The 72089-nt window shown below is 36.2% G+C and overlaps 3 protein-coding genes across 5 annotated transcripts in view; 1 reads left to right on the top strand and 2 right to left on the bottom strand.

Annotated features, from left to right (window-relative positions):
- Positions 1-13837, bottom strand: part of LOC138713786 (arginine kinase) — a 436319-nt gene extending 422482 nt beyond the window's left edge. For all 3 annotated transcript variants that reach the window (XM_069846207.1, XM_069846216.1, XM_069846233.1), the window contains exon 1: positions 13779-13837. In XM_069846207.1, the coding sequence (XP_069702308.1) occupies positions 13779-13822 (44 nt within the window). In that variant the 5' untranslated portion in view covers positions 13823-13837. The remainder of the gene's footprint in view (positions 1-13778) is intronic.
- A 17730-nt stretch (positions 13838-31567) lies between these two features.
- Positions 31568-48277, bottom strand: Adi1 (acireductone dioxygenase 1). Its single transcript, XM_069846194.1, has 5 exons — positions 48120-48277; positions 47484-47623; positions 45563-45682; positions 39990-40169; positions 31568-37384 (listed from the first exon to the last, which is right to left on the bottom strand). Exons 2-5 carry the CDS (start codon positions 47604-47606, stop codon positions 37265-37267), a joined length of 543 nt encoding a protein of 180 aa, XP_069702295.1. The 5' UTR covers positions 47607-47623; positions 48120-48277; the 3' UTR covers positions 31568-37264.
- Positions 48278-55877: 7600 nt separating this feature from the next.
- Positions 55878-68800, top strand: LOC138713652 (ankyrin repeat domain-containing protein 23-like). The gene is made up of 7 exons (XM_069845913.1): positions 55878-56111; positions 59853-59946; positions 61690-61963; positions 62268-62330; positions 67261-67335; positions 67548-67652; positions 67976-68800. Exons 3-7 carry the CDS (start codon positions 61691-61693, stop codon positions 68498-68500), a joined length of 1041 nt encoding a protein of 346 aa, XP_069702014.1. The 5' UTR covers positions 55878-56111; positions 59853-59946; position 61690; the 3' UTR covers positions 68501-68800.
- Positions 68801-72089: the final 3289 nt, after the last annotated feature.

Here is a 72089-nt window from a genome sequence, read left to right as displayed (position 1 = left end):
TTTTCTCTACTTTTTCTAATTTTCTTCACTTCGCTTTCTTTCTTCCTAATCTTCTTCACTTCTTTTTCATTACTTTCCCTTATTTCCTTCACTTCTTTTCCATTTCTTTTCTTCAACTTCTTCACATCTTTTTCGTTTCTTTTCTTCAACTTCTTCACTTCGTCTCCTTCATTTCTTTTTCATTTCTTTTCTTCAACTTCTTCACTTCTTTTTCATTTCTTTCCTTCAACTTCACTTCTTTTTCATTTCTTTTTTCAACTTCTTCACTACTTTTCATTTCTTTTTTTCAACTTCTTCACTTCTTTTAATTTTTTCCTTCAACTCCTTCACTTGTTTTTCATTTCTTTTCTTCATCTTCTTCACTACTTTTTTCATTTCTTTTCTTCAACTTCTTCACTTCTTTTCATTTCTTTTCTTCAAACTCTTCACTTGTTTTCCATTTCTTTTCTTCATCTTCTCCACTACTTTTTCATTTCTTTTCTTCATCTTCTTCACTTTCTTTTCATTTATTTTCTTCATCTTCCTCACTTCTTTCCTTCATCGTCTTCACTTCTTTTTCATTTCTTTCCTCCATTTTCTTCACTTCTTTTTCATTCTGTTATTCATCTTCTTCACTACTTTCATTTCTTTTCTTCAACTTCTTCACTTCTTTTCATTTCTTTTCTTCAACTTCTTCACTTGTTTTTAATTTCTTTTCTTCATCTTCTTCACTTGTTTTTAATTTCTTTTCTTCATCTTCTTCACTACTTTTTCATTTCTTTTCTTAATCTCTTCACTTTTTTCCATTTATTTTCTTCATCTTCCTCACTTCTTTTCTTCATCGTCTTCACTTCTTTTTCATTTTTTTCTCCATTTTCTTCACTTCTTTTTCATCTCTTTTATTCATCTTCTTCACTACTTTTTCATTTCTTTTCTTAATCTCTTCACTTTTTTCCATTTATTTTCTTCATCTTCCTCACTTCTTTTCTTCATCGTCTTCACTTCTTTTTCATTTTTTTCTCCATTTTCTTCACTTCTTTTTCATCTCTTTTATTCATCTTCTTCACTACTTTTTCATTCCTTTTCTTTATCTTCTTCACTTCCTTTTCATTTATTTTCTTCATCTTCCTCACTTCTTTTCTTCATCGTCTTCACTTCTTTTTCATTTCTTTTCTCCATTTTCTTCACTTCTTTTTCATCTCTTTTATTCATCTTCTCACTTAATCTTCCTCAATTCTTTTTTCTTTCCATTCGCCGTCGTCTTTATTACATCCTTATCCTTTCTCTTCTTCTCTACTTCACTTTATTTTCATTTCGCTTTTCCTCATATTCTTCACTTACTTATGGCTTTTAAGGAACCCGGAGGTTCGTTGCCGCCCTCACATAAGCCCGTCATCGGTCCCTATACTGAGCAAGATTAATCCAGTCTCTACCTCATATTCCAGCTCCCTCAAATCAATCCTCATATTCTTCACTTCTTTTTTAACTTTCTTCTTCCTCGACGTTTTCACTTTCTTTTCATTTATTTCCTCATTTCCTTCTTTATTTTCATTTCTTGCTAAACATTTTATTTCTTTTCTTGATCTCCATCATTTCTCTTTTATTTAATTTTTTCTTAGGCCTACTCTTCACTTCTTTCTCCATTATTTTCTTCCTCACTTTCTTGTCTTCCTCTTAAGTTCTTTTCTTCAGATTCCTCATATTTTCCTTCCATTTTTTCACCTTCACATCGAGAGCCGGGAAAAGACTGAGTTGAATTTTGGTGCAAGAGGAACAATTACATGATTTTCAGTTGATCTTTTCAACGATTTTGGCCTAAACAATTACCATCTCGAGGACATCGGGCTGCAAATCTTAAAAGACTCCTTAGCTATAGCACACAATCATTTATACTCTTACTCCACACCTGTGGAGTAACGGTTAGCGCGTCTGACCGCGAAACCAGGTGGCCCGGGTTCGATTCCCGGTTTGGGCAAGTTACCTGGTTGAGGTTTTTTCCGGGGTTTTCCCTCAACCCAATATGTGCAAATTCTGGGTAACTTTCGGTGTCGGACCCCGGACTCATTTCACCGGCATTATCACCTTCATCTCATACAGACGCTAAATAACCTAAGATGTTGATAAAGCGTCGTAAAATAACCTACTAAAATAAAAAAAAATTATATTCTTAAAAATTAAAATATAAGTGTGCTATTCATAGACATTTCGCTAGCCAGCGCTAAGAGCGTGCTAAACTAGCCTCGGCTATCGACTGATTACTTGTACAGGATCCATATTATAATCATATCACAAATACTGGTTTATGAATACGAAAAAAGTTAGTTCGCTGATCATCCACCGGAAGCCCGCGCTAAGCATGTCTATGAATATGGCCCAAAGTAATAGCTGCCCATTGAAAGTTACATAAACAAAACAGTTATAGTACTGTTGCACTAAAAATTTACGTATAATAAGAGCATTCCGCAAGAAAAGTGTATATAACATGTATTAAATGTAATGTGGCACCGTAGGCAAAATTGTGAGGTCCACATTACACGAATATATTGCTGAAATATACAATATATTACATTGCATGCCCTTCATTAGTTACTTCTCTTACCATATACCCATTCTCTCCCTTTGTAAACCGGAACAAAATGGAACACTAAAAACAAAAAAAAAACTGTAGCTTAAATCCCGAAACTGGGTGACATATTCTACGTGTAATTTCAAAATGTCGCTTTATTTGTAGAGAAAATATATTGCATAGGAAGAAGAGATGAGCAGGAAGAGATAAAGATTAGGTAAAGAAGAGATGAGTAGCAGAAAGGAGAGCTAAGGAGGAAAGGCAAAGCGGAAGTAAAGGACGTGAGGAAAAGAAGAAAAGAGAGAAAGATTAAAAACAGGATAGAAAAAAGAGATGAGAAAAAGATGTAGACGAAGCATGAAAAGAGTAACGACACAATAGCATGGATTTGAGACTCAGAAATGCTAACGAAAAAAAAAAATGAAAAAAAAAAAAAAAAAACACAAGAATGAGTAGGAAAAAAGAGCGATCAGAATTACATTATTGGTTTCAGAGGTTTAAGTTTCATAATTCGTTTACATTCCTAACACAACGCAGAATATTTTTGTATTTCACGTGTTGAAAATGTTCACTATGGTTCACTCAAAGTGTATATTACATGTCTATTAACACTTCAATATTGCAGAACTCGCTATTACAAATCAATCGAATGGTAGCACAGGTCTGTAGCTGCTCTCGTTGCCGAGATATTACTGAGAGAAACCACGCGGTACAACTAATTTGATACCCAAATTCGGCGCCCTCATGCCCTTAGCAAGAAGAGGTGGTGTCATTGGGCGTGGTCACACAAATGACACTGGTTGATGACCTAACTACTAATAACATTAGCATTCAGCTGTGGCCCAGTCTTCTTAGAGTAAGCGCTTGAAATTCTGCTTTTTTTTTTTCATGGATCCCGAAACGATTATCCATATTCGGTGCGGGGAAAGATATAGGACCTTCTACGTCAAAAGTTAAGAAATTATTATAATCAAGACTGAACTCCTTTGCAAAAAAATTAGAATGGAAAGAAGGGCCTACATACAGGGTAATTCACGAGGACTTACCGTCACTTACGGAGTTATTTCCCAAGACATTCTGACCAAAAAATGTCATAGGACCTATAAACGTTTGTCCTAATCTCAATATTTTCAAAGTTACAGTAATTTGAAGTTGTTTGTAAAATACCTTTTTCTTTAGTTTTGAGGGTAAAAGAGTATTACAAATAGAAAATGAACTTGAATAATTTCAAGGGAAAAAATTATTCCAGGACAAGGTATCGATCCCGGGACCCTTCACGGTATCATGTATGGTTCCTGAGATAGCTCAGTCGGTAGAGCAATCGTGCGCTAAGCGAAGGGTCCCGGGATCGATACCCGGCCCCGGAACAATTTTTCCCTTGAAATTATTCAAGCCTGCTTCACAGGAGCTTCTACCTGACAGCCAGATTTGCACAGAGAATGAACTATTCAGAAGTATCATTTCTTTAATTGGCTAGTGTTCTGAAGCTAAAACTGTGTTGTGAATTGCTTCGTACAGATTTTGTTTTCCAATTTTTAACTAAAAATGACATCATTCTTACGCACTTATCACAAAAATTGTTATAAATCATAGGCCTACGACTTTAGGAATTTTATTCTTTATATATTCTTTATGTAATTTTATAGTTAAAAATCTAAAAAAAAAAAAAAATTCTGTATGACGCAACTATGGAATTCACAACACATTTTTTACTGTTCTCCAACCAGGAATGAAAGGAATGTGCTTACTATTGCGTCATCTATTGGAGCGAAGTAGATATATAATATTATCGTTATAACGTCAGTTTAAAAACCATGCGCTCTCCTGCATTTGTTATTTCCTGTATGGAGAGATTAAAAGACCAGGAGATTAACAGTGATATAATTTTGTAACTAGGGTATTATAAATATGTATCAATGTTATTGTTTGTGCTGTGACAGCGAGCCAATAGAGATACGAGTACCCACGTGTGTGACCTTATGACATCTTATGGAGCAACATTCATTCACAGCATTACCCCGCTCCGTTTCATTCCGCAAAGACTTTCTCGTGGTTGGAGCACAGTAGATTCATAACATTAGCAAATTCTGAATAGTTCATTCTTTATTTGTAGTATTCTTTCACCCTAGAAACCCTAGAAACTCAAGAATAATGGTATTTTACAAACTATTTCAAATTAGTGTAACTCTGAAAATATTGAGATTAGGACAAATGTTTATATGACATTTTTTGCTCAGAATGTCTTCGGAAATAAGCTCCGTAAGGGACGGTATATCCTCGTGAATCACCCTGTATATTAAAACGCTATTTGTTTCAGTTATAAATTAACAACAAGTCCAAAATCAACTCAATGAAATATAATTGGAAATTGATAACCAAGTCGACCTGGTTGGCGAGTTGGTATAGCGCTGGCCTTCTATGCCCTAGGTTGCGGGTTCGATCCCGGGCCAGGTCGATGGCATTTAAGCGTTCTTAATTGCGACAGGCTCATGTCAGTAGACTTACTGGCATGCAAAAGAACCCCTGCGGGACAAAATTCCGGCACATCCGGCGACGCTGATATAACCTCTGCAGTTGCGAGCGGCGTTAAATAAAACATGACATTAAACATTGATGACCAATAACTAATGCCAACTAAACTATTTACAATAACAATAATTCTAATTCAAAGAGCTACTTCCGATAGTTTCATTTCCATAATTTAAAAGATAACAGAACCATCAGGTAGGCCTAATTGAAAACGAATACTGTAATTGCATCAAACCAATTTATAGCAAAGTCGGAATTACATTCGCTTCATGTACGTATGTGCATAGTCGCTGGTATTACAATAGTGAAACATTTATAATCCCATAAGCCTGCAACCGATGCAGTTAGATAATTTCGTTCGACATTTACCTATGTCACAAGGGGAGAAGTTGGTGAACATGTGAATCAGCGCTTAGCAACTCAGCAGACGATATTGCTAGTAGAGAAAAGTTCCCTTCTAGTTTGTATTGAAAATTATATTTGAACGCTTCAGTCGAATTATAATGAGTTCTGTACTGACGCTGGATTCATTGTTTATTGTACAAACTGATTTTACATTATAATCAGAGAAAGTATTTTGAATCTACAAAATACATTTAGAGATTTTTGTGTAGTAATCCAAGTTTTGAACATCACTGACACCGAAAATCGAAAAAGTAGAATACAAAGACAAGGGCAATGCAAAAAGAACAAGGAGAATACAAGGATAACAAAAGGAACAAAAGGAATGCAAAGAGAACAATGTGAATACAAGGAAAAGAAGAAGAATTCAAGGGGAACAAAATGACTGCAATGACAACAGAGGGAAAACAAGAATAAGCGTAATACAGAGAGAACAAGGGGAAGACAAGAAGAAAAATGTGGATACGAGGAGAACAAGGGGAAGACAAGAAGAACAAGGGGAAGACAAGGAGAACAATGTAGATACAAGGAGAACAAGGGGAAGACAAGAAGAACAATGTGGATACAAGGAGAACAAGGGGAAGACAAGGAGGTGGATACAAGGAGAACAAGAGGGATACAAGGAGAACAATGTCGATACAAGGAGAACAAGGGGAAGACAAGGAGAACAATGTAGATACAAGGAGAACAAGGGGAAGACAAGGAGGTGGATACAAGGAGAACAAGAGGGATACAAGGAGAACAATGTGGATACAAGGAGAACAGAAGACAAGGAGAACAATGTGGATAGAAGGAGAGCAAGGAGAAGACAAGGAGGTGGATACAAGGAGAACAAGAGGAATACAAGGAGAACAATGTGGATACAAGGAGAACAAGGGGAAGACAAGGAGGTGGATACAAGGAGAACAAGAGGAATACAAGGAGAACAATGTGGATACAAGGAGAATAAGGAGAAGACAAGGAGAACAATGTGGATACAAGGAGAACAAGAGGAATACAAGGAGAACAATGTGGATACAAGGAGAACAAGAGGAATACAAGGAGAACAATGTGGATACAAGGAGAACAAGGGGAAGACAAGGAGAACAATGTGGATACAAGGAGAACAAGAGGAATACAAGGAGAACAATGTGGATACAAGGAGAACAAGGGGAAGACAAGGAGAACAATGTGGATACAAGGAGAACAAGAGGAATACAAGGACAACAATGTGGATACAAGGAGAACAAGAGGAATACAAAAAGAACAAGGAGAAGACAAGGAGAACAAGAGGACAAGCGGAATACAAGGAGAACAAGGGGAAGACATGGGAAACAAGAGGAATGCTAGAACAAGGAGAACAAGTAGAATACAAAGAGAACAAGAGAAAGACAAGGAGAACGAGGGAAATATAAAGAGAACAAGAGGAATACAAGGAGAACAAGAAGAAAATAAGGAACACAAGAAGAATGCGAGAACAAGGAGCCCAAGTGGAATACGAAGAGAACAAGTGTAACATAAAGATAACAAGGGGAAGACAAGTAGAACAAGAGAAAGACAAAGAGAACAAGAGGAATACAAGAACAAGGGGAAGACAAGAATAACATGGTGAAACAAGCAGAACAAGAGAAATACAAAGAGAACACAAGGAATGCAAGGACAACAAAAGAAAAATAAGGAGAACAGGAGGAAGATGAGGAGAACAAGAGGAATGCAAGGACAATGAAGAGGAAACAAGGAGAACGAAGGAAATAACTTAATTATTTTTTTTAACTTATTTATGTATTTATTTATTTACGTATTTATTTATTTATTTAACTTATTTATTTATTTAACTTATTTATTTTTTATTTATTTATGTATTTAACTTATTTATTTATTTAACTTATTTATTTATTTACTTACTTAACTCATTTATTGTTATTTATTCATTCATTTATTTAACTTATTTATTTATTTAAATTATTTATTTATTTATTTATTTATTTATTTATTTATTTATTTATTTATTTATTGCGGCAGAGTTAAGACCATGAGTCCTTCTCTACCACACTACCAGAAGTGACATATGCATGCAAGTAGTAATAACAATAGGAATGTTATTAGTAGTACTTACGTTTAATATCATTATATAGCAGATTAATGAGTTTACATAGGCCTATTATAATGAAATATTGACTAAATATGAGTTTTTCCTTGCAATAAAATAATGTATAGAAGGAACAAGTTACAATAGAATGTGTTACTTAATTTAAGAGTAGGACTATAACGTTACAACGTCGGAGTTTATAGATTATTTATATCCTAATCCCACTTTATGCTAGGACAAAATGACATTATATGTACACACACAGAATATCTATAAAAATCAATTCACGAAGAAGTAAGTCTATGTGATTTTTAATTCTTAGTTTAACTGATTAACTGTTCGGCAATCCCTGACATGACGACGTAAGGAGTTCGATAGGGGCAAACTGACACTGTGAAAGAGGATGAATAGAAAGAGGTACGGTGACGAGGAATGGATAATAAGGCCTGATGTTGATTCCCTAACGTTGTATGGTATTCAAAGCGAGTTATCACATATTTTGGAGTAGAATTGAGTAATATTCTAAATAGAATAGATAAAGAATAGACTATTCTTCGTTCCTTTAGGCGGACCCAAGAAAGAGCTACAAAAGATGGCGTTATATAGTCAAATCTCGAATATTGCAGATGAAGCGGACACACACATTATGAACACGTTGTAGTTTTTCAGTTAAATTGACAGTTATATTTGTCAAGAGAGAATCGCAGTAATCAAAATGGGGCATCACTAGCGAATGAACAATGTTTTTTTTTATGGAAAGAGGCAGAAAATTTCGTAAATGATTTAGAAAATAGAGCAATGAAAATACTTTCTTACAGACGTAAGTTACTTGACTATTCCATTTATAATCCAAGACTTACAGCGTCGCTTAAACGACCCATTTATTGACAGTCGTGATGTGGTTTTGTCGCTAATTGTACTGAGAAAACGTGGATGTTCCAACAGTGTAAATTTGAGAAAATTAATTTTATTACAACAAGTTTAAATGTAATAAGTACTTACTTATTTACAAATAACTTTTAGAGAACCCGGAGGTTCATTGCCGCCCTCACATAAGCCCCCCATCGGTCTCTATCCTGAGCAAAATTATACCTAGTCGGCGATATATGCAATGCAGGGGGGAAGAAACTGGCCATCCTACCCCGTTATCTCCTGGTTTAGTTGCCTCGTGAGTGATGGTTTATTGTTGTTACGAGGATCCAACCAGTCTTCAGATTGCTGTCTAAACAGACAAAACAGTGAAGTCCGATAGTTCTACTTATAGGCACGGTATCAAATTTAAATAAATCCATCAGGAATTAGCAAGAGACAGATGAGCAGCAAAATATGAGACCAGTCATTTAATTGTACCAAATTTAAAACAAAAATCCATTAAAAATATTTGGTTTCCTTAAATACAGGAAAGTCGAACTGATAAAATATCAGACATGATACCAAATTTAAACAAAATCCATAAAGAATTATCGAGATGCAGATACTGAAAATATTTGATTTCTTTCAATACAGGAAAGCCCAACCGATAAAATATCAGACTTGACACCAAATTTAAACAAATCCATAGAGAATTATCGAGATGAAAATATTTAAAACGTTTGGTTTCCTTAAATACAGGAAAGCCCAACCGATAAAATATCAGACTTGATACCAAATTTAAACAAATCCATAGGGAATTATCGAGATTAAAATATTGAAAACGTTTGATTTCCATAAATATAGGAAAGCCCAACTGATAAAATATCAGACATGATACCAAATTTAAACAAATCCATAAGGAATTATCGAGATGAAAATATTGAAAACGTTTGATTTCTTTCAATACAGGAAAGCCCAACTAATAAAATATCAGACATGATACCAAATTTAAACAAATCCATAAGGAATTATCGAGATGAAAATATTTAAAACGTTTGGTTTCCTTAAATACAGGAAAGCCCAACTGATAAAATATCAGACACGATACCAAATTTAAACAAAATCCATAAGGAATTGTCGAGATGCAGATATTGAAAATATTTGATTTCTTTCAATACAGGAAAGCCCAACCGATAAAATATCAGATTGACACCAAATTTAAACAAATCCATAGAGAATTATCGAGATGAAAATATTTAAAACGTTTGGTTTCCTTAAATACAGGAAAGCCCAACCGATAAAATATCAGACTTGATACCAAATTTAAACAAATCCATAGGGAATTATCGAGATTAAAATATTGAAAACGTTTGATTTCCATAAATATAGGAAAGCCCAACTGATAAATATCAGACATGATACCAAATTTAAACAAATCCATAAGGAATTATCGAGATGAAAATATTGAAAACGTTTGATTTCTTTCAATACAGGAAAGCCCAACTAATAAAATATCAGACATGATACCAAATTTAAACAAATCCATAAGGAATTATCGAGATGAAAATATTTAAAACGTTTGGTTTCCTTAAATACAGGAAAGCCCAACTGATAAAATATCAGACACGATACCAAATTTAAACAAAATCCATAAGGAATTGTCGAGATGCAGATATTGAAAATATTTGATTTCTTTCAATACAGGAAAGCCCAACCGATAAAATATCAGACTTGATACCAAATTTAAACAAATCCATAAGGAATTATCGAGATGAAAATATTGAAAACATTTAGTTTCCTTAAATACAGGAAAGCCCAACCGATAAAATATCAGACTTGATACTGAATTTAAACAAATCTTTAAGGAATTATGAGATGAAAACATTTGGTTTCCTTAAATGCAGTAAAGCTCAACTGATAAAATATCAGATATGATACTGAATTTAAACAAATCCATAAGGAATTATGAGATAAAAATATTGAAAACATTTGATTTCTTTCAATACAGGAAAGCCCAACTAATAAAATATCAGACATGATACCAAATTTAAACAAAACCATAAGGAATTATCGAGATGAAAATATTGAAAACGTTTGGTTTCCTTAAATACAGGAAAGACCAACTGATAAAATATCGGACATGATACTGAATTTAAACAAATACATAAGGAATTATCGATATGAAAATACTAAAAACATTTGATTGCCTTCTATACAGGAAAGCCTAATTAATAAAATATCAAACATGACACCAAATTTAAAGAAATCCATATGGAATTGTCATGACACCGATAATATTGCAAAAATATGATTTTGTAAAAATAGAACTAAGTCGAAACACTTATCTTAGATGCGATGCAAAATTTAAATAAATTCGTACAACCACCTTCCACAGTTTGAATAAACATACAGCAGAACATTACGAGAAGACAGTGGCTAACTACTTCACATTACGTCGACAATCGAAACAAGTAAACATAACGAAAGAAGTTTCTATGCCGTATAATATATGTGAATAGAAATTTAAACATTCTGCAAAGTAATCTTACACTACAGGAATTATATCTAGGTACATTCCATGGATTTTCAGGTAAAACTTGAGAATTTATACACAATTTAGTGGAAGATGATTAATTTTTAAGTTATCATATCGGTAATTATAATATTTACACTTTGTTTTCTGTGATTCTAGATATTGTAAGATATATGTTAGAAAATGCTGACAATAGCCTCTCAGTGCATTACATAATGCTACTGAATCCCACACGTCAATCAATTATTAGACAGTTAATAGGCTACAATTGATTTGTGCTCCCGTTACACCGTATGTATCTGGCATCATTCCATGTCACATTTTATGCTGTAGGCTATGCAAAATATTGAATACTACAACAGAATCATCTTCTGAAAACATCCTATGATTTTGAATGCATGTTACTTACTTACTGGCTTTAAGGAACCCGGAGGTTCATTGCCACCCTCACATAAGCCCGCCATTGGTCCCTATCCTGAGCAAGATTAATCCATTCTCTATCATTATATCCCACCTCCCTCAAATACATTTTAATATTATCTTCCCATCTACGTCTCGGCCTCCCAAAGGTCTTTTTCCCTCCGGCCTCCCAACTAACACTCTATAAGCATTTCTGGATTCGCCCATACGTGCTACATGCCCTGCCAATCTCAAACGTCTGGATTTAATGTTCCTAATTATGTCAGGTGAAGAATACAATGCGTGCAGCTCTGCGTTGTGTAACTTTCTCCATTCTCCTGTAACTTCATCCCTCTTAGCCCCAAATATTTTCCTAAGAACCTTATTCTCAAACACCCTTAATCTCTGTTCCTCTCTCAAAGTGAGAGTCCAAGTTTCACAACCATAAAGAACAACCGGTAATATAACTGTTTTATAAATTCTAACTTTCAGATTTTTGACAGCAGACTGGATGACAAAAGCTTCTCAACCGAATAATAACAGGCATTTCCAATATTTATTCTGCGTTTAATTTCCTCCCGAGTGTCATTTATATTTGTTACTGTTGCTCCAAGATATTTCAATGCATGTAGTAAGTAAAATAAAATATGATATATTGAAGGTCTTATTGAAATTTCCTTCAGAGAGAACGGATTTAAATTCACAATAGAAAGATTCTTCAACCAACACAAGCGTTGTGCAACTCTTTAAAACAGTTACAAGTGAAGAGTATGAGCCAATTCTGCCAAAATAGAATCAGATCCTACAGATCTTGGCATATGCATACTGAGGCATTCAGACGGATAATAATATTTCTAATTTTAGTATCACTGTAAAGAGACACTGTTATAACACAACGATTTAAAGCCATGACACAAAATATTTTAATTTTTAGAAAATAATAGTCCACCGCGGTGGAATAACGGTTAGCACGCCTGACCGTGAAAAGAGCGGGTCCGTGTTCAAATCCTGGTTGAGAAAAGTTAAGGCTGGTTCACAATAAACCGGAAACGAGAATCGGAACGAAAACGGTAAAATTGTTAAACTGTGTACATTTAAATGTGAGCATTGAGAATTAACGAAAAGCTTGCCGGAGCCCGGGATCGGGAACGGAGAGTTGGCCAAGTTTCAACTTTGGTGTTCACGTTTCCGATCACAGCCCACTAGATTCATTCTATTGCCATCTAAAAGCTATTTTGTCGTCGTATATTTTGTAGCAAGAAGACCGTGACATAACCTATGCATTATTTTGTTCTGTGCTGTGCATCATGGAGCAAGTTTTATTTGATGAGATTCTAATATTGAGTGTTGAGGAAAATCCTCACGTTTACGATAAGCGGCGCGCCTCGTATAAAGATGAGAAAATGAAGGAGAATACGTGGCTTTCAATAGCTGCATCTTTGAACACCGATCGTAAATGAATCATATTTTATTACTGTATTGGTTGTATTACACACTACATATTCACGCTTCAATTCAAAAACTACTGTTGTGTTCATTTTTGTTCTATTACAAATGTTTCTTCTCTAAATATTTTACGTTATGGTAGACTTAAAATAGATTGTGATAATAAAGATGCATGGGCATATTTACAGTACCGTACCTAATGAAATGTTTCAGTTTAAATTTCGAAGTTGGTTACCGTAACCTGTGTTTATGTTGGCTGCCTTGTACTCATGAGAGAACTCCATTGGTCAATTATACACAAATAACATCAGAATGCGTAATATCGACTTTACATATCGTTATTGACATGCATATCGATATGCATAGTCGTCTACGTTCTCGGTTTATTGTGAATCAAAAATTTTCATATTCACGTCCTCTGCTTCTCGTTTTCATTCTGGTTCTCGTTCCCGGTTTATTGTGAACCAGCCTTTACCTGGTTGAGGTTTCTTCCGGGGTTTTCCCTCAACCCATTAAGAGAAAATGCTGGGTAACTTTCAGCGCTGGACCCTGGACTGATCTCGCTAGAATTATCACTTTAATCTCACTCAGAAGCTAGATAACCATAGCAGTTGATAAAGGGTCGTAAAACAACAAATTAAAAAAATAGAATAATTAAGTCACGTTGGATATCTTTGACCTATATTCGATTGCACTCGCTCATGCCGTCCTCAAATCTAGGTCAAACTGCATCCCGAAGAAGATACGTCAATAAGTCTGAGAATTAGTATAATTGGGGTACGCGTGTTGTAACGTGTTGCACACGAGAGGGGGGGGGGGCATTAACATCTGACACGAGAGTAGCGTGCCAGTAGCACATTAGGGAAGACCCCCTCTCCCCTCTTCAAGTCACAAGGCATGCAGAAATAGAACCTGCAATATTTGGTACTTCTAAAAATAGTGTGTTAACTTAACACACAAGACCGCTTCAAAATTGTTTGGCCTGTAATGGGACAATCACTTACCTTATCTCTCTCCATGTCAGAGCAGCGTACCAGAGGGAGAACATGGTCGGATTCTGTGTTCTGAACGTGGACGATCGAAGGAGACTTTTCGAGTAGACGGAAATCAGCTGGGCCTGCAGTTCAAGTGGCCGTTGCTTTTATGCACTGTCTAGTCCATAAAAAACCGCTCTTCAAAATAGTAGTATTTCACGTCTAGAAAAGGAGATATATACAAAAATTACCTCTCAACAATAAACTCCCTACTTAGTTACCATGGACACATACAATAGGTCATAGGGTCAACAGCACTTTCAAATAAGTCAATATACGAGCACACGCATCTCACTTGTTTCGCAGCGCGATCGTCAAATGTTTCAAGCGCACACCCCCAAACGGCCAGGAATCGAAAAGGTTCTATGTTCTATGACGCATGCTCTTTGCGCATTAGATTTTTTTCCCCCTTCCTGGTTTTGCTTACTATTTATCCGTGGGCTTATGAATGGGATGTTTTGGTTTCGAAAGCGTGTCTGCTTGTCCAGAGTAGACCCGGTGCCCTGTAGACTTGGCTTTTACCGAAGACAGTTCTGTCGCGCGCTCTGTTATCGATCGAACGCTGGAGCTGCTACGCCAATAGACAACTGACTGTCGCCAGGCGCTAGCGGTGCCGAGGTGTCTACGACAAGAATACGACCCAAATCATCACGTACGTTCACCTCAAGTCCACTTTAATATTAAGTCGACTGTACCTTGTAGTAAGATATGTAACAAGGCAGCCTGCAGAAATGGGGTCACAGGTTACTATAATTCAGACTACAGCGGGTGGCGGACGTAGGGGTGTTATAAATCACACGGAAGGCAACCCCACTGTGTAAATACAATAGACCTTGAATTTAAGTTACGGTCAATTTCTGGTCACGGAATACAGAGATATGCACATAATCCTTCTGCCTTCCACCGTGGCGACCCGTCTGGGTTATGAAGGAATTTGTGGTGAACAAAGCGGGCGCTAGTGGTTTTCTCGGGGTACTCTAGCTTTCCATCACCATTATAATTCCACCAATACTCCACAGTCACCCTCACTCTGAGAGGTCTCGAGCCACAGACATAATCATTTAGACTGCCGAGTCCGTGGCTTGGTCTTTCATCCAGGCGACCCGGGTTCCATTGCCGGCGAGGTCGTGACGAAATTTATGATGGACAAAGAAGACGTATGATAAGGGGTTTTCTTAGAATTCTCTTTTTTCCCTTTGTCATTCCGCCAACACAGAACTGCATTCCATTACCATATTCATCAGTTATTCTCTAATGGGTTCGAGTGGCGATTAGACCTAGGATTTTTCATTGAAAAAAATCACAATCTTTCCCTGATTTCATCTATTATCTTAAATAGCTGGGGTGAAGTACTGGTTTCCGATGATGACATAGGAAAGGCTTCGAAGTGCGGACTTATCAAGCTACTCGTATGAGGATTGGACTTCGCTCTGTCAGGGTTGAGGCAAGTTGACCCACCCGTCAGCATCGGATTCATGAATGCTGCGCAGACCACTTGTATGACTTGGACAATTAGACTATCGTATATATAGGGCTGACACTGGGCCAAAGCAAGCTTAAGGGGTTAGGTATAGCTCACAGGAGTAAAATTTTGAAAATATTCAACATTTTTTCCTCCATTACTGTATCTTGTACAATAATTAAAATTAGTATGTGTAAAACACTGTCCTTCTGCTATATGAAAAAAATATTTTTACGATTTAAAAAAAATATTTACTTTTTTTTTTAAATAAATTCACTATGCAGTGATGAAGCGTTTCCCACATAACTCAAAAACTATCCAACATTCTGTGATGAAATTTTTTGTGTGTATCTATGCATTTCATATCTACAATATGATGCAAGATCACTTCTCTATATTTGATACATTGTCTGATAAAAAAATCATTTTAAAAAATGGTCAAATATCAGTATTTTCTTCTAACACAAAATAAATATATATATATATATATATATATATATATATATATATATATATATATATATATAGAGTAAACTAGGGTCTGTTGGACAGTCGGGCATGTTGGACACTCCGTACTTTAACGTGTTACCACGCCACTTGTGGGCACCACATTCTGCTAGAAGTCAATGACGGAAGTAGCCCCACTCGTGGCTATTTGTCATTGACTTCTAGCTGAATGTGGTGCCCACAAGTGGCGTGGTAACACGTTAAAGTACGGAGTGTCCAACATGCCCGACTGTCCAACAGACCCTAGTTTACCCTATTATTTATTAAGAAATGTAGTTGAAAGAGAATTATATCGTAAACATAAATTTCAGCAATGAAATAAAAGAGGGAGAACATGATAAAGTTAAAAGTTTATGAGGAAAACGCTTCATCACTGCACAGTAAACCGACACCATTTTGAATTTTGAAAAAAAAAATATATATATATATAATTTTTTTAACCCGTAAAAATATTTTTTTATATATAGCATAAGGACAGTGTTTTACACATACCAATTTTCATTATTGTACAAGATACAGTAATGGAGGAAAAAAAAGTTGAATACTTCCAAAATTTTACTGCTGTAAGCTGTACCTAACGCCTGAAGTAGAAGGATCTGTTCCGGATTCCCCTCCAAAATGACAAGCCGAGATAAGAAAAGGGGGTTTTATAAATCACACGAAAGACAACCCCACTGTGTAAACACAATAGACCTTGCATTTAAGTTACACCCAATTTCTGGCCATGGAATACAGAGATACGTACAGTCTTAGAAAAAAGTTTTGTCGCACAGTTACTTTGTAAGTCCCAGAAAGGTGACAGTGCGCATGATCAGAGGACAAGCGACCTGGTTCACAAGAGGACTAGTTGAAGTAATAAAATTAGTTTTGTTTCGTTGTATGTCTGATCATGCGCATTGCCTCCTTTCTCGGACTTATAAAGTATCTGTGCGACAAAACTTTTTTCTAAGACTGTACATGACTCTTCTGCCTTCCACCGTGGCGACACAGATTCGATCCCCGTCTGGGTTATGAAGGAATTTCTGGTGGACAAAGCGGACGCAAGAGGTTTTTCCCGATTCCCGTCGCCATCATCATTCCACCAATATTCCACAATCACTCTCAGTCTGCGAGGTCCTGAGTCAGGGCTCCGGAACAAAAATGCCTCAAATTGTACACATTAATTGTGTTCCATTAAGATTATAACCAGGGCCGGTTTTTTTTTATTAGCTATAATTAGACAGTGGATGCGGGATGACTTATCGTTGAATGTAGGTGCACATTTACTATATGTTACTCGTACATTTTTTTTTCATTCAGACCATTGGCTGAACAGTTTTTAAACGTAAACAGACGACGTCAACACGCTACTGTACCTCCGTACAGTCAGAAGGAAAAGAAAAATAACGTACTGTAGTATAAACCTTGCAAGTTCAGTCCTCGTCATGATGCAGTTACCAGCGTTGCAGTAAACGACGATATATTCTCGTAAGTTGTCGAAGCTGAATCGTCTTCTCGTATCGCTTAAACAGTTTTTGTATCGAGAGAATTTCTGAAGAAAACCTCTAAAATGGGGATCACTCAATTTCTTTAGAAGAATATTTGTACTGAGCATCATGTTGCACGTGTCGTTTAGACCCGCACAATTAAATGATGATGATGATGATGATGATGATGATGATGATGATGATGTAGATGGTTCCTCAGATTTAATTTCAACACATTTCCTGTGCGATGTACTGTTGCAATGTTTCTCTATAGCCTGAGTTGTTCTGGTTTTTATTTCAATTTTACATACATTACACACGATATTGTCTTCGTTAATACATAAAATGTCACTCTCATATTTCTTAATTGCATTTCGTATCTCTGAGCGAATTTAACGTTTTGCCATTATGAATGGATCAGCAGAACATATTCAACGCTACTAAATACTTGAGCAGGATAACACAACTGCACACATTTTGTTGCAGTGTTACTATGAACAGATCGGAGTTCTTTCGTTTTGTACGCTGCTGTACTCGCCAGGTACACAAAAGACGGACGGCGCGGCACGTGCCATATACTCTAATACCAAACGACTTCACTTTTCCTTAAGTCATCCCACATCCACTGTCTAGCTTTAAGTATTACAGACAGATGCACGAAGAAGTCTATCATTGGCGTACTTTTAAAACCTCGTAACTGCATTTGAGGAAATTGTAAGCCTACAAGAGAGTAAAATAATTCCTTATTCTTTTTATACCCCAGCTAACAACTGTTATGCATTCGTTATTTATGAAATATAGAAACCTTTGCAGTCTTACGAGGTGTTATCATCAAACGCATTTTGAAAACATAGCCCTACACAGATTTCGACATTATGAAAAAATTGGACTTAACGGGTTCTAGTAGTAAGCCGACGACATAGGGGAGAGTTGGGTAGTATCAGACATCGGGTAATATCGGAGAGTGATGTTTCTTTCATCTACCACCAGATTGTAGTACCTGAATGACATTGTTACCTTTCTGTATGCGACATCTGTATGCGTAACTATGTCATTCAGGTACTACATCTGGTGGTAGATGAAAGAAACATCACTCTCCGATATTACCCGATGACCGATACTACCCAACTCTTCCCTACAGGTTTGATCACGAATGTGACTGATTTATGACAGTAAATTTGTCGCAAATTTTCGCCAAAATTGGCCGTTTCTGTGAAAATTCTTCTTCTGCGATAAAAATGAAAAACCCGAGTGAAGTGGTTCAGTAGTAACGCACTAGACTCGCATTCGATTGGTCCTGGCTTCGATCGCCGGTGTCGAGTAATGTGGTCAAGGTTTTTTCCGTGGTTTTCCTCGATTGAACATAACTAAAAGTTAAATAAAGACGAAGCCAGATAGGGCCCCAATTATCACGGAATGATAGACAATACAGCAATGCATTCTCATCAGTAAAATTACAAATACTCGTAATATGAACCTAGGCGTTAAAACGACTATAAATAAATAGATAAAAAAAACCAAAAAGGGTCTTTTCTAAATTATTTAAAGAAATACTCTACCAACATATTATGTGGGATATAACAAAATTAAGGGTAAAAGTGAGTATAAAAAATTGCAAGGCAGATATCCGAGTAAGTATCAACAGGCTTACATGCATTTTTTGAATTAAGAAAATTCTAACCCACGCATAGCCTAGAGTCTAGACAAATACTAATAGTAAATATTTTGTTTTAAAATAATATGCAGTCGTAATGTTCTTCGTTTTAGAGTACATTACAGTTAAATAAAACAAATTAATATTGTTTTATATAGAGGGTATACATATTTATGTTGTAATATTTGGTAGATAGGCCTACGTAGTTCACAATAAACTTGAAGCACAGGTTTTAAAATTTTGTCAAATCTTTAGCAACAATCTTTGAAAAATTTGTCTCTGACCTACGATTTTATGATCTTGTAAGCGAACTTTCCTACAACTAGATAAGTCAGAACCAAAGATATAAAAAATAGACAAACTATGAAAGAGTTCCGCTAGTTCTCAATAGGTGGCACCATTATTGGGACCGTTAAAAAGTCAGAAAAAATAATTATGTAGATTAAGTATAAATTATTCTCATAATTGACAAAATCAGCGGTTTCTAGCTAATCCATTGTTGTTTTACAATCAGTAGAGTGGGATGAAAAATTGAATTCTATAATACTGGTATATTTATCTACGATTGGCTACACTGACTATTATCTTCGCCATCTATTCATAGAAGTAATAACTAAAGAAGACACCCTTACACCAACAAAATTATCGATCAATATCGATTAGTAGGGTCAGATATCTTTGAACGTCAGTGTACGTACAGTACCAAAAAAGGTAATGAGCCAACTCCTGGAGGTCATTCCATGGGCGATTCACACGATTTTTTTTGTTTCATATCTTACTGAATTTTTTGACTGCTCTATTTCTTCTTTCCTCTTTTAAATTTCGCTTTCTTTCTGCATTTCTTTTCTTTTCTGGGCTTTCCTTCTCTTTTCTAATTCTTAATTGCTCTATTTATTTTATTTTCCATATTTTCTTTCTTTGTCCATTTCCTTATTTCCCTGTTTCTTTTCTTTTTCATTTTTGCTTTCTTTTTAAATTTCGTAACTTCTCTATTTCTTCTTTTCCTTTTTGATGTTTCCCTTATTCCTCCATTTCTTAATTTCTCTATTTATTCTTATCTTATTTGGTGTTTCATTTTTTATTTCTTTCTGCATTTTCTGAGTTTTTTATTTCTTCTTTTGTTCTTTTTTTTTTTTCATTTTTTCTCTGCTCCATTTCTTAATTACTTCATTTATGGGGTTTCGGAAGTTTGAAAGTCAAAGTGTTTCGCATAAATCCACACACATCAGAGGAACTCCACGGTAATACTCAGCATGAAATAAGAAGAATTTCAGTTGATAAGCTTAGACTAATGAGTGACAACATATTCTCGCGATATTAAGCTTGTATACGAGCAAAACGACGACACTTTCAACATCTACTGTAAGGTAGGTTTCATAATCCTTCCTGCTTACGCCGTTGTAGACAGTATTTTACCGGCTGATAACCTGTCACCCGGGAGCCGGATCCTGTGTTACGGCAGCCATATATTAAGGATTCTGTATAATATCAGCTTGTCACGCAGGCGGCCCGGGTTCGAGTGGCGATCAGACATAGGATTTTTCATTGAAAAAATCACAGTTACTCTTGTGAAAGACCAGGTCGTAACTGTGCTTTTTCTCGAGTTCTTCCGTTTCCCCAATAAAGGCCTAGATATCGATACCATTCCATGAATATACCTGCATTCCATTACCATATTTGTCAGTTATTCTCAGATCACAGGCCGACCATATGTAAAGGAGGCTGGTTCAATGCACATGTGGTGTTTCTTGCATGCATCCTGGATACACAGCGTGCCTTAGAGTAGTCCACTGGTGTCGGTAAGAATCCGCCTATCTGTGGACTAGTACAATGGATCAGAGAATGGTCCAAGTACTGGATCGTCATGGCCCCCTCATAGAAATCAATCAATATACCTCGTGTTACAGCATTCCCTGAATACGGATCCAAAATTATGTGATCAGAAGTCTCGTTTTTAGACATTTCGTTTCGGTTTCTCGACCATAGGCTTACTAAATGGTCCGACAGTTCTTCTTGGGACGCCTATTAAAGTGGTGCCGACTTATTGGGCTTGTGGAGCCCGAGCATATCTAATAATTTGTCGTGTTATTATTTGCTTACTTACTCACTGGCTTTTAAGGAACCCGGAGTTTCATTGCCGCCCTCACATAAGCCCGCCATAGGTCCCTATCCTGAACAAGATAAATCCATTCTCTATCATCATATCCCACCTCCCTCAAATCCATTTTAATATTATCTTCCCATCTACGTCTCGGCCTCCGTAAAGGTCTTTTTCCCTCCGGCCTTCCAACTAACACTATATCCATTTCTGGATTCGCCCATACGTGCTACATGCCCTGCCCATCTCAAACGTCTGGATTTAATGTTATTATTACTGATTGTTATTGTTATTACTATTATTACTACTATTATTATTATTATTATTATTATTATTATTATTATTATTATTATTATTTGTACTTCCATTCTCTATCATCATATCCCACCTCCCTCAAATCCATTTTAATATTATCTTCCCATCTACGTCTTGACCTCCCCAAAGGTATTTTTCCCTCCGGCCTCCCAACTAACACTCTATATCGATTTCTGGATTCGCCCATACGTGCTACATGCCCTGCCTATCTCAAACGTCTGGATTTAATGTTGTTATTATTACTGATTGTTATTGTTATTACTATTATTACTACTACTGCTATTATTATTATTATTTGTATTCACAAATAGCTTTTAAAGAACCCGGAGGTTCATTGCCGCCCTCACATCAGCTCGCCATTGGTCCCTATCCTGAGCAAGATTAATCCATTCTCTATCATCATATTCCACCTCCCTCAAATCCATTTTAATATTATCTTCCCATCTACGTCTCGGCCTCCCCAAAGGTCTTTTTCCCTCCGACCTCCCAACTAACACTCTATATCCATTTCTGGATTCGCCCATACGTGCTACATGCCCTGCCCATCTCAAACGTCTGGATTTAATGTTGTTATTATTACTGATTGTTATTGTTATTACTATTATTACTACTACTGCTATTATTATTATTATTTGTACTCACAAATAGCTTTTAAGGAACCCGGAGGTTCATTGCCGCCCTCACATAAGCTCGCCATCGGTCCCTATCTTGAGCAAGATTAATTCACTCTCTACCATCATATCCCAAGAAGTTCATATGAGATGGATGTAAGTGTTTCAGCATTTCTTCTTTCAACAACTGTTATTCAGAATTTTCTAATTGGTTTATTTTATGACGCTTTATCAACTGCGATGGTTATCTAGCATGAAAGTAATGTCAGCGAAATGAGTCCAGGTTCCAGCGCCGAAAGTTACCCAGCATTTGCTGATATTGGGTTGAGGGAAAACTCCGGCAAAAACCTCAACCAGGTAACTTGCCCTGACCGGGATTCGAACCCGGACCACTTGGTTTCGCTAACCGTTACTCCACAGGCGTGGACACGACCAAATATATCTGGGATTATATCCACCCCTTGCTTAAAATCAGTAGGGACCGTACTTTTTCCCAGGATGCTACAAGGTTAAGTATTACTGGAGTTTTTACTGTTACGGATGGACTATGGGAAAACCCTGAAAAAACCTCAATCAGGTAACTTGTCCCAACCAGGATCTGAACCCAGGCCCGCTCGTTTCACAGCCAGACACTTCACAGCGGTGGACCAAAATTGTGATTCAGAAACATTGGCGAAATTGTAGAATTTTGCTTAACTCTGCCTGGAACCAATGCTTCTATAGAAATACTTTTTAACAGAATTAACAAAATATGGATATCGGAGAAAACACAATTCAAGGTTGACACATTGAAGGTTTTATTAATTGCCAAAGTTAATAAAATATAAAATAACTACAGTTTTCTTGATTTATTTAATTTCTTGATGGAGAATAAGAAACTTAATGGAGTTAATTCACCAAAACCATATGTCCAATAGTAGTGTTATGAATAATGTAATCTTGCCTTTTTTTAATTGATTTTACGACGCTTTATCAACTGAGATGATTATTCAGCGTCTGAGTAAAATGGTGATAATGTCGGGAAAATGAGTCTAGGATTCAGTGACGAAAGTTGTCCAGCATTTGCTCTCAATGGGTTGAGAGAAAACTCCGGAATAAACCTCAACTATAGTCCCGACGCTGTTATTTCCGGCCTCTTTGATTACGTCTTAGAAAGTGAAGGCTCTATAAAGTCTAGGTAGGTAGTATCGTTCGCCATTTTTGTTCTTACGTTGCCGAGCTACCATACGAGGAATCTATTTGCCACACCGTTAAACATTATCATGTCGTAGCTCCTATGATAATAAATCAAACGCAATGTAATTCAGCAAATAATTGAGCGGCAAATAACGTCTTCGTGTGCTTTCTGCGAACGCCAACAAAAGAGCTAAAATGGCGGGCGATTATATTAAGTATTTATCGAGCCTTAAGAAATTAATCAGCGAATCACAAGACGCACACGTTTAAATGTAGCCGACCTGCAACGCGATTGGCTGCCGGAAATTAGAGCGATGGGACTATAGGTAATTTGTTCCAACCAGGATTTGAACACGAGTCCACTCGTTTCATGGTCAGACATACTAACCATTACTCCATAACAGTAGACTCTAATCTTTCTGTTTCCGTAATGTTGTTATTTATATATTAATCTTTGACAGTTAATGCCTGCATTGTGTTCACATTATTTTAAAATTAGAGAATTAAATTTCTGTTTGCAATTCTGCATTCTGACCTAAAAGCTATGAATATACAGGATATCCGAGAATGAATTGTGAGATTTTATTAGGTTACTGTGAAGGTTTATGTGTAATAGATTGAAACTGGTGACAGCTGATTATTACTTACGAATTAATCCTTAATTCAACTAGTAAAACTGAACTAAAACCCTTTACAACTTGCACTAATTGTAAAATGTCACTGATATGTCTTGGCTTGCAAATAAAATGTATAAATAACTCATATGACAAGTTAGCAATGCCTAATATGTTACGTAATTTATTGTTGTAGGTACTTACCCTACATAGCACCATGACGTCAATTAATCACATAAGCATTCTCAAAAAGAAAACAGTAAATTTAATATGCGTCATGCCAAACAGAAAGTTAAAACAAACTATAGCAAATTAGCTTATTTTGTTTCTGCCGCATTTCGTTGTTTTAATGACGTAACATAACACACAGCCTTCTATATCTGTTCATGCCAAAACATGCTAGTGCTAACATACAGAAAGTTTCGTACATTGGGTATGTTGTATAAAAATTAGTAAACTCTTATAAGTGATTTATTGGCAATAAAAGTAATCACTGATCAGTAAACGCAATCAATGATTTTCAATTAAACTAAAGTACACTTTTACTGATAAGTAATAGGCCTACTGGAAAATTTTTATTGTTTACTGCATAAACAAATGAACGAATACCTACATTTAGATCTGATGTACTGCAGATGGCCTTGCTAAATAATGTAGGAAAAAAAAAAAAGACTGATTTTATTTTCTGCTGTGAATTTAGTGCTCCATCTTTTGTTTTATCAGTGTCACAAAATAGTCTGTTGACTTTTCCTCTTTCAAATCTCAGACGTTTCTTTGAATTACTAGGACAGATACTGCTTCTGTTTTTTGCGCTTTTCCTTACCTACAGGTAGAAAAACTGTCGTTTTCTTTACAATTTAATAAACAACAAACATTCAAGTCAGCTCTGTAGCAAATTTAAAACTATATAGGTCTAAGTAATGAAACTAGATCAGACAATTATTGTAATTATTGAACTTTATTCGAAGCATTTTAAGTTTTATGTGGAAAAATAAGTGTTTACTGAATAAAAAAAGTAATAACTGATCAGTATTCAGTAAACTCTAAACTGCAAGTTATTACTTAAGGCTTATTTAATTGTCACTGAAATTTCTGAAAGTAAAAGAGTTCACTTATTTTTGTTTAGCTGATCCAATAAACCATCTTGTTCCTACTCTTTAGCCAATCCCAAGCTAGCCATGTAAAGAATAATAATAATAATAATAATAATAATAATTTAACTTCGGTTCAAACATCAATGCAACTGTTTTTTTTTTCCGTGGCGCTACAGCCCGTGAAGGGCCTAGACCAACCAGCCGCCTGCTGGCCTCACGGCCACATGCCGAAGCAGAGATGGACGATCATCCAACCAGAATGGAGGTATCGTGTGGTTAGCACGATGATCCCCCCAGCCGTTATATCTGGTATTCGCAACCGGATTTCGCTACCTATCGTAGCTCCCCAAAGTCCATCACGATGCTGGGTGGGTACCGGTCCCATACACTGGCCGAAATTTCATGAGAAAATTTCTTCCCCCATGAGGACCTGAACCAGCGCGCATTCCGTAACTCGAGTCCTAGACAGGATGCCTTAGACCGCAACGCCACGGTGCGGGACCAATGCAACTGTAGTTTTCATAATTACATTTAGGTCCACTCAGTGCTGTCATGGAGGCCATTTGGGACCATACATCGTATGGAAACCTACAATTTTTTTAATTGTGTGGGGAAAAGAAAATGTTGTCTGTATGGAGCCATGTGGCATATTGGTGCCTAAGTTTTGTATGTTGATATCTGTATAGATCTTAGATCATATTATCTTTTGCTATTCCTAATGTATTTTGATGTTCATAAACAAAAATTGTCCACCTCTACAGCACTGGAATCCAGAACTGTATAAAATAATGGTTGAAAAACAAGAAGTGCTGCAAGTACACACTCCAAGATTCATCAAGACAAGTGTGCATCTATGGTGGGGCTACATGGTGTATTCTTTAAATCAAACTTGTTGTACAATTAAAATGTAAAGCAAAACAATTTCTTTACTTCATCTTTAATATTAAAAAAAATCATTAAATGACAGTCGGAGAGATAGAGAGAGGAGAGTAAAATATACTGTCATCCTCTGAGGAGTTTAGGGCTGAGAGGAATGCGGTTCCGACTAGTCTAGCGCGGTACTGGAGTGGGAGGGAACAGTGACAGCGGCAGTCTGGAAGGAAGTACAATCATACTGAAAACATTCGCCCAATTTACGAGAGCAGTAGGCCTATGCCTATTAGTCTTCTAAAGTACTTTTGACGAGATAGAGATACAACCATTCGTACTTACGTGTTCAGAGAAGTAAAGTAGGCCTATTGTAGAAAATTTTATTTATCTATTTATTCTGGTGAAGTTAAGGCCATCACACCACCAGAAATACAAATACAATAAAATAAATAAAAAGAAAAATCATAATAAAACTACAATAATATAAATGAAAAGAAGAATCATACTATAAAATTTAGTGATTAGTAGAATTCAATTAAATGTGTAAAGTAATCAATTTAAATATACTGTACCGCTGAACCCACTTGAGAAGTAAAACTATTTGATTTGTATTTTAAGATATCACCAACAAATGATTTTCGCATGACATTATAGGAATCTGTTTTTCACGATACCAATCACACATATTCTAAAATTCCAATAGAATAAAACCAAAAACTTTTCCACAGCATGTTTCCTTAAAAATGACTTGTAACGGTGAAATATTTAATATGAGTAATTCATATAATATTAACACAGCTAACATCAGGGAGATGTTTGAGCAAAAATTGCAACAATATATTTAATATATTAACAAAACCATATAGGCCTAGGTAAACAATGTATATGAAATATTCACACACTACTACAAACTGAAGACTGCATATTTTTGGACGATTAATACTTCCCACTCCGCTCGGCTCAGCTTGGCTGTAGCAACAAAAGAATCTACCTGGAACCCCCCCTCCCCCCCGCATCGATGGCAAGAATACCTCAGGTTCCAGCACTAAACTCGTCGGAGGAAGACAGTATTTCAAGGGAGAAAACAAGGGGTGGGGCGTATGGCCAAGAAAAGAATTACCATGACAGCACTGGATCCACTGCAGTGGTGTACTGTACATGGAAGGCAAGGGAAGCAATGCTTCTCCTGTTCATAAAACGGAAAAGAAGAAATTTATTGCAGAAATTATATTTTAATAGTGAGAACTATGAATTCTCTAATCTTAAAATGTCACAAAATTCTTCCTCTGAGAGTCTGTCCTGGTTGAGGCAGATTCGTTATTCATATTCTACAGAGAAGGAATTACTGGAAACCATTCTCAGTATAAATAATTATTATTGTAGAGTTCCTGTTTCTAATGTGTGTTGTAGATGGCTTATGTTCATGTAACTGGTTTTAAGTTTTTTATTAATGTTTATAATACTGGTGATCGAGGCGGTGATGAATCATGCTATGTAAATTTCTAATCTGGTATTTGCCTTTGTAACTAAGGAAAACTATGAAAACCCCCAGTCACGTTGGCCGGCCACGGAGTTTAAACCCAGGACCTCCTGGATGCGAGTCTCAAATGCTACCATCTGAGCCAACTCGCTCGATAAAAAGCTTACTAAAAGCTCCAAATGAGACTTCTTTCGCATCTATGTGTAGTTGGTGTAAAGATTTGCTTCAAATTGAAATAGAGTATTGTAACCTGACCCAACAGTAGGTTGACCAGATTCACATTGATAAAAAAAAAGAGGACACAATGCTTAAAAAATGAGGACATTGTTCGAAAAAAGAGGACAGAAAATATGTACTTAGATTTAGGCTTGGGCCTATATTATACTATAAATTACGTCAATATCTATTTTATTACAAAATATTTACAGTACAGATTTAGGTTTATATCATACTCAAAAGTATGTTAATACAGTGAAACCTGTTCAAATCGGAACCTGAATAATCCGGAATCCTGTCTATTTCGGAACAATTTATTGGTCCCGCCGAAATTTGTATGTATTATGTGTAATTTTTCCTGAATAAAACGGAAACTGTCCAACGCGGAAACGGAAAGTGTCTGCTACTGTTCAAAACGGAAACAATATTTTGGACACACTATATTTTGTAATAATTATATTTTGAAACAGAGTGTAATTTCAAGGAATATACGAAATATGTAGGTCACTAAGATAAAAACAAGTTTTCTTTGCAAAATTCTAGGGGGTACGAGGGTGTGTTGGCCTGTCGGTCATAAATTTTTATTACCCTGTTGACTAGGGAGACGAGTCCCTTCAACGATTTTCAATGCTTCACACCCGTATACTGTCGTAGCTAAACAGAGCGCAAGTGTAGTGATTTCCAGGTAAAAAAAAAAAAAGTTGCATAAAATGTGGCATTAACATTAAGTGATGAAGTAAAAGTTATCGAGATAAAGGAAAATTAGAAACAAAGTGTATGTGAAATAATTTTGAAGTTGTTGTTGTTGTTTTCTAACGCCAGGCGTTTGACAATAAAGTCATTTGACCTCTCGCACTCCAATATTTTTCAAAGATATTATCATGGCCAGCCAATGAAGCACAGATTTTGAGGTGTTCCGAATCCATTTCTTGGTTTGAGTTGCACAATGGGCAGTTAGGGGATTGATATATTCCAATTCTATGCAGGTGTTTGGCCAAACAATCATGGCCTGTTGCCAATCTAAATGCAGCTACACACGATTTTCGTGGTAAATCGGGAATTAACTGTGGATTTTGATGCAGAGAGTTCCACTTTTTCCCTTGAGATTATAATTTTGAAGTACAGTTGTGGATAACTCAGGTGTGACACTTTAAAAAATAAATATCATAATGAGTGAGTGGTGTGCGGCCAATATTGGTGACACAAAAGGAACCAGAAAGCAACTGTTGTGAGAGTGGGTTCTTCATGACCTTTCAAAGAACAAGCCAATTTCTGGATCTATTCTGCAAAGCAAGCTATTGAACTGGGAAAGAAATTAAATAAACCAGAATTCAAGGCTTCTAATGGATGGCTCCTAGTCCAATTAATTAATAATGTGCAGTGATATGCAGTACAGTATTAGAGTATAGTGTTAGATATTAAATAGAATGAGATTAGTAAACTTTAGTAATGTTTAATGACTAATGAGTGAGTTACGATAATATTTACACAGAAAATGAGATTTTAATCAAGATGATTCACCAACGTAAAAAGCGACAGAAAGCTGATTTAATGTGATGAGTGTTAAATGGAATATTTTGTACTTCTTGCAGTTTGGGACATGCCATTTTGTTTTTCATGTATATGAATGACAAAATATTCCATTTTAATGTCACACCTGAATAATACGGAAACCTGTCCACAACGGAAAAAAAAAATTAGGACCATGTCACTTCCGTCTTGAACAGGTTTCACTGTATCTATTTTATTACAAAATAGATATTAAGTCAAGGGAACTATATTATTAAAGAGGACAGAAAATATCTATTGAGATTTAGGCTTAGGCCTATATTACACTTAAAATGATGTCAATATCTACTTTATTACAGCATACTTATGATAAAACTTAATATTATAAAATTATTTTACAGTTACCTACATATGAAAGCAACGACTATAACAAGTAGGGGCAAGGAGAGTTACGATCGTTGGCAAAGAGTATACAGTGAAACCACTCATTTACAGACATCGAAGGGACGTAACAATGTCCGCATCTGAGAGTTGTCCTTTATTGAGAGGGAGGCTTCCCAATCTAACAGTAAATTTATAATATGCATTATGTATCTCTTCACGCTTTAAATGAAATGTATTACTGTAGTTTAATTTTAAATACAGTCTACTGTACTACAGCAAATTCTTTGCAACTTTGAACTACAGTAGTTAAGACCGAAAAAGAAAAATACAGTACTGTGCCATGCAATTTTATTCTAGGTCTACAGTTATGCAGTATTATAATTTACAGTTTTCAACGTAACCTTTACATTCAGGTGCCATGTCTGTGAAACAGAACAACTGATTGAAGTGAAGAGAATAATCCTACTAACCCTATCATGTGTCGAATACAATTTCACAATCGTGGAAACCTTGGACCCATCAGACAGGTTAAATTTTACGACTTTGTTTATCCACCCGCTTCCAGCTAACAAGGGGTAGCCAGCTGGGCTAGTGGTACCCTACGAGATCCTTATTGTCTTCTTTCATGTTAAGGAATTTCTGTACAGTTCTCAAAATTAATTTTCTATTCTGTAACACATTAGGTCTTGAAAACCAAGTTCTGTCTGCAGTCAGGAGGTAAAGCAAGCTTTAGGACTGTGAAACAGCTGTCCGTGTCTGAGAGTGTCCGTAAACGAGAGTTAAATTTACCATTATTTCTATATTATTTCAGTTGGGACATAAAAATCTAACCGTATATAAGGAGTGTCCGTATCTTGGAGATGTCCGTAAGGAAAGGTTTCACTGTATTCCATTGATCCTCCTGCCACCTACAGACAAATTACTCGAAAAAGGGATCAAATCAGATGATTTAAAAATATCGGGCACACAAGTTACGAAAAGGAAGACATTTCTCGATTTTTTTTTTAAATCTGCCCAGACCCCGGACAAAGGCCTAAAAAGGAGGACATGTCCGGACAAAAGAGGACGTCTAGTCACCCTGCCCAACAGTATGTTTTGAAAAAAGATATGTACAGAGCAAAGAAGTAGATGGTGAAAAAGAAAGAGGCATTATGAACCTTGCTTCAAATATCTGGAAGAAAAATATAACATACTATAGTCCCGTCGCTCTAATTTCCGACAGCCAATCGTGTTGCAGGTCAGTTATATTTAAATGTGTGCGTCTTGTGATTCGCTTATGAAGACGTTATTCATTTCTTAAGGCTCGATAAATGCTTAATATAATCGCCCGCCATTTTGGTTCTTTCGTTGGCGTTCGCAGAAAGCACATGAGGACGTTATTTGCCGCTCAATTATTTGCTCAATTACAGTGCGTTTGATTTATCATAATAGAAGCTATGACATGTTAATGTTTAAAGGTGTGGCAAATAGATTCCTCGTCTGGTAGCTCGGCAACGAAAGAATAAAAATGGCGAACGATACTACCTACCTAGGTTTTATAGAACCTTCACTTCCTAAGACGTAAGCAAAGAGGAGGAGTCACACCGGGAATAACAGCATCGCGACTATAGGAGAACAAGGGAAGTACAATCATAACAAGGTGCGTACAATAAAAAAGGGAATACAATGAGAATAAAGTAAAGATAAGGAGAGCAGAAAGGGAAGAACAAGGGAAATACAAAGAGGAGTCAGCCTGGTTGGCATAGTTGATATAGCACTGGCCTTCTATTCCCGAGGTTGCAGGCTCGATCCCGGGCCAGGTCGACGGCATTTAAGTGTGCTTAAATGCGACAGGCTCATGTCGGTAGATTTACTGGCATGTAAAAGAACTCCTGCAGGACAAAATTCCGGCACACTAGTGACGCTGATATAACCTCGGCAGTTGCGAGCGTCGTTAAATAAAACATAACATTAACATTACAAAGAGGACAAGGAGAACAATGGGAATACGAGGACAACAATGAGAACACAAGGAGAACAAAGAGACCAATGGGAATACAGGGACAACAAGGCAAATATAAGACGAACAAGAGAAGGAAAACAAGGGGAAGACAAGGAAAATAAGGGGAAGACAAGGAGAACAAAGTAAGATGAGAACAAGGAGAATATAAGAACACATAGTTCTACTTAAAGATAATATACACCTGTAGATTTTTTTAATGTCCTTTCACACAATATCACGGACATACAAACTTCCTCGCCCATGCTCCAGTAAGTAGAGGGTTTTCCTTTCATGTTCATACAAATTTATTAACACAAAGGAGTGAATTTGTAAATCTTTATTACAAACGATGTATACAACACAAGATAAAATGTATATAAAATACAGTATCAAATATTTTTCACCTTCTTTGACTTTAAAATTCACAAAAAGACGACAAATATAAAACATCTCTTAAACAAGAATTCAACCATTTTAACAATGTAATTTTAAACAGATGATGATGGGAAGACAGAGGACAGGAAGCTTTCAATAAGAAGAAACTACGTAGTAAAGGGATAACAATTATTAACAAAGAAGATACAGTACTAAGAAACAATAGTCACTGCTCAGCAATTTGATAAGGCAGATTGATGAATCTACTCAGACCTCTCGAAACACAAAGCTGGTATACCACAGTACAGACAACTTGTTAGGTTTAATTGTTTGATGTCTGGGATTACGACAAAAGTGTCAGGATGACTTCAACAGATTAACCCAACACTGGTTGCTATATGAGCATTTTGCTCACTATCAAATTCAAATGACAATCACATCAAAATCTAGTCGATTTTATAAGTGTTGGCTATTGTCTGCTAGAAGAATTTTCTTTGAACAATACATGATACTCTGTAGAGAAAATATTTCTCAGGCCACTAGCTCAGTTACAATTGCATAATTACTGTCATGCCTTTGTAAAGTCAATGGAATTCTAATCCTATTCGGGTTTATTACTCCCCTTTAAAAGTTTCTAAACCTTTCTTTCAATTCACGTATTTTGTCAGAGAACTTACCCTTTTATAAAATAAAAACATATTGGGTTGGTACACAAGTTAGTAGCGTTTTTGTTTCGTGTGTTGGTACACGGTTGCTATGGGTTTATTTATTGATTGTCATTTTTTATTTGAAGTTCAATTGTTGTGCTTGAGTTTCCATATGAAGAGTCCACTGCAAGAATGATGGATGTCACTTTCTTGTCGAAAATGAACCAAGACTGTCAATGCATAGCTTAAGACATATAGAATGTACATAGAGAGTTACATGGCATTAACACTGATAGTCATTGTCCAGTAATGATCGGAAAATCACAGTTAAGCTTTGAGCGCTAAGCATTTCAAACTTTCAACTGTGTCTCCTGCAAAATGTGTTCCAAATGACATCCATCATTCTTGCAGTGGACTCTTCATATTGAAGCTTTCATTTTTGCAGATAGTGAGTGGAGTAGTGGATGCTAGAAAATGGAGTGTCAAATGGAGAAAGTGAAACATTTCCGACATATTTTTCTTTTCGAGTTCAATAGAGAGGCGAAAGCAGCGAAGGCAGCCAGAAATAGGAACAGATGCATTATAGGGGCCACCCATCACACATTATATGCAAAAAAAGGTCAGCAGAAGTAATAGTTCGATTAGCGTTTTTAGCATTCGATATTCGATAAACATTAAATGCTACCAAATTAAAAAATTAAATAAAAAAATTTAAACAATTTGTTACTACTGATGTGATTTTAGTCACTTTGTATTATATTTTGGGTGAATGTTACTTATGTCCCGCCCACTATAGGAGACATAGGCCAGTTTTATACTAATCCTAAACATATTTAGTATAACTTGTTGCTTGTCAGTCAATGCCTACTGACAAATAAAAGCAATTGACAATAGATATCTCAACAATAATTTGGTCCAGGGAGCATTCTCTTTTGGCACAAGGATGATTTATGTAACATGTTTGTAAATTAGTCTTTTAAACACCGGTACATTCTTTAATAAATCACTGAAAAACAAATGTGAATATGTAAGATGTGGAGTGACTACGAAATTATTATTATTTTTTGGCGTATCATTTTTATGTAAATAATGATAAATAAAAACTAACATGCCGCATAACATTATTTTAAGAAATACAGGAAACAAGCATCAATAATATTCACCATTCTTAATGATCTTGGGATAGAAAAAAAAACGTATGGAATAGAAATTACATACAAATGTGCGTGTAATAAACAATAAGCAAACCACCTTCGATTAATCATTTCAAAACAACGTGAATATAGCGTCGATTGTGTAGGAAAATAAGTCAACAAAATAAAACCGGCTGTTAATTTAGAAGTTGGCAAATATTTCATGTTGATTATAACAACAATACATATCGATAGTAGCATTCATACCATACAACCAATAAGGAGATTGGCCCCTACAATGCATCTGTGCCCAGAAATATTTGTGCTGTGTATGGGGACAATGCTATCGGAGAGAACATGACAAGAAACATTAGTGACACTCCACGTTCATGAAGATGTTCGGGGTTTAATGAAGACCATTTAAACACATTAATCCACAATGATCCACGTCAGTGTACCCGAGAACTGGCAAATGTGATGAACTGTGACCATTCCACCATCGTGTGACATTTGCATATTCAATATGCAAAGTTAAAAAATCAGATGTATGGGTACCGCATGCTCTAAGCCAAAACCACAAAAATCAGCGGGTGGCCATATGTGCATCTTTGCTTGCTGAATTGTTATCTATACTAAGAGCCAGATTATGAACTGACTAAATCGGAAGCAACGTACTGTTGCCCTCTTTCTGAGCTCTGTTGCCACATAGTGGCGCGAGATTCAAAGCGTGTTCAACGTTAGTCACTGACAAGATCGATACATGTAGCCTACTGATATTGAGTCACCGATGTGTTTAAAGTAACTGTCGTAGCTGTGTTTTCAATTATTAATATGATAAAGAAGTATATAACGAATTCAAACATCTCAGTTAAACGAACGAACGATTTGATTCAAATAATATGATAATGATAATAATAACAATAACAATAATAATAATAATAATAATTAGACTTCGTGGAATTGCCACGAGAATCGTAAGGTTTACTGCGCACGCGGTATAGATTGTATGGGAAGGGGGTGTGCAATGGATGGAGCATTCTTCTGATGTAAACACTGAGCGGTATACTCCGGTTACAATAAAACCTGTATCCTGCATTCAAGAAATATAATGAATGATCATTGAAGTAGGAAATGTCTAAAAATTTAAATACACAATTATTTTATAGTGAGATATATTAACTCTCAAAATTTAATGTAATATACTCACATCATCCTTGAATACGTGCATTGCAGTAAAGATTACGTACATTTAGAGCGACTGCAAAGTGAACCTCCCCCGATGGTCACTCAAACAGTTTTTATATTGGGAAAATGTACGTTCAACATCACATGATGTAATACGTGCATATTTGAAGAACGGAAAGTCACTACTTTTTAGTACACCAACTTCAGACGTCTTGTCGTGACTTGATAGTACATAATTTATAATACGAAGTTGTGAATAGGAGAATTTTTAGCAACTTACATTTCACTTTTTCTGAAATTAGTGAATTGTTATTTTGGATAACGGTTTGTGATACTTTATACACTATATTAAGGGCTTCTGCGGGTTGTAGTTTAGACGATTCTAACAGGATGATGCTTTTGGACACGATTTTAAAATCAGAATCAGTGAACAGAATATCTTCCAATAGCTGTTCAGAAGGCAATGATTTTACAGCTGCAACAGCGGAACTGTCTGTGCTATCCAATGCATCAATTACCTCCATTATTTTGCCGTAATGTTCTGCATAATAATTAACAGCATCCAACCATGTTCCCCAACGGGTCAAGACTGGCTGCGGGGGTAAGGGTATTCTAGGGGCAAGTGTTTGGGAGAGCAACACTCTCATTGTAGTAAGTTATGTTTGATTGAATTCTTGTCTGCACTGAACAAATGTTAAGCTTTGACTATTCCAATCACAGTAATGCAAAAACAAGTGCTTACATAGGTATACATTAGCTGTAGCTGCTCTATCTATTTGGACCGGTCACATCTCTTAACATGAACTGCTTATACTAGGAGACTGGGAGTTGCCCACCTCCTCTATACTATCGTGGATCGGCAACCTGATTGCGTGTGGCAATTCAACGAAGTCTAATAATAATAATCATCATCATCATCCTTGCATGTATTGGGCCTAGTGGCCCGTTACGGTCTCTTGCCAATGCTTGAATGGTCTGCCCAAGGATCTCTTGCCCACAGGATGGTAATTTAAAATTTGGCGTGGAATTCTAGAATGAGGCATTCTGATGACATGTGATCTCCAGTTTTGTCTGTATTTCTGTAGGTATTCTGTAATCGGTTCAATCTGCAGTTCTTTCATAATGTCAAAATTTCTAATGTGATCCATTCTTGTGTATCCCGCTGTACGACGCATAAATCTCATTTCTGCCGCTGTTAATCTTTGTGAATCAATATTACGAATCGTCCAAGCTTCACTACCAAAACAGAGTATAGGTCTGGCCAATGTTTTATAAATTCTGGTGCGCGTGTGTTTTTGTACTAAGGTTGGTTTGAATATCTGATTAATTGTCCCCATTGCTCTGTTGAATCTAATAATTTTCTCATTCAAATCCTTTTTTTCCTTAATAATAATAATAATAATAATAATAATAATAATAATAATAATAATAATAATATAGTGTTAACTAAATATCTCAAGATATATTATAGTAATTTTTATTTTATTTTGAGTCGTTGTTATAAATTGAATTTACTATTTGGCTATTTTTGTACATCAATAATAATAATTTAATTAATATAATCTTAATTTTATATTTATACTGATTGAGTCATGTATATTCAATTATTATTATTATTATTATTAACAAGGAGCTGATGTAACCCATTCAATTCTATACTTTCTCTGTTCTCCAGGACTCTAATATTAATAATAATAATAATAATATTATGTACAGTAATATTTCAGACTGTCAGTGTTCATTAGGCCCACTTAACAGGTCATATAATAGGATGAACTCCTCTTCAATACTAGATGCCTTGGGGATAAGGAAATAATTTGTCCTGCAGCAGAAAATATTTAAATACAATACTACCTACGTTGTTTTCTGCTAGAACTAAGTTAAACACGTGAACTCTGTTTCAACTGACCGGTAACGGCTATGGTTAACCGAGTAACTTCAGTGCTCTGCTGTCAAGCACATAAACCGATAGAACCGAGTAACTCAACAGTTCTACTCACTCCGTCCCCACCTCTAGCTACCCCTCTAACCTGCACTTTCCTCTCGCACTCCCAACTACTTCCTGTCTAGTCGGTTTACTACCTGGCTTTTAGTCTAGCTCTTTGTAGGTACAGTATATCTTTAAATTAAATCAACTGTTTAATCATATTGCATATGAGATTTCTATATTTTTTTTACTCATTTTTTCTTAATTTTTCCATTTGAATTTACTGACCCCAATAAATTTATATCTGTAGGTACGAATTTCACATTAGTTAACAGGAGAAAAAGTGAAAAAACTTTCAAAATAGAAATCGTTAATATAATGATTTTTTTTTTCTTTTCCTTCCTTAAATTCTTGCAACTCCTTACAACGACAAAACGCACCCCAAACCAAGACAAGCTACTACACGACTTCATGAAAATATGGTATAACTATGCATTCATTTCAGTTCCCCTCTTTTTCTGTACGTTCATTCAGTATAAAAACTAATCTGTACTTTAAGCAAAACTGAACTACTACAATATAATTGAGCTGCCTTCTTCCCAAAGCACCATAATTGCAATTCATCAGGAGTAATTTATACATACATTGTACATATCTACATAACAAGCCCCAATAAATTCCATTTATATACAAAGCTTACCAGTTCTGTATAAAATTGATACTATTAGTGCATCTCTTCAAATGTTAACACTTTAAAATCCATGATTGAACTTCTCCAGGTACTTTTTACGACACTCCATGTTGTCAGCTGGTCTGTTGTGTGGAGTCCATACAGGTTCTCCAATGAAAAATCTTTTAGCTTTGATGTAATTCTGTAACAAAATAACATAAAGTTTCCCGTATATTTATATTAAACACCAAAAGTGAAATTATAATAATTGAGGGGTTTGCCGGAAAAAGGGCATATACGTCAATATGGTGAATTGAGATACAGGCAATCTAAGATTTTAAAACGCACCTGAATAAAATGTTATACAGATAGTGAACAAAATTATACATTAAATTAAAAATCTTAGCGAGTATAAATGTTTTGTAGCATTTAGGCAATTTATATTATTAAATTTCCTTATATTTGTACCATAAGAAACTTCAGTCTATACGCCCTTTATCCATATACTGATTTGCTTAGGGGGATTTAATGTAGATTTCAGACTTAAATTTCACACGGAATTGAAACAAAGATAAATTTTATGACATTTATTATCTACTTCTAAAGTAATTTACATTATTTCAGATATACTGAGTAGACATTAAGTACACAAAGCAAAATCTCTGAATAAAACAGAAAAAGAAAATCTCCATTTTGTGTGAACATAAATAAATAAAATTTATTCTTTGTATAATCCTGATAACAATAAGCCCAAAAATCTCTTTATAGAACATAAAATATTTCCATCTGAATCTACGAGTTCCATAAGTTTGTTTACTCTTAAAGCAAGGACAATAATGAACATAAAAGCAGTCCAAGGAAACAACTGGACTGACTAAATTGAACTATATACATATTTGCTTAGTCTCTACCAAGAGAAAACACACACAGTACAGTATGCGGTTAACGCGCAGCACTAGCTCTACTTGTAGACTGATATACTAAATCGCGCACGCACGCACGCAGCCCTGTCCTGCAGGTATGTACAGTACAATCAAAACAAAATTTCGCTACTAGCGAATTAGTCACTACATTTTAAACCGTTTTCCCGAAGAAGGGCGTAGAGGTCTATCCGCCTTTCTTCCGGCAAACCCCTCAATTATAAACGTTGACTTGAACATTTCACTTGTCCAAAATTGTTAAAAGTGGAGTGTTCTAGGAGAATGTAAAATACTTAAGGATAAAGCAGTTGGGGCTAAAACACATAGATTTAACTTTATACATCTCATTCACAACAATTAAAAATATGTTGTTGTTGTTTTCTAATGCCAGGCATTTGACAATAAAGTCATTTGACCTCTTGCACTCCAATATTTTTCGAAGATATTATCATGACTAGCCACTGAAGCACAGATTTTGAGGTGTTCCGAATCCATTTCTTGGTTTGAGTTGCACAATGGGCAGTTAGGGCACTGATATATTCCAATTCTATGCAGGTGTTTGGCCAAACAATCATGGCCTGTTGCCAATCTAAATGCAGCTACACACGATTTTCGTGGTAAATCGGGAATTAACTGTGGATTTTGATGCAGAGAGTTCCATTTTTTCCCTTGGTATTGAGTTATCAAATTTTGTTTGTTGAAGTCTAAGTATGTAGATTTAATAAATCTCTTCACAGAGTAATACGTAGATTTAGTAACAGGTCTGTAAGTAGCAGTGCTGCCCTTCTTTGCTAAAGCATCAGTATTCTCGTTTCCCAGGATTCCACAATGGGATGGTATCCATTGGAACACAACTCTTTTATTGAGTGATAATAATTGAGAGAGCATTTTAGTTATTTCTGCTGTTTGAGATGAAGGTGTGTGTTTAGAGACGATTGATAGAATAGCTGCTTTGGAGTCCGACAATATAACTGCATTCCTAAATTTATTGATGTGGCATAGAAGATTCCTGAGACATTCACTTATTGCAATGATTTCACCATCAAAACTTGTTGTTCCATATCCAAGAGATCTAAAAAGTGAGAAGAGACAGCACGTAACACCTGCACCGGCACCTTGTTCTCTGGAGATCAAGGATCCGTTGGTGTATAAATGAAGCCAGTTTTGTGGAGGGTACCTAATATTAATTGTCTCTAATGACAATTGTTTCAGCTTTTCAGTGTTTACTTCTGATTTCAGTATTTCTTCTGTTAAATTTAGATTATATTCTATATTTAATAGAGTTAAAGGGTTTGGTTTAATTTGTAAGTTTTCTTTTAAATTCGGGATTTTGATTTTCTGTTTTAATTCTTGAACAATGGACATAAAACTTTTTTGAGTTTTCAATCTACAAAGAGGACTGTATGAATGCCAATTGTTACCTGGTAATCTGATAAGTTTTTCATACTGAATCAGTGCTTTCTCTTCTATTGTCATTTTGATGCTGTTAATATTAGTGAGGAATCTCATAGAATCTATTGGCGTTGTTTTGATTCCACCAGTAATGAGTCTGAGAGCTTGGTTTTGAACATATTCTATGTCGTTTATGAAAGGTGAAGTAATTAAAATTTCTCCGCAGTATGTCAGCACTGGCTGTATAAACATTTTGTATGTAGTGTTCAAAGTATTCCTAGAGCATCCCCATTTCTTTCCTGCTAGTCTTTTTAGAAGGGAGAATCTTTTACAAGCTTTTTCAGAAATGTATTTCAAATGGTTGCTCCATGTTAACTTACAATATAGATATATATTAGAACATCTGTGTTCACAAACCATCAGTGCAGTACACAAACCATTTTTCTATAGTGCAAAGAGAAAAGATTACAATTTAAAAAGTCACATTTAACTAACCTTTGAATCCAATGTGAAACGGTGATATATTCCTGAAGGTATTATAATCATATCCCCAGGAATTACTTCAATACGTAACCATTCGTCTTTGCCATCTCTCACATCAAAGTAGCCAGATCCTTCAAGGACAAGTCTGATTTCTTCATCTGTATGCAAGTGCTCGGTAAAGAAATTGTGGAGCTGCAAGTGAAATGAAATAACCAAAGATTAAAAGAGTAATTATTAGGGCTAGGATTTTGATGACCTATAAATCATGAAAAAAATGTCCTAAAAACAATGCATTTATGACCTAAAAATCTTTCAAAAATGCACTTAAAAATGCCCTAAAAATTGATCTTACATAATTCATTTAGTAGGAAAAGAGGTTTTGTACTACTTAATATTTAGACTAGTAATTAAATTAAATTCTAGTACCAACATTCAAGTTTATTTAATTTTACATAATTTTTTTTATGTAGTACACTTTAATTATTATTTTACTTGATGTAGTTTCCATGTAGTCCACCACAAGGCCACTCTTATCCGGAACTAGCAAGTATGAAGGAGTCTATATTGAAGGGGTGGTTGGACTGATCCATTATATGGGGAGTACTACGTTAAAATGGCAATATTTGTGTAGAAAAACTATTAAAATATTAAACAAACTAATGGGTATTAATGGACAATATGTAGAGAAAACATCCAAGGAAATAAACATTATTTTACATTAATAATGGGGCTGCAAAAGGGTATCTGTCGGATACAGGGGGGAGAACCATTAATCCTTCCCATTGAAGACTTTAAGGAACCAACCTGGACAAATACCCAATGTCCCATCCCTACCTTCCCGTGGTGCAGCTGTTAGTAAGCATAATTTTACAAGCTGAACTAAAGGGAGGGGCACTCATCAATTAGCACTGGTCAGCTTGATGAGTTAGTGACTGAATTTGGTATAATTTTCCTCTATTCAATACCTAATTCCCTCTTTACCCTTTCCTATCCAGTCCTCTGACTGAACTCTTACTTTCTTCAACCCCGACGGCATTAGAGCATTCGAGGCCTAGGGGTTCATTTCCCTTTCCTTCCTCCTCTTTCTACTTTTCTGTTCCTAGTGCTGACCTGCTATGGCACTAAAATCGTCCTCCAGTGGCTTAAGGAGGGAAAGCTGGTGATCAACAAGATCTCCCAGCTAGGTCCAATGGACCCGTCGACCAACAGCAGATGTGGTCCTCCAGACATTCTGGGGGTTGTGTGTGAATGAAGTAGCCACCAAAACGTTAAAATATGGTGTTCACTTAAATCGGCTACAATTTGCCATTTTTCACATATTGGAGTGCAAGAGGTCAAATGACTTTATTGTCAAACGCCTGGCATTAGAAAACAACAACAACAACATTAATAATGGGGATTTATAACCAAAATTAAATGAAAATGCCTCAAAAATGACCGAACAGATCAGAAAATGCTCTTATGAGTTGAAACAGGCAAAAAACGCAAAAAAAAAAAAAAATGCCCTAACATGTCTTAAAACACTCAGTTTATCGCATAACATATAAATACTAAAGCAGCTATGTTTCTGGCTTATTAAGAAAAAGATGCAATTTCATCAAAATCCTAGCCCTAGTAATTATTAAAACAAAAGTGTAAAAACATCCACCACTCACATACATTTTTAGTATTTATTTAACCTGGTAGAGATAAGGCCGTCAGGCCTTCTCTGCCTCTCTACCAGGGGATTACAACTACAGTATGAAGAATAAAATTACAATTAATATTAAATTACAATTACAATAAAAGTCAAAGTACGAAAAGATTACCTGATTAATGAAAGCTAGACAATTTATTACAGAAAAAAATATTTTCTTTTGTATTTACTGAATTACAAATTAAACCTAGAATAACAAAATTGTATAGCAATGAAATTACCGGATATTGAAATATTTTGTGATAGATTAAGAGAACTATTTACAAGAAACCATGTCTGAATGAGCCTCAGTTACTGACCAAGTGCCTAGTAAGTTTGCGTTTGAATTCAATTTTATTTCGACAGTCCCTGATGCTAGCAGGTAGCAAATTTCAGAGTCTTGGCAGGGCTATTGTGAAAGAGGATGAGTATGAGGAGGTGCGATGGGATGGTATTGTTTCATAGTGAGTGTGTGTGTTCAGACTATGGTGGGAAGAAAGGTAAGTGAAGCGAGACGACAGGTGCAAAGGAATAGAAGCGAAAGAGAAGTGAATGTAAATTTCTTTTCTTATCTAGTTTAAGCCAACCTATTGCTTCCAGGGATGGGGTAATATGATCATATTTACGAAAATTGCTTATAAAACATACACACAAATTTTATGAGCATGTTTAAGTTTCGTTTTGTTGTCACTGGAAAGGTCAGTCAGTAAAATGTCAGCATAGTCAAAATAGGGAAATACAAGAATCCGCACAAGGGATTTTTTTTAACTTGATCCAAAAAAAAAAAGCAGGAGGGAAACAAGATCACACCTCTACTGGGCTCCCAAGTTCCTGACATGACCCCAATAGAAGAAGAAGAAGAAGAAGAAGAAGAAGAAGAAGAGGAGGAGGAGGAGGAAGAAGAAGAAGAAGAGGAGGAGGAGGAGGAAGAAGAAGAAGAAGAAGAAGAGGAGGAGGAGGAGGAGGAGGAAGAAGAAGAAGAAGAAGAAGAAGAGGAGGAGGAGGAGGAGGAAGAAGAAGAAGAAGAAGAAGAAGAAGAAGAAGAGGAGGAGGAGGAGGAAGAAGAAGAAGAAGAAGAAGAAGAGGAGGAGGAGGAGGAGGAAGAAGAAGAAGAAGAAGAAGAAGAGGAGGAGGAGGAGGAGGAGGAAGAAGAAGAAGAAGAAGAAGAGGAGGAGGAGGAGGAGGAGGAGGAGGAGGAGGAAGAAGAAGAAGAAGAAGAAGAGGAGGAGGAGGAGGAGGAGGAAGAAGAAGAAGAAGAAGAAGAAGAAGAGGAGGAGGAGGAGGAGGAGGAGGAAGAAGAAGAAGAAGAAGAGGAGGAGGAGGAGGAGGAGGAGGAAGAAGAAGAAGAAGGTTCGTTAAATGATATACAGTAATGCCACATTTCATAGCACTTGATTCATGAATACCACCTAGGCCACTGTCAGAAGACTTGGACAATCATCACATACAGGGTGAGTCAGGAGGAAAGGTACATGGTGTGAGAGCTGATGTTATGGTTTATTTAACGACGCTCGCAACTGCAGAGGTTATATCAGCGTCGCCGGATGTGCCGGAATTTTGTCCCGCAGGAGTTCTTTCACATGCCAGTAAATCTACTGACATGAGCCTGTCGCATTTAAGCACACTTAAATGCCATCGACCTGGCCCAGGATCGAACCCGCAACCTTGGGCATAGAAGGTCAGCGCTATACCAACTTGCCAACCAGGTCGACTTGTGAGAGATGATTCTGAACAAAAAAGTTTAAATGAACATATGCCCTGTTCTTAACAGTATTTGAAAATCACGAGCGTCAGTCTTACGTTCTTCATCAGCATTCACATGCGCACGCAAACAAAACGACTTTAGGTTGTAGTAGGATCAATGAAAATATCCTGGGTGTTGGATCGGTCGCGGTGGAGCCATTTCTTGGCCACCAAAGTCACCCGACTTTACTCCATTGGATTACTGTGTTTGGGGTTGGCTTAACAGCGAAGTCTACAAGCGCAAAGTGGAAACTTCTCGCTCGCATTTTACATGCTTGTGCTGAAGTAAAGGAATGTCCGAATCAGCTCAGATCAGCAACACAGCAGTTGTCTACAAGAGCTGCAAAGTGCATTGAAGTTGACGGTGGACTTTTTGAACATGTTCTGTAAGAAAAGTACACAATTAAACAGAGCATAAGGTAACAATGTTTTCATTTACCCCACCTGCACTTTTTCCGTTCCTCATCATTTCCATTAGTTTTCTCCGAAACCGTTAAGAACAGGACATATGTTCATATAGACTTTTTCGTTCAGAATCACCAATATTGTCAACCCTCAATCCATGTACGTTTCCTACTGACTCACCCTGTATATAGGGCGCAGAATCAGCCAAAGCAAGTCAAAGTGTATGGATCTATCCTGTGTTCAGTCCTTGAGAAAGCTTCTATTTCAGCACCAAAATTTGTGGCATTTGCTGTGCATCCTGGGTAATGAAAAATGATCTATAATTCAAGGCAAAAATGTCTACAGAAATTGAACAATTCAGGCAACGGATCTATCAGAACCAGAGGTCTGCAACGGATGTTTTCGCTCGAGCGCCAAGTAGTTCATAGCATAATCCAATAGGTAGCGCACATGCATGATGGGTAAAATTGTCGCGAGCAATAAATCCTCGAACGATATAAGCTGAACGTTAGACATTCGTTCTTGTTACAGTGATGAACTGTGTAGTAACATCATAGATGTTTATCATTTCAAAACTTTGCAGTGTTTAACTAACCTCTCCATAGTACAACTACAAAACTTGCTTAAAAATGTAATATAAATGTTGTAGGTAAATGTTTCCCCCCCACACACAGGAGTGAAAATGTTTTTTTTCCATATCTGATAGATGTTATTGTTGTATGTAAATGTAATTATTATAAACGGAAAACAATCACGATAATGCAAGAACTGTATCAAGTTTTCTAATAATAATAATAATAATAATAATAATAATAATAATAATAATAATAATAATAATAATAATAATAATAATAATAATAATAATAATAATAATAATAATAATTAGTGTATCAATCTTTGCATCTGTAACAGTTGTGCCGCATGATTATTCGTTTTATTATGTTTTCCGTGACATTATCTCTGTACTAATATTGTTATTAATCTACTGCTATATCAATAATATTTTGTAAAACGTTTCTACTACATTGTCGCAGTATATAGGTGGAACACTATGTATGAACCTATCATATTATATATCTGGTAAATCAAATACTGAATAACTATTAATTGTCCACACCTGTGGAGTAACGGTCAGCGCATCTGGCCGCGAAATCAGGTGGCCCGGGTTCGAATCCCGGTCGGGGCAAGTTACCTGGTTGAGGTTTTTTCCAGGGTTTTCCCTCAACCCAATATGAGCAAATGCTGGGTAACTTTCGGTGCTGGACCCCGGACTCATTTCACCGGCATTATCACCTTCATTTCATTCAGACGCTAAATAACCTAGATGTTGATACAGTGTCGTAAAATAACCCCCAAAAAAATAATAACTATTAATTAGCATTAATAACTGTATATCGAAGTTTTTCGTACTATTTTATTTATAACTTCATGTTCCTGTTTTGCTATGTTTCATTGACTGTTCCATTAAACGTTTGTCATAAACGCAGAAAATAAAGCCTTATTTTTACCGTGTGAGCAAAACATATGTGTATCTTATCTGTCGCCTTCCATACAAGATAAGACATGTCGGTGAGGTGACCTTGTACTGTGCTTCTATTTATTACGAGAGTATCACGACCGATCATATCTCACTCGAGGGTGCGACACTCGACAGAGTTCAAGCGAGCGATTTAACTCCAATGCAGTACTCTGATCAGAACATACCATAAAATAACACGAATGTTTATTACAAATCTTCTGAGTATCATCAAGCAGTACATACCTTCTCTTCATAATTTGGCAAACATTCCTTTGAGCATGTTATCTGGTCTTCGTAAGTGTAATTCCTCTCAAGTTTTATTTTCTCCAGTTTTTCATCTGTCAGTGGGTCATCAGAATTCAGCTAATTAAAGAAAAACAAAAGATAAAACAGTAAGATTCCAAACAATTCTGTGGTTCCAAGGCAAAAGGCTAAATGTCAATTTTTTTTTTTACAAAAAAGAGATTTTCCTATATGTTATGCATACTGATGGTTTAATTTATTGTAGCAAAAGATGACACGAATATCTCTAATATTTTTCTCTCTAACCCATTGCAATGAAAGATGATTACTATGATTTTATACTGTCATTCAAACTTTAAATGCTCGTGCCTGAAAAGCTGCAAGAAATAACATATCACATTTTGCCATGGAGGCATAGAATTATAATAATTAATAAACATCTCAATTGATTATAATTATTTTATCCCAAAAATATACAAATATACTTATATTTCTTTTTCTAAACTGCTTATATAATGTGGCATATCTTTTGAAAGGTTCAAGAAAAATAATTTTGGTATGAAACATTCTTTATATTCATTAATTCATTTAGTGTTCTGTCCAAGGGCAGGTCTTTCACAGCAAACCCAGCTTTCTCCAATCTTTCCTATTTTCTGCCTTCCTCTTTGTTTCCTCATATGAACCATATACCTTAATGCCGTCTATCATCTGATATCTTCTTCTACCCCGAACTCTTCTCCCATTCACCATTCCTTCTAATGCATCCTTCAGTAGGCAGTTTCTTCTCAGCCAGTGACCCAACCAATTCCTTTTCCTCTTCTTGATCAGTTTCAACATCAGTCTTTCTTCACTCACTCTTTCCAACATAGCTATATTTCTTATTTTGTCTGTCCACTTCACACATTCCATTCTTCGCCATATCCACATTTCAAATGCTTTTATTCGCTTCTCTTCACTTCGTCGTAATGTCCATGTTTCTGCCCAATATAATGCCACATTCCATACGAAGCACTTCACTAGTCTCTTCCTTAGTTCTTTTTCCGGAGGTCCGCAGAAGATGCTCCTTTTTCTATTAAAAGCTTCCTTTGCCATTGCTACCCTCCTTTTGACTTTCTAGCAGCAGCTCATGTTACTGCTTATAGTACACCCTTAGTATTTGAAGCTGTCCACTTGCTCTACTGCCTGATTTAGAATTTGCAAGTTTATCTTCTGTATTTTTCTTCCTACGACCATGTTCTTCGTCTTATTTGCATTTACCTTCATCCCATACTGCTCACAGCTGTCATTTAGCTCCAGTAACATATCCTTTAGTATCATTTCCTCTTCTGCTAATAACGCCATATCAGCAAATCTTATATATTTTATACTTCTTCCTCCTACTATCACTCCTCCCATGTTCTAAAAACAGTTCTTTACTAAATCCTCCAAATAGGGTATCATGTTGGCGAAAAAAAAAGTTTTACCCTAGGTCAATTTCTAATGGAGGTAGGTCGGTCCAAAATTTTATCAATTTATTAATTAAAAAAAAATTCTTTGGGCCCCCAAATTCGATTTTCAAGTTTGGATTATATAAATTGCTTAGATTACTCCCAGGAATCATGTCACCAAAGTTTGAAAGACATTAAGGATAGAATTGGGATTTTTATCCTAAGAGTCGATGTACACCCACCTTATGTCTTAATAAATAAATGACTCTTGAGAATGTAACACATAACGAAATTATATAGGGCTCTCATGTCAATTTGGTGTGCAATATAATCCCTAATAATCTTACTTTTGTTCGAGTGTCTTCAATGGTAGTAGGCCTATACCTTAATGACAACAATATATTTTGTGTTTTGTTTAAATTTAGACGAAAACGGTTAACTGCTTCACTATAATAAGCATAGTATAGTAATATTATAGTCATAGCGATACTTACTTTAAAATATTCAACACCTGTTAATTTATATAATTTATCAAGATCTACATAGCATGGAGGCTCTCGATGATGTTCCAATCTTTGGTCGTCTTGCGAAGAATCCATGTACCATGCACGAACCATTTTTGTTAGTGCTGATTCTGAAACGGCAAGAATTTCTGTACATTTACAGCAAAGGTAAATTACACAATATACAATAAAACTTAATAAAATTATCTAGTATTCATAGAATTGTTTAATAATACCACTGTAATTATTTTATTCTGTAAATAGCTCTGGGGTATTCCTAGCTCTGCCATACTGGGTTAGGCAAACTGGCTCTATATACAATTTCACTTACTGTTGGACTACACTCAGTGAACTCCAACATTCTAAAGGAGACATAAGTTTGAGAAATAAAAATAATAGTTTTAAATAAGCAACACTGTCAAACGACCAACAAAGAGGCAAATGATTCGCCCTGACTTCAATTTAAAAACAAACGTATGGTTATGTTTACGATTACATGTAAAGCATATCATCCGAAAGAAAACTAAAACTAGTAGAAACTGTAACATGACCTTTCCTTTTCATAAATTTGTAGTTATCAATTACTGATTTTCATCTATAGAATTGTGAATTACAATAAATACTTACAATCCCCAAAATAAATTACACAGCTGTGTAGACCTAACCACACTAAATTGGACATGTATTAATCAGTGTCGCCAACTAAAGTATATGAAAAATCGCCAATCGCTAGATTCCTTATTGTCAATAAGAGAACGTTTTGTTTTTGTCTCTGGAGGGTCCTTAAAAAGACACTAAGTCCCTATTTAAGTAATATAGAAGATGAAAGAACTTGCCGTCGAAAAAGTTAAAAGTCACCAGGCTTAGCGACAAAATTGCTGGACTGGCGACATTGTTCCTTATGGCGCCTACCTGTTAGCTTTCGGGTTGTAACATAATCCACCACAATTTGTGTTTATTTCAAATAACTCTTTTATTTTTCATTTCAATTAATTAAGGAAAAAATTGACTTAATGACATTAGTGAAATATTTTAATGTAATTTAACATTGATTTGACGATAGTAACGGCCTAGATCATATATACTAACAGATAGCTCTTTTATATAGGCTTTAGGGTTTGCAGTCGAGGCCGGCTTGATGTAGTTCAATAATCGTCAACAGATGGCACAATGACCAACACCACCACGAGACACGAACTCTGAACCGGTCTGGTCGGTCTAAATCGATTATTTCATGCTTACGAGATATTCTACTGTCGACAATTGATGACCTTGGATAAATATTATTGGCCTATATGACCTAGGCAAGTTCGGAACGAGGGAGTTCTAATTATAGTTGTCACGTGGGCGAAGCGGAGAGATAAGATAAAGTACGCCTTTGTATTGAATAGAATACAATGCAGAGTCTCGCGCAAAGCCAATCTACCTAGAATTTTTAGACCATGTTATAAAGTTATCGGTGGGCTAAATTATGATTCGTTATCTCTCCTGTTTTTATATATTTGTCGTGAATATTATTTATATTATCAACTGAGTGTATAACATAATTTATCCGTTAATTGATATTTCACTAATGATAAATCCAAAGAACAATGGGAAATAAGGGACTAACACTGAAAAATAAATAAAATAAGAGAATTTGACGTTCATAATTATAATGTTGTCGGAGTTTTGTTATACTTTACTTTGAATTATTTTAATTTGCACCACAAAAACTTATGGAAATTAATGTTAACATTACCTATTTAGTTATGATAGTAGTATATTGGAAAATTTGTGCATATAGCCTGATTACAATATATAAGTAATCCTATCCTAACCTAACCAATGGTAGTCTTGTTTATTTCAGACATGTTCGTATAATTATACAAAAACAAGAATAATCTAGTTTGCAGCCTGTGATATTGTCTCGTTTACAGTATTATATAATATACATATTACGATATTTACTAGGTACTTTAACAATATATAGTTAATAATATTATAAAATATACGGGCCTAATCCATTACCAAGAAATAGCCCTTCCCTCACATGTTCAATACTGTTTACGTCAAAAGGCCTTCAAACCTTAAAAACTATTAGAAACTGGATTAAAATAGTCATGTTGATGTAGGCCTACAACATTACATTTTTTGTCACTACTCCTGATCCCATTCTAACAGTTTCAGGTTTTGTAATTTGTAACGATACTAACAATACTGATGGGTCATTCCATAGTCACACACGTAACATTTTCGAAGTAACTATAATCTTCACAGGATACTTAATCAAATACTTAGGAGTTCATGAAAGACACATCACTGTTTTTTAACGTAAGCATTCCAAAATATAAACAGAAAATCATAATGAAAAGGAATAATTAATAATGTAAAAAATATTAAATATTATATGGTGTGACACATGAACATTTTCTTGCCACTTAATTTATTACCAAAATGGAAAATGTTCATATTATTGTGCCAAATGTCATAAATGCATTTAGTTGTTTTTGAAACAATTAAGACATTTGTGAAGTACATGTAACTGCTAAATCGCATACTTTAATAAAAATAACAGTGCCATTAACAAATAAAATATTACAAATTATATTGTGACACACGAACATTTCTGTCAAATTGATTACTAATCTTTTCAAATGCATATAGAGATTTACCGTATACACTGTGCCTACAGTTCTTATTATACAAAGCAACACTTGATTACACTAAAGTGTCCACACCTGTGGAGTAACGGTCAGCACGTCTGACTGCGAAACCAGGTGGCCCGGGTTCGAATCCCGGTCGGGGCAAGTTACCTGGTTGAGGTTTTTCCGGGGTTTTCCCTCAACCCAATACGAGCAAATGCTGGATAACTTTCGGTGCTGGACCCCGGACTCATTTCACCGGCATTATCACCTTCATATCATTCAGACGCTAAATAATTTAGATGTTGATACAGCGTCATAAAATAACCCAATAAAAAAAAATTACACTAAAGTACACTTTCAGATTTAAAATATCCACGGTTGTTTACAACTATATGTGGTGATATCTCCTGTGTAATGTCACGTAACAAATACATCAATATAGGCTATCCACTTTTTCTGCCATTTGTAGTACTTCCCTTTTTTTAACAACACAGACGCTTTAAATTCTTCGCCACTACAAGCTTTTGTAACTTCCTCTGCTTATCTGACGTCTTTTTTTAAATTGATTATTTAACGATGTTGTATCAACTACTAGGTTATTTAGCCTCGATGGAATTGATGACAGTGAAATGATATTTGGCGAGATGAGGTTGAGGATTCGCCATAGATTACATGACATTCGCCTTACAATTGGGGAAAACCTCGGAAAAAACCTCAACCAGGTAACTTGCCCCAATCAGGATTTGAACCCGGGCCCACTCATTTCACGGTCAGATGTGCCTACCATTACTCCACAGCAGTGGACCGAACATGGGTTATGTACATTAATTCTTTTGACTTTCGGTTAGCTTTCTTAAGAATACGCATAAAGAAATGTAGTGTTTTCCAGGCTATCCTTGTAATATTAGTGACTTATTTCAACCAGTTTGTTACTAAAATATATACAGTACCTAAGTGTTTACTTGTGACACTGGTGATCCATTTAATTGGTATATGAGACGAATTTAATTTTGTGTTTTACAGAAGGATACATATTGATTTACATTTGCTCACATTGATTTTAATTTTATTTGTTGTAGTCCAGTTTTCAATAACGTCAAGCTAGTTTTGCAAGGCGGTGATATAAGATTTATCACTAATTTTTTCTGTATATTATACAGTCATCCACGAATAACCTTGCCTGAGAAGTGACATTTCTATTCAAATCCTACAATAATTTTCAGTAAATATTTTGCACCGAGAAGCTATTATACATTTAATTTTACTTCTGAGACCAGTGAAATATATGCCAATTTTATTAGAAAGGCGCATGTATAATTATCCAATAGCATGATATTATCTGCAACAAAAACCAAAGGGCATGAAAGAAAAGAAGAAAACATTAATGCTGTGGTTCTTAGAGTTCCATTAGAGTTACACGTTCATTGTCCACTGAAAGTTGTATTTCTCTATTGAAGTGTAAAAGAGAAACTCTCATAAATTATGTCAGAAACAAAGAAAGGCACCACCCAAATATGTGGGATAATTAATTTAATAATGTTATTACCGGGACTTGAAAAAAGCAATCATATGTAATGGGTGGGGAAAAAATACTTTTTAATCGCACTTCTATAGTTCGACAATGCTGACTATTCAGAGTTTTGCCTGACAGGGTGAGCTACCATAAATTCCTTGAAGTCCTAGTTATTACTGAAGCCAAATGTGTGTCTCTTGTCAAGAGTCCATTTTATTTATACTTGTTAAGACATCATTCATAGACTAGTTACTGCTTTCAGTTTTGATACTACATACACTGAAATTAATTTATTATTATTCGTCCTATTTATACATTTATATTGAATGATTCGGTCTACCTTCATAACACATCTCATCAACAATACTCGATAAGAGTTGAATTAGCTTCCATGCTGCGTTGTATTTATTTTGTCATGTTCCTATAGCAGGAATATTAAATAGGAATTCCTTAAAACAGATTTATATTCACTCCTATGCCTTTATATAGAATACCAGTACATATACTGTATTTCTTAAGATTTGGTTACTTTATAAACAGTATGTTAGTGCAAGAACTCTTTTTTTCATATTTAATAATTCTGGCATGCGTCAATAAATATGCTTGAGACCTCTGTCTCTCTGAATTACTCTTTACTAACTGGAAACATATTCCAAATTTATACTTTAAAAAAGTATTAAAATATCCTCACAATTTAGAGCATAACAATTCCCGAAATAATCATCCTACATTAAATTATTAAGATAAAAATGATTCAATCTATCGCTTGTAACAATACCTTTATGGTCCTAATAAATTAAGAAATAATTTACATCCAACAGATTTATTTTAAAATGGCCTGCAGTTATTATTTTGAATTTTATTTTACCTTAATAAATTGAGTTAAGGTACAATAAAATTTCATCAAGTTTCAAACAAAGTAATTCCATCTTTCCAACAGGGGGACAATAAATACTTAAAGTAATGCTAAACTCGAAAAACTTATTGATGCAACTTAATTTCATATTCTATACCACTAACACCAAAAAAAAGTGTCCTATTATTCATACTGATACAAGATGAATAGTTTCTTAGTGTTTGTCCATTCCACTTTTTTTATTGCCCTTCCCATTTCTGTTTCTCTCATATTTAGTAGGTACTTCACATGTAGTATATGTTTTATTTTAATACATATAATAACCATGAAGATATTTGGATATGTCTTACAAAATTCTTGCTGAAGACCATTGTGGTAATATTCTGCCGCATCTGTAGTTTGTACATTTCGAAATTTTCGTGCTTCAGCCCAGAATTCAGGTGGGGGGAGGGGAGGTTGATGTGCCAATGTAGTTTTCCAGAATATAATTATATTCAAAACATTCTCTAATAGGAGGGGCCTCTGATATTAGCTCTGCAAAAAATCTGATACCGGTACTTCTGTTGCTGGTAAATAAGAAAGAACGAAATATAAACATTTTTAACCACTTTCGAATTTCAGGTGCTTTGTGTCTCAGCTGCTGGTTTGATATACTGTTTGTTTCCTTTAATTTTCCAGAGAAAAAACTGTCCTAAGCGAAATTTACACTCTGTAATTTTAACACTGGGAACATTTATTTTGGGAGCATTGTGTGATGCTATTTCATAATATAACAAGAGCTTTGAAATGATTAACTGCTAACTACTTACCTGGGTGAAGCGGTTCCTGTGATTTCTGAAGTGAAAACCGTTCAATTTATAAGGAATTTTTTTGTGGAGATGCATTTGATTGTATATGCAAGGTGTAAAAGTGCCTAAACTAACTGACCCCAGTGCTGTCATGGAGGCCACACCAGGCCATATATCGTATGGAACCTACAATTTTTTTTAATTAATCGTATGGGGAAATTAAAATTTTGTCTGTAAGGAGCCATACGGCATATGGGTGCCTAAGTTTTGTACGTGGAGATCTATACAGATCTTAGATGATCTCTTCCTGTTCCTACTGTACCTACCGCCTATTTTGTTTGATGTTCATAAACAAAAATTATCCACCTCTTCAGCACTGGAATCCAGAATTATATAAAATAATGGTTGAAAAACAAGAAGTGCTGCAAATATACACTCCAAGATTCATCGAGACAAGTGTGCATCTATGGTGGTGCTACATGGTGTATTCTTTAAATCAAACTTGTACAATTAAATTGTAAAGCAAAACAATTTCTTTACTTCTTCTTTAATATTAAAAAAAATAATTAAATGACAATTGGAGAAATAGAGAGGAGAGTAAAATATATTTCAAGGGAGAAAACAAGGGGTGGAGTGTATCACAAAGAAAAAAATTACCATGACAGCACTGACCAAACCTAACCTGTTACAGACTCATGTATGTAAGGTGAATAAGCTGAGTATGAAGGAAACTACCTCAGCGCTAATTTAACTCTTATAGATGAACTATATAAAGAACTTCAAGTGTCAATATTGTCTCAAAGGTTTCTGTGTAACAAACTTCATTTAGAAATGCCCATCTGCGATTATGTTAACTGTAGAAGAAGGAAGAAATATTGTCGTCATATGAAGTTACTCAAATTTCCAATTAAGGACAAGGAAAGGCTACAAAAGTTATTTTTGATTTCACCCTTATAAATTGAACGATTTTCACTTCAGAAATCACCGTAACTACCTCAGCACTAGTTTCAGTAATTTAAGGACCAGTATAAAGTAAATTTGATTAAAGTGAGAAAGAAATTCGTAAGGGAGGCGGTCAGGAGGGATTGAGGTTGTCTACTAATTCGTTGCAAACAACTATTATAGGCTATTTCATTTGACTAACGATGATTTGTAGAGAGCAAAATACCTACAGTAGGGTAAAGAATCTAAATCAGTACGTTTGAGAACGGATATAAAAGTGTCAGGAAAATAACAGAATTACCGTATATTGCAATTAACTCTGCATTGGCAGAGAAACTGCACAGGGTATCGTAAATCTGCTGAAAATTGTGTAAAAAAAAATGCATTCAGAGCGAATTTTCCAGCCTGACAATATCTCGCCCACGTTATGGACATAATTCAATACCGTAAGACTGATATAAAACGAATACTAGAACAATTTGTTAACCAAAGACGATGTTCAGTAGTTATTTAACAACATACAGGGCAAATAAAAACACAAACGCATATTCTAGCAATAGTTCAGATGAAAAGAAAATGATTAGTACGACCGCTTATTCGTAAAAAGAACACTGCCGGCTGTGTAGCCTACATGAAGCAATATATCAGGTCTACGTTATGAACACGTTGAATTTAATGTGGACGAGAAACGTACAGTTATTATTTATCTGCTTCCATATCGCATCATATAATACACCTGTAAAATGAAAACATATAGGCCTAGAAAAGAGGAAACATGTTTGGGGATAGGGAGTTGTAATTCTTCCCCTTTCGGATAAATTTCAGAAGAGGGATACCTGCTTTTCCTTCATATTCAAAAATTGTAATCTTGTTCACACAAAATAAATTAGTGCCTTTTCGTGAGCATCATGATGTGCATTCAACAAACGCAGACAAATCTGCTCTTTTTAGTATTTCGTGATAATTGTTGCTAGGGAGGTATTGTATACTGAAAATTAAAAACAATTAGATTTCGTACATCAAATGATGACAGATTATATATTGAACGCAAACAACATTATATCAGCCATATACCAAAATGTCATCTATGTGTGTTGATGAATTTGGGTAAAGCAAACTTCTGTATACTACAATTTAGCGACACATCAAAGTCTTATTGTAACATAACCTCACATTACAATGAGAAAGAAATTTGGAGGTGGCATGACGTAAAAAAGTCATCCCACAGTCGTATTACTCTATGTACTGTTCAGGTACTCTGCCATCTAGTGTTTGTTATTGCAAGCTCATTTCTCGACACTAGCGACGCATAGCGTCCGTTATTTTCCAGTTGCGTCTAAATTTAATATAAGCTTGAGCAATCTGTTTTATATATGATCTAGGGTAACGGTTGTGAACTTGTGCGCCATCTTGTGGAAAGAAGAATCGATGTATATTGCCAATTTATGGCGAGATGAATATTGCCAATTTGAGGTGAGATAATAATAAATATAAAATACAGATAGTGTCTATTCTGTAACTTTTTTGTAATTTACCTTTTATTATTAAAAATCATCACGTGTAAGTCTTTCCGCTTTTCTAGTTTTTCATTTTATCTTTCTCGAAAGTCTTTTACGCACCTCACTAGAGTTGGCAGCATTGTTGTAACTGAATTATCTTTGAACCGTTGCTTGCGTCGTAGGTTATGCGTATGGTGTTTGTGCTAGCAATTAATATCAATATAGGCCTACATTTATCATCCATTTTGAAATAGAATTAGCGTTTCAATTCATTTATTTGTGGCATTTATTAGTCGATAGTGTTTTCTAATTATACACGGATTGTCAGATCGCAGAAATAAGTTGTGAAATTGTGTTGTTTTAGTAGGCTACTGTGTTTATCTTAACCTTCCAAGTAAGTAACATTGATCTTAACATTAACGATTGTCCATTTTCAGCCAAATATTTCGTGGAATCCCGAATGAAAATGAAACGCATCGTCACTGCACATCCATTGATACATAGTCGTAACTCACAGTGTACATCAACATTCGTTAGCACTTATTTTCTTCTTTCCTTCACATTTATTTGTATTTCTGTCTTCCTCCGTGACAAGTTGCACTGTTCAACCCATCCAGGAATTCAGTTGCTTCATAGAATTAATGGCTTATTTATTGATCATGCTCCAAAGCCTGCTTGAGCAACCACGTGACCTTGCGTTGGGGGCTGTGCTTTGGAATCCCATAGCTGTTTGCTGCATTGCGGGCTTGCCTTCTTAAGGTATATGTATACATTAGGGGGTGAAAATTTAAATTAGGCAATATTTAGGGCTCTCAATATTTTTAGCTACAAGAATACATTGTTATTAAGAGATTTAACTATTTTTAAACAATTGTTCTTTGAAATTGTTTATAATAATACTTTTTTTGTTTAAAAAATTTAATAAAACGGTAAACATGATATTCTCTTTCCTAATGAAGCTATTTTCAAAATTCCTTCACTGTTTTATAGGAAAAATGTTTGTCTAGTGCCTGAATAAACTTTGAATAACATTTTGCTGTAATTTACCATAAATATCTTAAATTTTGTAAAATATTAGACAAAAAAAGTATGCAACCTTGAAGAAAAAAATGTTTAATGGGACTGTGAACATGTAGATCAAATTTTTATTTGATTCATGCACTAGATTACATTCCAAGCTTCAAAATGATACCAGAATCATACCTCTATCTTTTTTCTTGGATGAGATATGATGTTTTCCTTAAGCCAATATGTCAAGAAACTGTACTTACGGGAAACGGCAGTTGAAAGTTAGGCTGTCAAAATCCTCCTGCTTCATACGTTAGCTTCAGACTCAGCAGTAGTCTCGCGATCCACCTTCATTTTTTTTCTTCCTCTCAGGTATCTTCTTCTGCTTCTTGCTTCTGGTGTAGCCTGATTTCTCTTCATTATATCCTTTACAACCTTCGAAGAAGATACGCCCGTAGTTGTGTTCAGTCCAGGTTCAATTCCCATCTTCCTTAGGATGTCCAGCTCCACTTCAGGACCACGGTTGTAGTGGCACACTGCATCCATTACACACAAATTCAGTGTTGCATGTCCCACATAGGTTTCTTTTGGACACCTTTTCCAGATCATCCCATTGAAGGACTCGTTAATGTTCTGGGTCTTCCCATGCAGGCACTTCTGCAACATTTTATCGTCCGTCAGTCTTTCGTAGACCGGTTTCATTTGTCTAATCACTGCAATGGGAATACCAGGACCTTCATGCTTGTAAGGGATGCCTTTTGCTTTGGCCACTTGATAAGTGCACCAACTGTCTTCACCTAGTGGACACTTTGCATGAAGTGGCTGGCTGTCATTTGCTGCGACATGGAACATAGAGGCCCAGATAGTTCTTTTCATTTTTTCTACACTTTCTGTGTTAGACCTGAGGGCAATACCAAAGTAATTTTGAAGTTTGTCTATGAGGGCTTGAGTCAGTTTCCCCTTTCCACCGATCTTTTTGGTCTTAACTAATTGCCTAAGACCTTTGCCTAAATGCTTTTGGTAATGCCCCACACATTCTAATTTCACAATCTCTTTCCCATCATATGGGTCAAGTTCAGATACAGTTTTGAAACTTTTTGAGTCGCCATCTCCTAAATATTGAGTATAAAGTAATCCTCTATTTTGGACTGACCTCAAAAAGAGCCTACCTGCCCCAACAGGTTCCATGTTAGGTGAAGATCCCTTGTAGTTACAGGAGCATACTGGTACATGGTCTGCTAGCCAAGTCTGATATGAAGGTGATTTTTTGTCTTCCTTAGCATGCATTCTGCAAGACATGCAGCTTTTGGACATTACCTCCACATCGAGAACTTTACCAGTTTTTACTGACATGGCTGTCACAACACCCGACAAAGAAGAAAATCCCCTCCGTTGCCACGTTCCATCAACTGACACTGCACATTCATTGCTACCAGTATTTTCACGTACTTCATTAGCAGCATCATTCATTGTATCATAAGCATGCTGTGTTACCACTTTGTTTACATGCTTGATATGACCCTGATAAGAATTTTTACTGAGGCCACATGGCAAGCCCAGAAGGTAACATAACCTGTTCAGTTCACTATAGCCACAACCAATTTCTCGGCTCGCATAGACAATTCTCCTGTTTATTTCAAAATATTTTGAAACTTTGTGGCTTGAGAATAATTCATCAGAATTATACCCACAGGCTGAACAAGCTAGTTTCACACATACTGCGAAACCACTTCTCTTGCCACTATTCAAACATAATGAAACTGAACCCACCATAAGACATTCTGGACAAGCCAGTAGTAAAATTAATTTTGTTAAATATCTAACATCAAAAAGAATAAAGCCATAATGTTCTGTGTGTTCACTTGATGGTGGACAATGTCTATCTGTAGTTACATTTGTTTCCTTCTTCTTCCCATAAAATTTCCTTTGCTTCTTCCTGCTTGTATTACGTTTGTTAGCCATCACTGCCACACAGCACTATAAAATAACACTAAACTAAACGCACTATAATAACTAACACTAAAATAAATATGTAAAGAGAATACTAAACTGAAACTAAAGGCACAAACAGCTGGAAATAATACTCATAACCTGTGTAACCACGTGTATGAAACTTGTACATAAACAACTTTTCTTTCTGCTGTTTTATTTATAATTTCTGTTCATAGATGGCAGGAAGGGCTAGAACTGTGCACTATCGCTATCTATGAGTTATTTGTGAACTACTAGAAATTCCAAAGTACTTTGAAATGGGTAAAAATGGCTTAGTATTTCAGGAAAAAAATCTGACATTTTGACAGATAAAAGGGGGTGTAACCATTTGTTACTATCATAGAAAAGTGCCATTATCTACAAAACTACCAGTCAGAATTAAATAAGCAAACCAGCAAATGAAAGAAGAAGAAATGCTGCATCCAAAACATACTGTTTCAAAAAATGCCATTTTTCGTAATTTTTTGTGTTTCTAACGTATACATATACCTTAAGTATTTGCTAGCTTCTTTGCTATCCATTATTTGTAACGCATCTTATTGTGTTTCATAGTAAGTGAGGTTGATATTGGTAAGTTATGTACCCTGCAACAATCCTATGGATCCCCTTACTGAAACAATAGTTCCAAGGCAAACTTTATTATCCTTCTTACTTACATTTCGTATAGCTACCGTATCTCTTTACCACAGTGACGTGTTACAAACCAGAGCTCTTGAGTGCTCAGTCAAACGCCACAAATCTGCCTCATTTCCTCAGTTTCATGATTAGGTCTAGACGTAGCCTAATCATTCAAAATTTGGTAGTTTTCTCATTTCAGATCATATTTAAAGGTTTTTGTGTTCATTAAAGATAGGACACTTACTTTATTTTTTCTCTGAGATTCATATTCTTTCAATCAACGATCAACTAATGCTATCAGTAATTTGTCGGCAGACCGTTGCACGATTTTAGTAACGCAGAAGAGGAAACAGTCTGGATTTGTACACGAAATATACTGTATATCTATCAAATGTAATTAGTAACATATCTCAGTTCACTTGTAAATTGTTCAGTTTATGTATAGCGTACGTGTAAATTACTTGTGTACAAGTTCTCATAAAAGCTGTATGTGTGATGCAGTGAATTCTGGTTCTAGTTTCCTGATTCGTCAGTTTCGTTGCCTTGGCAGCCTCAGCATTCCCCTGCGCACTTCCTTTCCAGTCTTGTAACTCTCCACGTTTCCTTGCAGAGTAAGTATAAATATCAGTGGTGAAGTCGTATTTCAAGCTATTGTGAGAATTTTGTTTAATATACAGATATAATTCTAAACCTAATACATGGGCTAAGTGTGATCAAGCAAAATTAGACGTAGTCTGTAGAATTCATTGTCATAATAGTTTTAAGTTAGTTCCACTATATTAATTATTTTGTAGTTATTTTTCTAATTTGCAGATATATAATAATGTTTGCATTTCAATAATGGATTTTAATTTTCTTGTATCATAATTCTTTCACTAAAAGACAGTCGACTGGATTTTGCTGATTTTGTCGCAGTTGTTGCCTGGTTCTTCTTGGAGTAAGGCATTTAATGTATTAGACATAATACGAGTATTTAGACTATTATTATTATTATTATTATTATTATTATTATTATTATTATTATTATTACACGGTACATAGAGCAAATTGAAATTCTCGACTAGTGATATGTAGACATTCCAATTATTTATTAACAAACTATTGTTGAAGTTTATTTATGCTCCTCCTAGTGGTAGTTTTTATAAACTAAATTTTCTTTTAAGAACTGTTCTGCATAAAAAGTCGGTGTGTTAAAATCTATTAAATGTATTGAAGTGGACATAATTTTTAATTCATATAAGAGCTTGTCAATGACATCCAACTTCTTTCGTGTCATTGTAAACTGCAGCTGATTTCATCAGTGCTTATAACAACTTTTCTTTCAATTAACCCAGGGCTGGGCACCAAGAGCGAATTCTACTCTCTCACGGGGAGCCATATGACTTCTCTTCAACCCCTTTCTTCCCCGCTGAACACCACGCAGCGTTGATGTCGTGACGGATGAATATTAAGCGTCCCCGTTTAGAGTTTGTATTCGCTCCTGGTGCCCAGCCCTGAATTAATCAATGCTGATGAACTCACCGGGTATCAAAACTGGTGAATATGAAGAATTGCAGATGTCAGGTTTGTGATTGCTTGCCCTCTGTAGGACTTGATGGACGACAGGGGTGCAATAAGAAAATAACAGAAAATCAACAATGTTGACACATTTTATAATGGCTAATTATTAAAATCAGCACACATGTCTGATTGTCATCCTTGCTCTAAAAAATTAAAAGTATGTACAGTACTATTACTTTTTCTCATTTTTGAAGAATTTCGCATTTGCTGATTACAACCTTGTTTTGGGCGGGTATTCAATATTTGTAAAGTAAGGATGCAATGGAATTCTATTAATATTTTTTCTATAGCAACGTCAGGCCATGCTGATTATAGTATTGTTCTAACACTGCTGAGATTCCAACTTGTTTAAATGAGAAACTGTTGTTTTCCGCGGTCATGAACTTGTAAATTTGTTGCATCTCTCTATATGTTAAGTTTGTACTGAATTGCAAACAAAAGATAATCAGTAATAAATGTTGTAGTAACCTAGAAGCGATTTATCTAAAAGTGGAAACGTGTTTAATCTGTCCCTACTTGTACGATATTCTGAGGATAACCCTTGACATTAGTCAGTCAGTGAAGCTGTGTTATTATTCTAATCCAATATTTTGAGAACGAATTTTTACGGACTCGGTAACATATTTGAGCAAAGCGAGTAATCGATGGACAGAAATGACCTTGAAAGCTGCATTGCCACTCATTCATTGCAGTTTCTGTAAGATCATTGGAGTACGTGTTAATGGAAGAAGGTCAGCAGTGACTTGTGAATAGTATTTGTAGGTTTCACTGTTTTCTTGCTTTCTGGTGTGCAGGATGGCAAAACCCAACCCAATCCCCGACCTCAAGCAGCGAGTGAAGACCCTCGAGGGACAGGTTCGACTGCTGCTTCCTCTCATAGAGGAGGTGAGGGTCCTCAAGGAGAGGTTGGACTCGCGGTCCCTGCATGGCCTGGAGGCAAGGAAGGAAGAGGAAAAAGTAGGGAGCAACAACAACATTGAGGAGCTGAAGGAGGAATTGAAGCTGAGAGAGAGGGAATTAAGAGAAACACAGACTGAACTGGAAAAGCTGAAAGAAGAATCGGAAAGGGTAAGAGATCCGCTGTTGCCATATTTACAGTTACTACTGAACAACTTATATTAGAACACAGTTAAGGTTTTATTCCACAGAACTATTTGCTACTACCAGACATTCAGAAAATGGGTGACGACGAAAGTTCAAAAATATTTAAGACAAATTTGTAGCCATGTACAAAATGCGAAAGATAGAATTAGAAATGTCGTGTTGTTTAGTGCAATACATTCAGTAGTTGGTTGTGAGTTATTCTTTTTCTCATCGTACTGCCACCTTACTGACTGGGCTACGTCTGAACCTGATTCCTTTGTGGTTACAGGAGAAAGCAGAACTGAGGCAGAAATATGAAGGAGAGCACCAGTTGCGGCTCCAGCAGGAGGAAGTAAGTGATGAGCTGTTACCATGGTTACAGATACAGTAATTGGACAGTTGAGGGTACATTAAAGGTTGGGGCAGTAAGCACGAAAAACTTTAAAATAGGCAGACATGCAGACGCTAAGTTGTGTTCAAATAGGCACTTAATTGAATGATAAATATGAGTACTCCATTATATATCACAATGTAGTGACAGTGATAGTACTGGCAATATCTGAAAGACGAAGATGGCGATAGCTAAGTGACAGGACTTCAGGGAATGAATCTCTGAACAACTGGTGAATACATTTGAAGAGTCCACTGCAAGAATGATGGATGTCATTTGGAATACATTTTGCAGGAGAAGCAATTGAACATTTTGAAATGCTTAGCGCTCAAAGCTTAACTGTGATTTTCCGATCATTACTGGACAATGAATATCAGTGTTAATGCCATATAACTCTCTATGTACATTCTATATGTCTTAAGCCAGCGTTTCTCAAATTTTTTTGAAGTGGGGATCACTTTTTTAAGTCAGAACAGTTCCGCGGACCACCTTACTCTTCTTCCCTTCGAAAGGAAATTTATCAGTTTTGCAGTATATTTTAATATCAGTATACTTATATTTTAAAGTAGAATTAATTAAAATTAATTAAATAATATTAATTTTATATTAATATTAAGTAATTAAGGTAAGTTGATGTTAATAGAAGAAAACTCATATTTGTTTCTTAAATATTGGGATAACCTTTAACTTATTAACTAAAAAAAATATATATATATATATATATAGGCCTATATATATATATATGTTGGTACTCACATTAATGAGATGGATGAGTCTGCTGATGTTTGCACAGTTGATCTATATTTGGACGTATGTTGATAAACTTAAGATGGAGATCGTCATATACACCGAGTAGATTTCGGTAGCCTACTTTGTTTTTATTAGAGTTAGTGATGAAAACCCTTTCTCACACAGATATGTGAAGCAAACTGACTTATAATCTATAAAGCACCATTGTACAGTTCACTGTATTGTCTTTTCACTTGTGATGCGGTCCAGAAATTAACCATACCTTCCGCTTGGAATTTCATTTTAAGTCCGGTCTCATTCGAGAGTTCAATTAACTGTTCTCTTTCACTCAATGAAAGTTTGTTAGTTTCAATATCGCAATGAAAGTGATTACGAAACCATGAAAATTCGTCATACTGTATTTACTTAGAAAATAAGTTTCTAATTGTGACCTCAGAGCTGTATTATTGGTGTACGATGTTCAGTACGTGACCATTTCAATGTGCAAATGGGTGTCAGCAAAACTATAAAGAAAGTCATAAATACATGAAAAGGTTCGATCCTCTGTTATGAATTTGGTAGTCCTTGGCTGGATTACAGGGGTGGCGCCAGATGTGCAGGGAAAAGATGGCGAGTAACACCACGTTCATAGTGCTTTAAATCCCTCTTTTGTTGTGGAGAGTAGAGTGGGAATCAGTAGACGGACAGGGTAATAAATTTCATAAAATGTCAGTACTGAGAGAAAAAGTGAAAGACGATTGCCATGTGTCATTTCCAAACTCTGAGATTTTCAGCTATGGAGTGGTATGCAATTCGTTAGAATTTTTCTTTTTTCTTTTGCCTTTATTTGAAGGACCACAAGGGCAGACCTTGAGGACCACAGGTGGTCCGAGGACCATAGTTTGAGAAACGCTGTCTTAAGCTATGCATTGACAGTCTTGGTTCATTGTCGACAAGAAAGTGACATCCATCATTCTTGCAGTGGACTCTTCATCTGCCTTCAGTGCAGGCACAAGCGGTGATACAGGCAGCTGTCTACAAACTATATTTGATAAGACGCACGTGTGACATGATGTGTTGTCCTTGTCCTGTGTAATTGGGTCCTTCAGTGCTAGTTCCTTAAAAAGCAAAAGTTATGTCCCCCGAGGATAACATGAGAACAAATAATTGACTACTACTGCTAAAGAAAAATATGTGAGAATTGTTATTAAAATAGAAGAGGAGATAGGACCGTGTAAATGTTTATGAGCTAGCGAATTTTCCAGCCAGATATTCATTCTGGAAAGCATCAAGGTGCGACAGAAGAAGCTAGGAAGTAGCGTAAAAGCAGCAACATGTAAATCATGCTTAAGTGACAGGAGTCCAAGGACAGTGACTAGTTTAGAGTCGATTAGATGAGGAGAAAGCTAATCATGAAAATGTAGATTTCATGTAGGGAGGGCAGGTCTAGGGCAGTGGTTCTCAAAGTATGGGTCGTGACGCCTTGGGTTGTCATGTAAAGAACAGAGGGATGGATTATAAAATAAAACAACAATGCCTTATTAACATTACATTACTTACTTACTTACAAATGGCTTTAAAGAACCCGAAGGTTCATTACCGCCCTCACATAAGCCCGCCATCGGTCCCTATCCTGTGCAAGATTAATCCAGTCTCTATCATCATATCCCATCTCCCTCAAATCCATTTTAATATTCTCTTCCCATCTACGTCTCGGTCTCCCCAAAGGTCTTTTTTCCGCTGCCCTCCCAACTAACACTCTATATGCATTTCTGGATTCGCCAATACATGCTACATGCCCTGCCCATCTCAAACGTCTGGATTTAATGTTCCTAATTATGTCAGATGAAGAATACAATGCATGCAGTTCTCTGTTGTGTAACTTTCTCCATTCTCCTGTAACTTCATCCCTCTTAGCCCCAAATATTTTCCTAAGAACCTTATTCTCAAACACCCTTAACCTATGTTCCTCTCTCAGAGTTAGAGTCCAAGTTTCACAGCCGTACAGAACAACCGGTATTATAACTGTTTTATAAATTCTAACTTTCAGATTTTTGGACAGCAGACTGGATGATAAGAGCTTCTCAACCAAATAATAACACGCATTTCCCATATTTATTCTGCGTTTAATTTCCTCCCGAGTGTCATTTATATTTGTTACTGTTGCTCCAAGATATTTGAATTTTTCCACTCCTTCGAAGGATAAATCTCCAATTTTTATATTTCCGTTTCGTACAATATTCTGGTCACGAGACATAATCATATACTTGGTCTTTTCGGGATTTACTTCCATACCGATCACTTTACTTGCTACAAGTAAAGTTTCCGTGTTTTCCCTAATAGTTTGTGTATTTTCTCCTAATATATTCACGTCATCCGCATAGACAAGAAGCTGATGTAACCCATTCAATTCCAAACCCTGCCTGTTATCCTGAAATTTCCTAATGGCATATTCTAGAGCAAAGTTAAAAAGTAAAAGTGATAGTGCATCTCCCTGCTTTAGCCCGCAGTGAATTGGAAAAGCATCAGATAGAGACTGACCTATACGGACTCTGCTGTATGTCTGCGGACTCTTGGGAATACCAAATTCAATAAGAATATCATATAATATAATGAAATCTATGAATACCGTAAAATGGGGTGAATAGGATCAGTGGGGGGGAATAGGATCAAAACTTTATTCTTGGTTATAAACTTTGTTATAAACTGTACTTGAGCGGGATCACAGTCATTGGTTACTATTATTGTTCTAGTAAGCAATGACTGTCTTCCCGCTCAATTGCAGTTTATAATAAACTTTATAACCAAGAATAAAGTTTTGATCCTATTCCCCCCCCACTGATCCTATTCACCCCATTGTACGGTAACTGATGTATTGTACACTTATACTCCCATTTTTTCTCCATTATCTGTCGAATACAAAAAATCTGATCAATAGTCGATCTATTAACATACATTTATGTTCTATTTGAGGAAAACGTGGTGAAAAAATTAACGACGATTTTTGAATGCATCCAAACCCAAACTTTAAATTCCCGAACATTCATAAATTCCTGTTGTACCACTTTACCTCTCAACGGCTCATATAATACAATAGAATGAATGAATTTTTTTTTTTGTGAAGTGATGTCAAACAGAAATGAAGTTTCCTTTTAAATCTGTTGCTTCTAGCTTGGGCTGTTATTATTATTATTATTATTATTATTATTATTATTATTATTATTATTATTATTATTATTATTATTATTATTATTATTATGGGCCTTGCAAACCACAATTCAAAGTCCTTGAAAGATATATCAATAAGGAAGGCACGTCTAAGAAGCAAAATGAAATAAATTGGAAAGTATATTGGCATATTATTATAAATTATGGTATTATTGTAAATTATTATTAGTATTAATTATTAGTATTATTATCAATTCTATATTTTATCAATTGTGTTTATTATTGTCTTTATTGAGTGTAGTTTGTTACCACTGCCACCGGGTATATACCCATTGCAGTGTGAATATATACATACATACACATATTCCGGTTTCTCATCTCGCAGGCACGATACTTCACAAGTTGACTGCTATCGACTGGTTTTCAGTAAAATCATTTTTTTTTTCGATTGTGTAGGGACTTTTTTTTTTTTTTTTTGAGGGAGGTACATATACGGTAGGGAGGGAAGGGGAGGTTGCAAAGAAAAGTCTCCCCAAAAAAATGGGCAACATCTTCACAAAGTTTGACGCACACTGGTCTAGATGACCAATGGCGCATCTATTTTAGGGCTTATGAAAGTCTGAATTATGTTCTGGTAGTTAGGTGATCCATGGCCCATATCTTTTAGGGCTCATCATGGAAATGCATATTACGACTTTTTCTGTGGCCCATTTCTTAAAACTTCATCATGAAAATGAAGATCAACTTCCTGCAGATGTTCAGTTTATTTGGGGACTTATCATATTTATTTAACTCCTTAGGGAAAATTATAGGCGGGGTGAGAGCTTTTATCTGAAAGCCTTTATCCAAACATTATACGTTGGTAGTTGTTGTCTCATTTCCTGGTGCTATATACCGGCCATGAGCTTGATTCCTTCATGAAACCTGTTGCTTCAAGTCAGACTATCACCTAACCAGCTGAGCTTTCTCTAATCCTGAATTGTTTATATTACAGAGTTACCAGGATCAGCTGGGGAAGCTGAGACAAGATCTGGAGGCTGAGCGGGAGATGAGGCGCCAGCTGGAAGAAGTAAGTGTGAGCTGTTACCATGGTTACAGTTACGAGGGAGTGTGCGAGCTCCATTCCGTCATTGCACATTTTAATAATGATAAAAACCATAATAGTTGTAATATTATTATGATTACTGTTATAAAATCATCGTCATCATCATCATTGTCATGTTTCTAGTCCAGTTATCGACATCTGAGGTTCTTCTCAACCAGATTTGTTTTTAATTGCAGAGTAAGGAGGAAGCACTGCGGGCTCTGCGAGAACAACTGCAAGCGAAGGGGGAGGAACTGAAGAAAATGGCGGACGAACTGCAAGCGGAGCGCCAGAAGACAGCAGTAAGTGTGAGCTGTTGCCATGGTTACAGTTACTGAGCAATGATCGATACAAACTGTTACAACAGAGATTGCGACCAGCTGCACTTGGAGAGCAAACTTAATTTCAGTTTTCAGATTAGAACTGCTACCACTATTACTATTACTACTACTATTACTATTGTCACTAATACTGAAATTCCTGTAGTTATGGCTACTGTGACTGCTGCTGACATTACTGTAGTTGTGGCTACTGTCACTACTACTGACATCAGCTTCACTCAGCCTAGTGAACTGTCACCTAGCTGACTGAGTTTCCTCTGACCAGATTGTTTTGTCTGCTGCAGAAGCTCAGAGCTGCGCCTGAGGTCAGGCCCAACCTGGAGCAGAAGGACAGCCAAGGCAGGACTGAGCTACATTGGACAGCACAGCGGGGGGACACACACAGGGTGCAGCTGCTCCTGGATGCAGGCAGCCAGGTGAACACCATGGATCGTGCTGGCTGCACGCCCTTGTGGCTGGCAGCAGAGCTAGGCCACCAGGATGCGTGCAGGGCGCTGCTGGCTGCCGGGGCGCGGCCGGATATGAAGGGAGGAGTATTTGGCCGCACTGCTCTGCATGTGGCTGCATACCGTGGGCACGGTGCAGTGTGTGAGCTGCTGCTGGCAGCTGGGGCGCGGCCCAACGAGCCTGATGATGCAGACCAGCGGACTGCACTGCACTGGGCAGCAGAGTGTGGCCACGCCCCAGTGGTGCAGCTGCTGTTGCAGCATGGCGCTGAGCGGGGGGCGAGGGATGAGAAGGAACAGACGGCCCTGGATCTGGCGCGTCAGCACAGGAAGACAGCAGTGGCGGCCATGCTGCAGGGCTGAGCAGGCGCAGTGCTACCAACACGACAGCAATACCATTATACCACAGTACCCAGCGGGAATGTGTTGTGTTGGCATCACTGCTCTGCATGTAATGCTGTTACTTCATTGCTCTAGGCTGTCGTTACTCTCGTGTTGTGTGGCTTTGTTGTGGTTGGAGCTTGACACGCCACTGATACCTTGTGATTATTATTATTATTATTATATTATTAATGTAATCACTAGTCGATTGTCCCTATAATTTTTGTTCAAATTGCTGTACACAATATCCAAATAAAAATATGTTAAAATTGTTTTTGTAGATATCACTGTTTGTCTAAAACATACAGGATTGTTAGGATTGTTGTTATTTTGTGATAATGATACGCCACTGATCCATCAGCTTCTGAATTGGACTATTTCAAGCACAGTAAGCATATTGCCTCGCCCTGTCCGATGACCTTGATACGCCACTGATTGCTTGTGCTCCTGTTCCTCACACGCACATCAATACTGGGCTAATTTTTATTCCTATTTTCATTCGCAATATGAGAAGAAAAGCATTTCCGTTGGCATCACTTTTTCTGCACGAACTCGACATCCAGGCCTAGAAACTTGTATTAATTACATCCATAAAGTACGCCACTGATAACTCCAAAGACTCAAACACGATTTACCGCCCTGTACTTTGTGACCGCCATGTTGTGAAAGGGGTAAGCGTAAAGTTAGAATTTATCTCTCCTGATATGGGAAGAGGAAAACTTACCTACTAGGCCTAACAAAGCCCCATCAGTAGTAAACGGCGTTCTCCTGTACACCCCTGTGTACGAAATGAAACATTTACACTTATAATACAGAGCATTGAATACCCTGAGATATATTTTGGTATTCAGTGATTATACATAGCTTACATAATTAACATCAGACGTAATTCAGCCTGATTTATTCTTTCTATTCACATCCACTGCCGACGTCAGCATGCCATACGGACATCAATTTCTTCTGCGCGCGCGCGCGTGCGTGTGTGTGTGTGTCCCCCTCCACTCTCAATCGGTGTAGCCCTACATAACATGAGAATGCACCTGGGAGTGAAAAATGACTGTCTTGAACAAACTTAGTTCTGCCTATTTGCAAAATATTAGCCCTATGTTTGATATACCACCTGCCTACAGCCCTAGATCATATGCATATATCTTGAAGAATCTTAGCCGTGCAACAAGTTAGGCCTACTAACAAAATATTAGGCTTGCGTTAGACATAGCGCCTACTTAAGCTATATTTTCCAGATCCACTTACAGTTTGTAATGTTGTAGGCCTGCAACTTGTGTTCTGTGATATCTCACTAAAGAGTTCGGTTACTTACTGAGGATGCTTTTCGGCTACTTAGGTTGCTTTTATAGAACTCCTGAATGCCCACTATTGTTGGCAGCTGATTAAGGTCGTTCCTGATGTGAGTTACGAGTAACGTGCCATGTGTCCTGTGTTGTGTGGGGTGTCCAATATTTGAGATCGGATAAAGTTTTACCATATGAATTTCCCGTGGGCTCTTTACGAACTCTATAACGACGGATAATGCTGTAAATCGTGTTGAACATGTTTATTATTTAAAAGATGTAAACAGAACAGCCTACAGTCTACAGTCCGCCACTGCACAGCCCAACACACCGTCCTTCCACCAGCTCCTTCCAGTGGTTGTGGCTTCCTTATTTTCAGTCGTAGCATACCACGTCTGCATAAGACCACAAGTGGAGAGAGGAAGACGAAAACCAATGAATAGATGTTCAGATAAGAGGCTGGAACAAATCGGAAGGCCAAAGCCATGTTGCTGACGACGACTTAATTTCAAGGGCTGCTTGTGCAATTTCGTGACGTTGAGTTTCCGCAGAATCAGTATGAATAATTACTTACTTAGGTACTTACAAATGGCTTTTAAGGAACCCGAAGGTTCATTGCCGCCCTCACATAAACCCGCCACCGGTCCCTATCCTGTGCAAGATTAATCCAGTCTCTATCATCATACCCCACCTCCCTCAAATCCATTTTAATATTAACCTTCCATCTACGTCTCGGCCTCCCTAAAGGTCTTTTTCCCTCCGGTCTCCCAACTAACACACTATATGCATTTCTGGATTCGCCCATATGTGCTGCATGCCCCGCCCATCTCAAACGTCTGGATTTAATGTTCCTAATTATGTTAGGTGAAGAATACAATGCGTGCAGTTCTGTGTTGTGTAACTTTCTCCATTGTCCTGTAACTTCATCCCGCTTAGCCCCAAATATTTTCCTAAGCACCTTATTCTCAAACACCCTTAACCTATGTTCCTCTCTCAGAGTGAGAGTCCAAGTTTCACAACCATACAGAAGAACCGGTAATGTAACTGTTTTATAAATTCTAACTTTCAGATTTTTGGACAGCAGACTGGATGGTAAGAGGTTCTCAACCGAATAACACGCATTTCCCATATTTATTCTGTGTTTAATTTCCTCCCGAGTGTCATTTATATTTGTTACTGTTGCTCCAAGATATTTGAATTTTTCCACCTCTTAGAAGGATAAATCTCCAATTTTATAGTTCCATTTCGTACAATATTCTGGTCACGAGACATAATCATATACTTTGTCTTTTTGGGATTTACTTCCAAACCGATCGCTTTACTTGCTTCAAGTAAAATTCCCGTGTTTTCCCTAATCGTTTGTGTATTTTCTCCTAACATATTCACGTCATCTGCATAGACAAGCAGCTGATGTAACCCGTTCAATTCCAAACCCTGCCTGTTATCCTGAACTTTCCTAATGGCATATTCTAGAGCGAAGTTAAAAAGTAAAGGTGATAGTGCATCTCCCTGCTTTAGCCCACAGTGAATTGGAAAAGCATCAGATAGAAACTGACCTATACGGACTCTGCTGTATGTTTCACTGAGACACATTTTAATTAATCATTATGAATAATTCCGTTACAAAATTTAGGGAAACTGGTTCTGTAGACAATAAAAGCAGCGATAACAGACAGCGTGTACTTACTTACAAATAGCTTTTAGAGAACGCGGAGACCTCATATATGCCAGCCATCGGTGCCTATCCTGAGCAAGATTAATCCAGTCCTTATCATATCCCACCTCTCTCAAATCAATTTTAATATTATCCTCCCTTCTACGTCTCGTCCTCCCCAAAAGTCTTTCTCCCTCAGGCTCAGTTGTCCCACTAACTTGTACGCGTTTCATTATTCATCCATAGGCCATGGTACGTGCTACATGCTCTGCCCATATCTAACTTCTGGGTTTCATACCCCTAATTATTTTGTGTGAAGAATTCAATGCACACATTTCTGCTTTGCATACCTTTATCTACTCTGCTGTAACTTTATCCCTCTTATCCCCAAATTTTTTCATAATTACCTTATTCTCAAACATACTAAAAAAAAATACTATCAGAATCATATATTTTTCTTTCTGAGACAAAAAATTCTTTTTCGTTCCTCGGTGTATAATCAAACGAGCAATTATTGTTTTGCTGAACAGAAATGCTTCAGTCCTGCATTCCCCTTACGGCTGGCCTGGTTGCTACGTGAAACCGTTTTCATGGTCTGACAGTCAGCCCCGCGTCCTGATCTAGT

The sequence above is a fragment of the Periplaneta americana genome, chromosome 2 (genome assembly GCF_040183065.1).
Source record: "Periplaneta americana isolate PAMFEO1 chromosome 2, P.americana_PAMFEO1_priV1, whole genome shotgun sequence".
NCBI classification, from domain to species: domain Eukaryota; kingdom Metazoa; phylum Arthropoda; class Insecta; order Blattodea; family Blattidae; genus Periplaneta; species Periplaneta americana.
The sequence above is the reverse complement of the archived record's forward strand: the minus strand, read 5'-3'. Positions and strand labels throughout refer to the sequence as shown.

Bases quoted from the DNA above. Each gene is read 5' to 3' on its own strand.
- Adi1 (XM_069846194.1), bottom strand. From the start codon at position 47,606: ATGGTTCGTGCATGGTACATGGATTCTTCGCAAGACGACCAAAGATTG. The intron at 40,170-45,562 runs GTATGTACTGCT...TTTCACTTGCAG, and splicing joins TGCCAAATTATGAAGAGAAG to CTCCACAATTTCTTTACCGA. The intron at 37,385-39,989 runs GTTAGTTAAATG...ATTTTGTTACAG, and splicing joins GTTTCACATTGGATTCAAAG to AATTACATCAAAGCTAAAAG.
- LOC138713652 (XM_069845913.1), top strand. From the start codon at position 61,691: ATGGCAAAACCCAACCCAATCCCCGACCTCAAGCAGCGAGTGAAGACC. The intron at 62,331-67,260 runs GTAAGTGATGAG...TTTATATTACAG, and splicing joins TGCGGCTCCAGCAGGAGGAA to AGTTACCAGGATCAGCTGGG. The intron at 67,653-67,975 runs GTAAGTGTGAGC...TGTCTGCTGCAG, and splicing joins CGGAGCGCCAGAAGACAGCA to AAGCTCAGAGCTGCGCCTGA.